Raw genomic sequence first — 72,089 nt, forward strand, 5'->3', positions numbered from 1 at the left:
ATGCACAATTATTATAGAAATGTTGGTACTCCAAGATGTGGTTTTAAATTTGACATTCAAAATGAATATGACACTGTAGATTGGGATTTATATGCTACCTTGAAGAGTTTCTGATTTCATCATATTATGGTTGATTGGATTATGAGTTGTATCTCTTCTTCTTCTTTCTCAATGGAAATATTCATGGGTATTTCAAGGGTCAGGGAGGTTTAAGGCAAGGAGATCCTATGTCTCCCTCTCTATTTACATTGGTTATGGCAGTTTTAACATCTATTTTACAGCAAGCTACTTCAATAAACTCTTCGTTTAAATTTCATTGGAAGTGTGAAAAACAAAAGATTGTAAACCTTTGTTTTGCCGATGACATGTTCTTATTTTCTAGAGGTGATGTGAATTCTTTAAAGATTATCATGGATTCTCTTAGGTTGGTGCCTATTATGCCTAAAAGTATAGTTTTCTTTTGTAATGTTCCTAGTAGAATTAAAATGAACATCTTATCTATTATGCCTTTTGAAGAAGGCACCTTACCTATCAGATATCTAGGTGTTCCCCTTGCTGCTACTAGGTTACTTTATTCTGATTGCGGATTACTTGTTGAAAAAATGGAGAGAAGGATTTTGGATTGGAATGCCAAATTTTAATCTTTTGAAGGTAGATTACAACTTATAATCTAGGTTTTATCATCCTTCTATATATTTTGGGCTTTGGTTTTAGTCTCCCTAAAAGTATTGTCAAAGATCTTAAGCAAAAAATGTGAGGCTTCTTATGGTGTCAAAGGTCATTAACAAGAGGTAAAGCTAAGGTTGCTTGGCGTGCTGTTTGCTTACCAAAGAATAGGAAGGGGGGTTAGGGATTCGCTACATAGATGATGTGAATAAAGCCCTAATGCCTTTCCATATGTTCTGTATCATTTCGGTTTGGAATTCTCTTTGGGTTGATTGGATTCATATTATCGGATGTAAAACAGGAGTTTTTGGAATGTTCCTATTCAAAAGAATATTTGTTGGAGTTGAAGAAAAATGTTAAATTTTAGAACCAATGTTAGAAACTTCATTTGGTCTGAAATTGGCAATGGTGAGAATACATCTCTATGGTATGATCGGTGGTGTGATCGATGCCCTCTTAGTTTATATGTTTTCTCCTAGACAAATGAATCAAGAGGGTTTTTCTATTTATTCTATTATAGCCGATGTTATTGAAGAAGATAGATGGGATTGGCATGATGCTTGGAGAGATTTATTTCTGGTTTTTTTTCAACTGAGTTTTATACATCTAAATCCATCAAAATCAAATGTCATACTTTGGAAGAATGAAGCTGGTCTCCTTGAAACTTTCTCAACATATTTGGCTTGGAATGCTTAAGAAGGTGTGATCAGGAAGTCCCTTGGTTTAATCTTGTATGATCACATTTCTCTATCCTAAGACATGCTTTCCTATGTTGGCTGATTTTTAAAGAAAAGTTATCCACACAAGACAGAATTCAAAGATGGAATAGTGTTTCGGGCTCTATGAACATGAAGTGTTGTCTACTTTGCAAGAAGGATCTTGAAACTCATAACCATCTTTTCTTTGAGTTTTCTTATTTTGATTTGATTTGGTGTTCTCTTAGAAGAAAGGTGGCTATGGATAATATTCAAGGTAAATGAATTGACGTTGTTAATTGGATGACTCCTAGAGCTAACTCGAAATCAGCAATTGTGGTCATTGGGAAATTTCTAATTGCTGCTCTTGCTTATTACATTTGGTAAGAGCGGAATGCTAGATTTTTCAATAATCAACTAAGGCCGCCTAGAATAATTAAAAAAATGATTGTTAATACTATTCGGCTGAAACTTCATTCATACAAGTTCAAGAAAGCTGATCGGGTTATTAGAATTTTGGAAGATTGGAAGGTTACATCGAAGGATGATTTGGTGGATTCCTAATAGCTTGATGTTATGACTATTTTCGTTTTTGTATAGCTGTTAGGGTGTCATGTTCTATGGTTTTGGTTTTCTTTTAAGCTTGTTGTTGCATTGGTTGTGGTATGTCACACCAATGAACTAGAGTGGTACTCAACCCTTCACTTGTGTTTATGTTTTGATAGTAATACAAATCACCAAGGACTATTTGAACAAACTTCAAGCTAAGTCTCTTGAATGCTTCTTTGTTGAATATTACTCACACTCAAAAGCTTATAGAGTGTATGTTAAAGACCATTTAAGTATAATTTAATAATCTGATATTGTGTTCAATGGAATCAGTTTAACATTGTTGATGGCCAAAGCTGGTTATTTGACCTTGAGAAACTCATCAAATCTTTCAAGATATACCCTGAAGATTGATCCAAGTTCTTATCAAACTTCACTTCCTTAAGTAACTCAAGAACTAAAGTTCAATTTGGACAAATATTGGTTCAAGGTTGCTGATTTGGAGTTTGAATTTATGAAGAAGAAGCAATGTGATCTTGAAGAGGAGGATATTCTAGATGACAACTATGAAACAGATCTTGTTGTTCAACAAAATCCAAATGTTGATCCTACTATTGCTGAACCCTCTAACAACCATGATATGCCATCTATTTCATCATCTTCATATCAATCAACTAAAGAACCTGATTTGAACACTTCAAATCTTGAACCTGAAGTTACCACTGGTTCTACAATGCAAAATTATGTTTATAGAAATCACCCTCTTGAAAAAGGTAATTGGTGATCTTTATGAAAGAGTTACAAGAAGTGGGTCTGAGACTGCTGATGTGCGAATATATATATATAGGGTAGGGTTAATGTAAAAAACAACAGTTTTGTGAGAAACATAAAAATAGATGTACACCCTTGGATCTAAGATCTAGTGGTTGAGATTGGTAGTTTCTAAAAGTTGTATAGTTTCCTATTTACATGTTATAGTGTTCTATTTGGGTTGTGTACTTTATTTTAAAGGGCTTCTCACACCTCTCACAAAACAATTGTTTTTTATTTGAAAAATTTTGTGTGTGTGTGTATTAACAACCACGAATCGCAACTACGCTTTAAAAACCCAAACAATATATCCTAGTTCACACAAATGGCAAGTGTACCAGTCGTGTATAGGAAAGACAAGTCCGGATATCGAACTCTAAGACATGTGAGAACGGCTCAGATTATAAACCCTAATTCAAGTCCTACCTAATAATATTTGATTGATTTTATATTAATTATTTTTAATTAATTTAATTCTAACTAACTTAACTTAGAGAAACTAACTGGAAGACTTAACGGAGTTTAACGATAATGGGAAAGTGAATGACCTAGGTAGGATAATCTAACGGCTGTAGGATGACTTGGATGCTAACACGTGGTTGAAACCATGTTCTAAAGATGAGCTAACAAAGGTGTATCCAAGGTATCTGGGTCCCTACGGTCAGTTTTACCCGAAAACCCTAACGACGTCTAGTTAACTTTTAATTATTGGTTGTTTATTCTAAGTACCGTTATAACTCAACACTTGGTCCACGTTTAATCTACAAGACTCACTAAGGTTGAAGCTATTATAAACCTAGGAGAAAATGGGTAATTCAACACTAAGGATAAAACAATTCAACTTACAAACTTAACCTAGCCGACTGTGGGAAAATCGCACGTGGTCTCGCAACGAATAACCCGATCAACTAACTAGCAAGATACGGCGACACCTAAGGTTTTGGTCCAACTCAAAGGTGGTTAATATACCGATTTTAATGAATCAAATAACATAAACCCTAATGATACGTCTATCACAATCAATCAACACACAAAGTATTAACCGAACTATGCAATTAACGACTACACAAAAATAATTTATGCAATAATCAATCACACGGGGCACATGCAACCTGATATATATATCTATGGCAGCAGATATAAGTGGGATTAAATAAAAAAATATGAACTTGACAATAGAAAAACAATCAACCACTTGTTAAGCACCCTAAACTAGTTAATTTTAACCGTTAAACATCAAACCTAGGTGATTCAAGCAAGTTTAGCCAATCATATTAAAGGAACAGCATATAATATTGATATATTGACTAACATGTTCATAAATAACTAATTAAACTTGTCTTATGGTTTAAAACTTCAAAACAAACTTACAACTGTTAAAAATATCGAACAAAAATATGATCAAACAAATAACTGACAGCTTCTCCTCTTTTATTCTTCATCCCTCGGGCCTCTTTGGTGGCTGGAATGAAAATATAATCAATCTAGGGTTTAATCTTTTTATATAGAACTCTTAAACTTGAAAAACAAGTTAAAATTACCAAAAACCCGGTTGGAGCAGCCCACAAGATGACAAAATAGATGGGCTTTGGCATTGGGCAGCTTTGGAACACCATAGTACGCGCCACACGCAGCTTGGGGGCTTGACCTGGTCGCGTAGCGCGGCCAGGTCCTCGAGTCTTCAATTCATCATTTTTCGCTTATTTCACTCGTTAAAACTCGTATACGCGTATCGTCTTCGATTCGATCATTGGGTGAACGATATCCTTATGTTAAGACCTGTTTTCCATCCTCTCATCCATCATGGGACCTACAATAAATGAAATCATGTAATTTCATGCAACAAACAATAGAAATTCATTAACGATTACACACAAAACAACATAAAAACTAGCAAAGAAATAGTTGTGTTTTACAACACATGAACTTCCAATATCTGCTTGTTTTTCTGTTTTGTATCCCAAATAAAACCCAAGAATGTTGAGCAAGATCTTAAAGATTATAGTTCAGTAGAAGCCATGCAGGAAGAACTTGCACAGTTCACAGACTTACATGTACGGGATTTGGTGGACAGACCAAAATGCAAATATGCAATTGGAACAAAGTGGGTTTCAGAAACAAAAGAGATGAGATTTGCATTGCTATAAAGAATAAAGCAAGATTAGTAGCTTTAGGAGGAATTGATTTTGAAGAAGTGTTTGCACTTGTGGTAAGACTTAAACCATAAGGCTTTTTCTATCAGTTGAATGTCAAATCTACCTTTCTTAATAGGAGAATATATGCGGAGGTGTATGTCACTCAACCTCCAGGTCTTGAAGATCTTGATTATCCCGACAGAGTGTATAAGCTTAGCAAAGCTCTCTGTGGGTTACATCAAGCTCCAAGAGCATGTTATGATGAGTTGTCAAATCATCTTCTTACCAATGGTTTCTTCAAAGGAGCTATTGAGAAGACCTTATTCTATAAGAGGAAGGGTAGAGATTTGCTTATCCTTCAAGTCTATGTGGATGGCATCATTTTTGGTTAAACTGATGATGGGATGTGTAAGGAATTTGAAAATTCATAAATCAAAGTATAGCGTGAGCTATGTGGGAGAAATGAACTTAGTTCTTGGACTGCAAGTACAACAAATGATGGAATTTCCATCGATTTGTATAAGTATGTGAAGGAGATCATTTCCATGTTCAAATATGAAGATGTGAAGAATGTTACTACCCTAATGGACACTCATGAAAAGATGAAATCTGATGAAAAGGGGTAGTCAGTTGATCAATATGAATATAGAGCAAAGATTGGCTCTTTGATGTATTTGACAACATCCAAGCCTGACATCATATTTGTTGTGTGTGTTTATGCAAGATTTCAAGTCAATACCAAAGTATCTCATATGTTGGTCTAAGTCCCGAATCTGGTTCACTACAATTATGATATCAATAAACCAAGTATTGGTGTGAAAATCCAATACTCGGTGATTCAAGAACACAATGAACACAAACACATAACACACAGATTGCTTCAAATCACACGTATTATTATTATACGTCGGGTGCTTAAGCACAAATACAACCTCGTCTAGTAAACACGTAGATGGCCCGACAAACAACTAAACGAACAACCTTTAACCCTATACAATATATGCTATTTATAGAGAACCAACTACACAAGCCCAAACCTAACCAAAAGCCCACCGAGATCCCAAGGGATCTCGGTTTACATACGTAGCCCAAGCCCATATTACAAGCTTAACCCAAACACAAGTAGACTAAGTACAAACCACTCTAATCTAGGCCCAACAATCTCCCGCTTGGTTTGTAGCTTGGTCTTCAATCATGCTCCATGTAGTAAATATCAGCATCTTTCAACGCACCGGCCCAGAACTTGCATCTGATAATAGAGGCTACCATTCTCGTGTATTCTTTGGCAGCGGTCTCAAAGATTGGATCAGCTATTATCTGAAACGTGCTGAGAGTCGTGATGTCCTTTTCTCCAAACTTCAACAGATCTCTTGGATCAACGAATCTATATTGCCCTTTGCCCTTTTGTAATTTGACAACCACAGTGGCAGTAATACTATCAAACATCCAGAACCTCATGTTGTCTAAAGTGCCATATGGAATTGCATCAGGTACGGGAATGTGGGTGGCCTTTTTTGTAGCAGGCCACATAGCGTTGAACATTGTCTTTCCTGTCCTTGGATCCTTGACCCCCTTTGTTTTCTTCAGGAAGGATTCAGCAGTTGACATATCTGGAAAGCCTCTAGCAACCTGACTTCTTAGAAAGTTCCTAAAATCTCTACCACATTTATCATTAGTTGGATTGGTGAAGGGAGAATTTATCAAGTCACTTAGATCCACTTTAGTCTAGGAACCGAAATCTTTCATCTTCTTATAGTACTCAGTGGTACCTGACTTCCTCTTTACCCACCACATATTCTTCTCAACATCAAAACCCCATGACACAACTCCTGGTCGATCACCATATTTATCTGAGAAACCCTTTTGAAAAGTAACAACAAACCTGTCTGGATGATCAGATGATTCAACATTCTGATTTAAATTTTTCATTAGCAGGTTTTTCTGACCCTTTTCCAGCAGCTTCTTTTGATTCTGTCCAATTTTTCTTTGGTGAGGGGAGGTGCTTCCATGTATTGTTTCAGTGTTTCTGATTCATCTATGTTGTCGACTGGGTGAATAGTAGAGCTCCTACCTTGATCAACGTTGGGCGTTTGAGAGATCACATCATCACTGCCTTTAAACACATCCCTAAAAATTTGAAACAATTTCTGTTGAAGGTCAAGATACATAGCCGTTAAACCTCCCATGTTAGACTGCAACTCTTTAATCTTGGAATCTTTATCAGAGTTGCTTGCTGCCAGTTCTTGAATACGAACATCTTTGACTACTGAATCTTGCTCGAGCTCAAAGACTTGACGTTGGAGGTCTTGTACGTCAACCAGATCATCTTCCAGCACAATGCCATTGCCTTTGTTATGCATAAATTTTTCTTGCATGGTAAGAATCTGGGCAACCTTATCAGAAACATTTGAGATTGACTGACCTTAGATTACTGGGCCTATTGAGCCTGAGGGAGCAACAATGATTGGTTCATTATCTTCATCAGTGTGAGGAATATTTGACTCAAAATCAAAATCACGATCAAAGTCATCTAACACCCGATCTTGAGTCAGTGGCTCTGCAGTGGATGTACTTGGCTCAACGTGAGTCTCTGGAGCATGTGACTCAGGTTGGTGAGTTTGTTGTTGTAGGATAGTGGTTGCTGTTGGTGTTGGTGTTGTTGTTGTTGTTGTTTCAGTTTCACTGACTAACTCGCCAGATCTCTGATCTTTCTTTCTTCGTTTACGAGGATGAGATCGGTGGATGGCTCTTTAATCAATTCTTCTTCAATGTTTTCAGCAATTGTCTAAGGAGGTTTTAGAGCAGTTGACTGTAATAATGCTTTGACAGCTTCAAGATCACTTAATTTCTCATCATTCAGAGAAGTGTCTGTTTCACGGTGTTCTGTCTCATCATCTTCATCATCTTCAGAAATCTCAAAAGCCGCAGCACGTAATTGAGTTGGTGCCACATGCTCATCAGCAACATGAGCTATAGTTGGCTCAGCTTCTGTTTCAGCAAATCGTCCAAATTTCATCATAGCATTGAGGCCCTGATATACGATCTTGGATCCTTTCTAGGACTGTTTCATTAACCCAAAGGTGTTGGGTCCCATTGACTTCATATCCAAAGTATCAACAGATTTGACGAGGTCGGTGAAATGAGAATCGAAGATCATCTGCAGAAATCTTGGATACATAAGGAACATCTCTTTCTTCTTCCCTTTCAGATTTCTCATCATTTCATTGAAAACAAACTTGGAATAATTGTAATTCCAATCCATGATCAAAGCAGTAACAGCAGACATCTGGGTATGGCTTATCTCGTCAGACACCCCCCCCCCCTTTCTACCTGACACGCAAGTGAAAAACGTGTGTATCAAAAATCTCTAGTAGGGGTGAAATAATTTCTTGATTGTCGGAGGATAAGTACCCTCGTAACCCATTCTGGTGAGGATCTCAGTAACAATATTCTGTTGGGTAATCTGGTTGATCACCAAACAACAACACCTCTCTGATGGTGGCCTCTGTGATACTAACTGGCTTCTTTTGAACTATGGAGTCTATCGACACGACTCCATCTTGCCCTCGTTGGTTGATTGAGGCATTATTCCAAAACTCCGTGATCATCTTCTTGCATATGACAGGATTTTCTCGTAGTGCGTGAGGCCGACGATCGTAGATTTGAATTCCTTGTGAGCCAGTGGTGGATCAAATAAGTGTCTAGCAAAACTCCGTGATCACCTTTGTCTTGTTTACCGTACTTCATGTCCTTTACCTTTTCTTCCTGTTCTTTGGTAACAGGGGTATGGACATAATTGTAGTTGTAGGGTGGGGGAACTTGACTATATCCTATTCCCTCACCTTCAATTTTCCACCATAATTGATTTTCAATCATTGAGTTGACTACTTTACTAGAACCATCAAATTTCATAAAGTCTAGTTCAGCCCTTTCAAATTTACTAGTTAGATTCGAAATTTCTAACTTGGAGGCTTCTAGTTTAGTAGTAAATTTATACTATAATCGGACTTAAGCCTAATGAGATATCCTTTTGTTGATTAATCAAGGTGATGACAAGACTTTATACTAAAATCGGACTTAAGCTTAGAGATATCCTTTTGTTGAGCTTCTATTTTATCTTGGAAAGCTTTTTCATTTTTCTTAAGTTTAAAATTGTCAGATTTTATTCTTTCCATATCTCTAATGAAATTGTCATTATGAAGCTTATACAATTCTATTTTATCAACACAATCTAAAGAGCATGGTTGAAAACTTACCTCAGATGAATTGGGAGAAGTGAACGCCATATATGCAAATTGAAGTTCCTTGATCTTCTCCTTGGTAACATTTTCTTCTTCAGTGTCTTCAACATTGGCAAAGTTTGCGGTCTGGTTTCCAATGTTGAGTGCAGCTATCTGATCCTACCAAGAGAATTGTTGAGCAACCATTCCTCTTTCACCATTTCCTAAGCTACCTCCAGCCTCACCTCTGGCATTCTCAATAGGAACCAATGCCCTTTCCGTGTTTCCATCCTTTGCTGGGTCAGTACATTCACGAGCAAAGTGACCCGGCTCGTGACAGTTGTAGCACCTAAGAGTGTCTTTGTTAAAACCCACTTTCTAATTGTTAGGCATGTTCCATTTATTTCTACCCGTCCTCTTAGTGAATTTCTTTGCCCGAAACATTGCCATGGCGATTTGCCAAGAGATATCCATTTCTTCAACATCATCAGGATGGATCTGATCAAGTTCAGTAGCAACCACAGGTTGAACCAAGTCTCCAGCCAAAAATGCATTATAACAATTCATGAATCCCGCCATTAGAACTATATTCTCCTGAGTCTCCTTTGGGATGGTTGGAATCTGACTGGAGTTATGACTGGAAGTTACCCCTGAGAATGAAGCCTTTCCATTATTAGCTGAAGACTGACCAAGCTTAGTGAAAAAAACTGGGGTTGGCTGGGGTGGAATGGAAGATGGTTGGCCTTCTTTGTATGTGAACATTTGAAAGTTACCCTAAGGTGGTTGTTGAGTAGCCTTGAACATTGAGAAACTATCTTGCAAAATGAGGGCACTGTTGGAAGTAACGTTGTACCCGCCAACACTATAGGAGTTGGCATGATTTATTGCACGTTTCTTATCATCCATATCACATGCCTTGATATTATCTATCATCTCAGTGATAGACATTCTGTTGAGATCTTTAGTCTTTTTGATAACGGCAACATTCATATCCCAACTCTTTGGCAATGAGTTCATCAGTTTGTTGTTTATTTCAGAAGTTTGCAGATAAATGCTCGCAGATCTCATTTCAGTCACCAATGATATGAACCTTTGAAATTGGGTTTCCAACGTTTCTCCCAGAACATGATTAAACATATTGAACTTCTGTCGCAGCAAATCTTGGCGACTTCTTTTCATATCTTCATTTCCCTTAGACACCTCGATTAGTGCCTCCCACAACTCTTTAGCATATTGAAGTTCTCTAAATTGAATGGCAATCTCGAATGAGAGTGCCATGGTTAGAGTAGAGAGAGCCTTTTCATCTTCCTCAACTTTAGCAAAGTCATCATCGTCATACTGTGCAACAGGCTTCACAATAACTTCAGTTGAGTTTTCCCTTTGATAAGTGATTCTTTGAGGCCTCCTAACAATACTTCTCCACACTTTGGAGCCTTTCATCTTAACGTATTTTTCAAAGCGAAACTTCCATTCACTAAACCCCTTATGAGATAAGAGACGGGGTATGCGAGTGGTGGTCCCCATGATGGAATCCAGTTCTTGTTGAAGTGATGAGTTAGTTGAATTGTTAACATTTGTTAACTGTTCCATTTTGACTAGGTTAGTTGATTGAGTTTTTAGGTGCAAAATATTATTAGAGTCCAACTATCAAGCCCAAATTAGATTGATCAGGCCCAAACAACGATCACAGATTACCCAGCTGAGAATCAAGTTGACCGAGAACTCGAGGATTGACCGAGAATCAATTGAATTTGACCAAACTTTGACCGAGAACGATCAGTGTTGACCGAGAACTCAAGGATTGACTATGAACCAGTTGAATTTTGCCAATACTTGACCGAGAATAAGGTGTAGACCGAAAACCCAGTCAACCGAGAACTGCCTTAGCCGAGAACCAGCTATGGCCGAGAACTAATCTTGGCCGAGAACCAACTGTAGACGAGAACTAATCTTGGCCGAGAACCAACAGTAGCCCATAACTAATCTTGGTCGAGAACCAACAGTAGCCAAGAACACCAATTCTCAACAAACTCAATCTTCAGTGTAACAAACTTCTGAGAAAAAGGTAATTTTAATTTGTTTCCAAACCAAAACCAAATCCTTCCCAAAATTGACTTATTCTTCTCCGGTCACCTGTTCACCGAAAAAACATGTAAACCACCAAGCAATCAAACTCTTGAATCCGTTGATAACACAATAGCGAGCCTGAATATGTCAAAGGCTCTGACACCAATTGTAAGTCCCGAATCTGGATAACTACAACTATGATATCAACCAACCAAGTATTAGTGTGGAATCCTAATACTCGGTGACTCAATAACACGAACAAACACTGTCGGTCCCAAATTAGTCACTCAATACTCACAACAATTTCATAACCCACACATTAAATGTGTCGACAAGAAGGTTAATGACTGATTTCTAAATAAGGAAAGATTCTTGTTTGTTAACAACGGAATCATAAACAAACAAGTTTGTTGCTAAAGAGGTTAATAAAGGTAACAGACACGAATAATAACTCAAAAGATTTCCATTTATATAACTTGATTCATACAAATGATAATCGATTAGGGTTTCTTGCTGGGAATGTGTTTTCAATGATAACCTAGGACAGTCGTCAAACTCAATCAGGAATATTCGTTCTTTTCTGAAAAGTGTAAAGGCAAATCCGTATTTTCCGTCTCTCTCGTATGGAGGCGTGCCCTAAATTAATCCTTTTATAGGCCTGCCACCAAATGACAGCTGTCATTCTTTCTAGAAACCCTAATGATTGATACAAATTCAAATTACATATTCAAAGCTATACTAAGTGCAAAAACAGGTCTTCCGGGAAGACTTTGTAACATTTGTCTTCCCCGATTAGGCTTTCTGCCATTTTGTCCTTTATGAGTAGACCTGGTAACCTTGAAGTGTGCTCGAGAATAGTTCTCCGGGTAGACTTTACTTAAAGTATTTTCCTTAGAAAATTCTCACCAAGCAGACTTCAATCTTCTTGACCATAGCAAACTTTGCTCGATATGGTCTTACGAGCAAACTTGTTCTTATGAGGTCCCATCAACTCCTTTCTAGTTAATAACTTATTAGAAAAGCAATGTGTGCTTGGTGACACTGTAGCTTGCTTGGAGTTGAACCTTGCCCGATGGATCCTTAGGATAATTCTTAACTTCCATCAAGCATGCTCGGACCACTGTTTATTAATGAATACCTTGCTAGATATTCCAAGTACTTGGCTTCAAAAGCTTGGTTTTACCAAGGGTTTGTAAGAAAGCAAACTGTGCTCGATAATGAAGAACAACCTTGCTCGACATAGTGAACCCTGCTCGGATGTACACTAAAGAAGAATTCATGAAGATACCTCTGCCCGATAGGCAAAATATCGTGCCCAGCCAAGTAAAACCCTGCTCGGATGTCCAAGTGTGCTCGGATCAATATTTAGCGATTTCTGAGAAGGCTGAGAAGATTCCAATCTTCCATATACTTCATTTTAGGTTAAATCTTTGACTCAACAATCTCCCCCTAGATTGAAACACCTCAGATGTCCCAAAACATCTCTAAGGTTACATACACTTAGTCAAAATACATATTAAAATCAAAGTCAAACTTTTACATATCAAGAGTTAAAATATTACATATTTAGAATTTTGTCTGTAGACATTACAAAGAAAAGCCTATTCTAATAATCATCTTCTTCTAGCATTGTAGGCTGCTTATCTTCTTTCAACTCTGAATGTTCCTGCTCTTTGCTGGAAGATAGACAAACTTCGGTAATGAGGGTGTTTTTCTGGAATTGTCAGCTCAAAAATGTCCCTCAAGTCTTCTTCATACAAATAGGGATCTTGATCAGTTTTAATAATTCCCAAGATGAGTCCATCTGAATTTCGTAAAATGTAATGACCTTCATTTTCCTTATATTCAATCATGGTTATTCGGCCATTCTTTTGAACCTCATAGTTGGGCCTCACCATCCTTCTTCTCATACTAATACATGTATTTAAGTTGGACAAGGGATTGGGTTTTCTCAGCTTTGACAGATAAGCATGTTCTGCATCTCTTATCTTCTTCATTCGGTTTATTCTTCTGGTCCTTTCATGCTTTGTGATCTCCCATTTCTTCTTTTGGCTCAGTAGAGGAAAACCCTTTTCAGCTTCATTCTTTAAATACTTTGATAGTTCGTTTTGCTGTCTTCCGGCCAATTTTCTGTTGTCATGATAGTCATACAAAGTGAGATTGGCCATCTTCTCCAATTGTTCTCTTGTGTACTCAGCAAAGTCATCTCTAAATATGATGTCTCTCAGTTGTCTACTCTGCACAATTACTTTCAAAGATTGAGAGACTGAGTCATAGTAGAGTGTTCTTGGTAGATCCACACCAGATTGTGGTCTTGTTATTCTTTGTGCTCCGGTTCTACTTGATTCACCCCTGCTTGCTGATTGGTGTTTCCTTGAGGCAGATGGCCTAGTTGGGATAGACTTCATGGGTTTGCTAAGCCTTGATATAGCAAAAGCTTTCAAATACATAGATTCAATCAGCTCAGCTGGATAGTTGATAAGATCTGCAAAGTTTTCACCTGCATCTTTGATATGTTTTGTAATCATTTTGAATATCCTTGGATTATTCATAAGCCTTGCAGGCACAAATCTCCCTTCAATAAAACTCCTGGGATTTTCACCCTGCAACAGCACCTTTTCCCATTCATCCTTCTGCATGTAGAATAGTTCTTTCAATTGATCTTTATTCAATGTATTAAAGCCATTCACATCCATTCCTTTCTGATTCACCATTATTCCGCTCAGAATTTCAATCATTTCTTCATTTTCCCATGGAACTATAGGTTCATCCATTTGTTCTTCTTTCACTTCCACTAGGATAGGGGTTTCTTCAGCTGTTGACACTTTTGCCTTCAATTTTTCTCTCAATGTCATGATTTTTCTTTTCTTTACTGGGGGTTCATCTTGATCTCCCCTTGACTGCAAATTGGGAGGCTCAGGTTGCACTCTCTTCAATTGATCTTTCTTTTGAAGCTTGTTGTAGAGTGACTCAACAGCAGCCTTAGTCTGGCTATCCACCACTTCTGGTGTCATTCCCTTATCCATTAATTAACCACATTTGTCAGCATATTTCTTTCTCAAAGCATCAAGTTTCTCAGCCAGTTCATCTTCTCTTACAAATTTTTCTTTGACTTCTTCTCTGGTGTTTTTGTAAGCATCTCTGAGTTGTTCAAACTTGAAATGGGTTAAATCTTTTTCAGAATAGCCATGCTTTCTCAGATAATCTCTATACTTTTGGCAATCTTTGTTCTTTTGTTGTATCTTTTTCTCAATGATGTCCCTTTCTTTGTCCAATATTCTTTGTAGCTGATCATCATTCAGGGAAGCTATACTTTCAAATCTTATTCCATGATTCATAAGTTTGACAACCAAAGGATTTTTCTTCTTGGCATTAATCAAACTTTGCTCAATGTTTGCCCTTTGATCTTCAGTCATTGTTACTTGATGGGACACAACATTAGCATTTTCATCATCTTTACCCTGTCCATTGTCATTATCATTATCATCATCAGATTCATCCACCTCCTCTATTGTTTCATCTACTGCATCAATTTTGGGTTCATTTGATGTTGGACTATCAGGGACTGGAATGTTTGAAACTCCTTGAACAATTTCATCAGGCATCAATGTTTGCAAAGGAACTGGCCTTAGTGGACTATCATCCCATCTCCTCTTTGTCCTTGATTCAGCTCCTTCAGTCTGATCATCTGCTCTTCTTTTTCTTGAATAAATTTTTTCAACTCTTCCCACATTTTCATGAATTTTTGAAGCTTTAGCCATCATTTCTTCAAATGTTTCTTTAGATTCCCTCTCAGGTTCCTTATCAAGTTCATTTTCAGGCTGGCTTTCGGTTTGTGCAAACATACTCACTACTAAAGCCAAAGAGTTGTCTACTTCCTCAGCTCTTTTCAAATAAATCAAAGTTTCAATCACAACTTGATCATCAGCCTCCTCTTCATTAATGACTTTTGTTATGTTGGCTTGCTCAATCAGGGATTCCTACTCTGCCAGCTCTTCAGTAGTCAAGGTTTGGGCTATTACTTCCCTTTCCCCTATATCTCTCACTACAGATTCAAAAGACTTCCTGGTAGCAGCAGTGACTTCATCTTCTTCCTCATCCTCTCTATCAATATTTGCCTTAACAGACTCTTCTACCTCATCATCCTCATTTACTTTTGCTTTCCCCTTATCCAATCTTCTTTTCAAATCTTCCTCAGTTTCTGGTGGGAAATCATCAATTTCCCTATCCAACTCATCCATTTCCTCATCATGCTCTACCCTCTTGGAGCTTTCAGGTTGTTCATTTTCAGGTTCAGTTAGTATCAGCTCCTCAATATCAGCATCATCATCATTGATCACATAAGTTGGTGCTTCAGTTGCATTTAGAATATCAGTCAATACATCAGTCTGTATATCAGTGGCTACATCAGTGGTAGTCATATTTTCATCAAGGTTTATCTTTTCAATTTCATTTTCCTTCTCCTTTTCACCTCTCACCTCATCATTGACATCATAGTTTTGCCCATCTCCTTCAGACTCATCAGCCTCATAATCATCATCAACTATTCTTCTTTCTTCACTATCCTCATCATCATCATAAGCATTCAATAAACAAGTTAAACCATCAGCATCAGTTGTTTTACCACCTACATTCTCCATCACTACATCATCAACATTAACAACAACATCAGTTGGCTCAATAATATTCTCCCCCTATTTTGGGGCGGCTGAGGTCTTCTCAACCTCCTGCTCCAGGGTTTGAATTTTAGATTGTGCCAGGGCCAACTGTGTTTTCAAATCCACATTTTCAAGTCTCAACTCCTCATTTTCATTCCTTAGTTTCACCGCTTCAATAATCAAATCAAAGTTTCGTTGGTAAAGGCTGGAAATATGGGGAAGGGTAGTAGGTGGTGAGATATGAAATGGTTTAGGTTCAGTTTGGGTTTGTTGGGTGGTTTGAGTGATAATAGGGTTTGCATCTTCAAAGATGTTTTCACTTGTGGAGGGCAAGGGATTAATGTTTTGGATAAGTAGTGTTCTGGTATGGGTGATGTTAAAGGTTGGCTGTGTTGTAGTTTCAGGTGGGGTTTGGGTTGTGGTTTGAGGTGGGGATTGTGTTTTGGTTTGAGGTGGTGATTGGTGTAATGGTTCAGTCTGGCTTAGGTTTAGGATGGGTGTGTGAGTGGGTGGAGATTATGTGGATTGGGTATTTGGTGGTGGAGAGAAATGTGGTGTTTGTGTTGGAGTTTGGTAAGTTTGGTCAATGGGTGATGGTGGTTAGGGTGGTGTTTGTGGTGGAGTGGCAAAAGGTGTTGTTGGTGGTGTTGGTATAATCTGATACTCCCCCTGAGGTTGTACAATGTCCCAAAGTTTGCATCACCCCCTTCTATGTCTCCAGCATCATCATTATTATCATTATCATCCCCATCATCATTAGAATCTTCTCCTCCATCATCTCCTTCATCCTCATCGCTCTCCTCATCACTCTCCTCTGCCAATAACTCATGTAAATGAGGTATTTCAATATTATCAACAAACAACCATGGCAAATCTTCATACACCTCATCAGGGTTAAATCTATTTGAACTAGCCAGATTCTCTATTTTCTTGAATGTATCAGGGTTCTGAAGTACATGGGTGGTTCCAATGGTTGGTAATCCCTCCAACTCTTAATTAAATATGATCTGTAAGAACCTGGGATAAGCCAAAAACTTCTGCTTGTTTGTCTTCTTCATGTTCTGAACCATTCCTTCAAAGATCATTCTTGAAAAATTGAATGGTTGATTAAAAAGCACAGCAACCGTTGTATTGGCTATATCCCTGCTTATCAGGGTCCATGACCCCTTTTGTGGAGCAAATCCATGGATGATATGGTGGATCAAAAACTTTTAAATTTATGGGAACATCCCCTTCTGAAATTGTTCATCATGTATATTCCCTTGATAACCCATGGTTTTAACAAACACCTTCAGTAGTTGTTCAGTTGTAAGAAGTATTGGGCTGGGGTTATCATCATTCAATTGCAATTATCTTCGAATCATGGCTTCATTCACCCGTATTTCCTGATTTGCAACTGTGGCCTCAATTCTTCTTCCATTTACATCATCAAACAACCTCGCTAACATCCAAAAGTCCAGCAAGTGGTTTCTGTAAATTATCGGGTTTGCTGTCAAAGAAAAGCGGATGTTCGATCGTTGCAACCATCGTATAATTGAAGCCACTTCTTCATTATCGAGCGTAACTTGCAATTGAGCGCACATATTGTGCTTACGCTCAAAGGGATATGTCGGTCGATCTTCGTCCGCCATATCTGAAAACATAATCAAACACATTCAAAGTAGAAATTAGTCCTAAAGTTCATAACTTTAAGTAATTTCAAGTTATAAAATTGAAAAAGAATAAAAGAAATGTCATTAAGAACCTGTTCTTTGACAAGTTTATAACCTACACATAAAACAAAGAGTTAGTACAGATACATAATCGAAGCCCATTGTCATCTAATCATGGTCGGAAAAAATATAATTACTACTTACCGAGTCGGAATTAGAGGGCTGATAATTTAGGGTTTGGATAATTGTGGATGCGATAAGTCGGTTTAGTGTTTCTTAAAGCAATCAGTGGAAGGAGAGAGAGGGAGAGGGAAAATAATGTTGAAAAACTTCTCACTCCCTCTTATATACCTTTTGAAAGTGGGTTTTAAATGCTTTTTGTCGTTTAGTGAGTTAATAGCTGTCATGCAGTAATCTTATCCATGTAAAATTTTACACACTTAAAAATATCCAACTCCAAAAAGTTTAGCAAACCGTGCTCGGAAAAGTCATTTTTGCAAAGTATGCTCGGTATATTCCACTTGCTCAAAGCTTACTCGTTTATATGTTGGTACAAATTAGAAGTTAAAATGAAGGAAGCTTACTCGAAATACAAGATTGCTTGAGAACTAAATCACAAGATAAAATAATCAAGTATAAAACATCAAGTAGGCAACCTTGCTAGGAATCAACTAAGGCCCCCAAATAACATTCTTCTAATTACTTACCTTGCTCGAATAATTCAACTTATCACAAACCTTACTCGAAAAAGTAAACAGTCAGCAAATAATCAGTCAAGTATACTTTTATGTAAAGTATGCTTGAAAAACCTTCAAGAATACAAAATGTGCTTGAAATGGATTCTTAACACAAAGTGTACTCGAAAAGTTAGTTTGAAATTACCCAAGTATATTAGGGGAACATTTGAAAATTCAAAGTGTGCCCGAAATATAAAGTGTGCCCGGAAGACAAGGTTTGCCCGAAAACACTTGTAATTTCAAAGAAACATATTCACAATAATCATTAAGTATGCTAGAATTTGAAGTTTACTCGAAGACAAATTCAAGCATACACTTCAAAACACAAAGCTTGCTAGAATTAATTCAAACAGTCAAATCACAAATGTGCTAGATAGTGTAAACCATCAAAGCTTGCTCTAAGTGTCATTCATTCACAAAGCTTGCTCGATTGACAAAGTATGCTTAAGTTTAAAGGTCACAAAGCTTGCTAGTGAATAGTAACATATTAAATAGCTTGCTAGTAAACAGTTGCAATCAAACAAAAACATTAAGCATTCTCGAAAGTCTTAACTAAATAAAAGCTTGCTAGAATTATCATATACAATATATATAAGATGCAAAGCTTGCTCGAAACAAGAAATATCTTTCAAACAGTTAAGTGTGCTCGAAAAACTTATACTTGTTAAAGCTTGCTAGAAAATATGTTCACACATTCAGATATCAAGCCTGCTCGGAAGAGTTTAGAATTTCAGAAAAAATGATATACTCTACCCGAAACATCAAAGCATGCTCGAAAATTAAAAACTTAGACCAAAATGTCTAAGTATGCTCGGAAAGGTTATAAAACATCAAACCTTACCCGAAAATACATATTCAACTGTTTTGTGCTCGGGAAAGTTAGAAAACATCAAACCTTACTCGAAAATACATATTCAACTGTTTTGTGCTCGGGAAGGTTAGAAAACATCAAACCTTACTCGAAAATACATATTCAACCTTTTTGAGGTAAAATGCACCACTTTTTGACTTAAACCACTTATCAACCATATTTTGTCATTAAAGATCATTGTTTAAGAGCAAATGGTGCATTTAGTGATCAAATTTCAGTCATTTTTCCTTTCAAAATAGTTTCCTTATTTTACTGAAAAGATCTCAAGTTTGGGATCATATTGTTGAATGACCATTAAGAGGCTACCTCTTAATGGTTAAGAGGTAGACATAAGTCTGAATGGTTAAGAGGTAACCATTAAGAGGTAGCCTCTTAACCATTCAGACTTAAGGTTACCTCTTAATCATTAAGAGGTTGTAAATTATTAAGAGGTAGCCTCTTAATGACCATTCAGAGGCTACCAAACAGCCCCTAAGCAGCTTTTACAATACTTCATTCTCAGCATTATTTTGACAACATAGACAGGTTAATAGCAGGTCTAGACTTAGCATGAATTTCATTTCCTTGGTGATATGATTAATGTTCAATTAAGATGCATAATATTTAATGGATAACACATATTGTTTTCTGATGCTCCATATCTATTCTCAAGGCTTATTTGGCTTTCTCCAGATCACCCCGATTTGACTTTGACCCCCTGGTTTTGGTTTAAAAACTTTTGATGACAGAACTTATTTATTTGATTTTTCTTATCAAATTTTCAAACATATTTGAGGTTGAACGTTGGACTTATAGTTTAAATTAACAAGCCTTTCATTCGGGATGTTAAAGGACTTATATTATTGCCTTCACCCCTGTAGTTCTATTATTAACCCTCATATTTGTGTTTTTCTCAAAAGCTTGTGAACATTTATCAACTTTTGATTAAACATTTAAAATACTTTTGTTCACATTTGTTCTTTGTCATTCTAAATAAGATACTTCATTTTGGGGATCAAATACCAACGGGCTCGTGTATGACTGGATAATCACTTTTCTGCCTATCATTTGGAAAGATTTAAATTGAAACATGCATAGACAACAATGTAACTCCACATAAATCTTAGCAGTTTCTTTAAGTTTATATCGCCTTAGATTTTACACATCATGAGAAAGCAACCATACATGTTAATGACTGTACTAAGTGCCCTTTTAGCCTATTAAATCCATATGATTAGCTAGGTAGTCAATGTACTATCATTTCCCATTTAACATATTCAATCACCCCAAGTACTCTTAGCTTCCTGGTTAATGGTTATCCTGACAGTCTACAGGTAGTCAGCAGGACCAAACACATACACAAGTATATGTCCTTTTAGGCTTAGAGTCACTTGTTTAATTTTAAGTGAAAGAACAAATTACAATTGCTCCAAATGCTTTCAGTCTTTGGACTAATGGCTATCCTTTCAATTCTACAAGTAGATGATAGGACCAAACATATACAAGTACATGCTCCTTAGACTTGGGCAAATGACATAATTTTCAACAAGAGTAAGTCTTTTGAGTCTTTTCATTTAAAATCTTTTTAAGCTTCTTTAAAGCTTGAACTGAATAGTCTTATCATATCTCAGCACCATTAACAACTTGCTCATGTTTTAATCATAATTCTTGTGATTATGCAAAATTCATTTGAAAATTCATTTGAACATTTAATTTTGACATAAAGACACATTTTGACACAAACAGTTGTAACATATTTAAATCTTAATCATCAATGATATTATCATAACATGCAGACATACCTAAGATGCATAGTCTATCCTATTCTAAAACATCATCAGATCAGATAACACACATATTCAAGCAATTAAGCAAAAATGTCATATAAGCATACATAATCAAGTAACTCAAATCAAAACACTTACCATGACATCACACATATGTCAACTGATAAACTAGCATGATATCAAAGATACCAAATTTTGCACATATAGCCAAATAAGCACGTATGTTGGTTAACATAAAGGGTATCATATTCACACAGACAACATTCAACAAAACTTTGAAAAGATAGTCAGTTTGCACAGTCAATCACACATCATAAATCAGACTTCATCAGAGTTGATCATTCCCAGGGCTTTTAGAAGAAAGTTGAACCTGGTTCTATCTAGTGGTTTTGTGAATAGGTCAGCCAAATTCTCACTTTTAACAACCCTTTTTACCTCAATTAAACCTATTTCACTACAATCTCTTATGAAGTGATGTCTGATTTCAAAATGTGCTTGGTCTTGGAATGTTGCACAGGATTCTTAACAATACAAGATGCAGCAGTATTATCAATGTAAATAGGGGTGTTTAGAAAGTTCAAACCATAATCCAACATCTGATTTTGGATCTAAGGCAGATGCAACAATGTATTCAGCTTCTGCAGTTGAGATTGAAACTGTTGTCTGCTTCTTGCATGGCCATAACACCAATCTATCACCCAAAACTTGACACCCTCCTGAAGTTGACTTCCTACTTATATTGCATCCATCATAATCACTGTATGTGTAGGCAATTAGATCAAAAGACTGGTTCTTTGGATACCAAATTCCCAAGTCAGGTCTCCCCATCAAATATCTAAAAATCCTCTTGACTGCATTCATGTGAGAGACCTTAGGGCTTGATTGAAATCTAGCACAAACACATACAGCAAACATGATATCAGGTCTACAAGCAGTTAGATACATCAGTGAACCAATTTTTGCTCTGTATTCATGCCCATCCACTGGCTCCCCCTTTTCATCATCTACCATCTTTTCTTTTGAAATCATTGCACTTGAATTTGTCAAGAATGTCTTGTACATGCTTAGACTGGAAAATGAATATCCCATCAGCCTTTTACTGAACTTGTAAATCAAGGAAGAAGTTCATTTCTCCCATTGAACTCATGCTATACTTGGATTTCATCACCTCTTCAAACTCCATGCACATCTATTCATTGGTTGACCCAAATATAATGTCATCCACCTAGACTTGTAATAAGAGAAAATCTCATCCTTTCTTTTTGTAAAAGAGGGTCTTGTCAATAGCTCCTCTTGGAAACCATTCTCAAGTAGGTGGTTTGACAGTTCATCATACCAAGCTCTAGGAGCCTGATGTAGTCCATACAAAGCTTTGATTAGTTTATACACCCTGTTAGGATGAATAGGATCCTTAAAACCTGGTGGTTGAAAAACATACACCTCCACTTCTATCTTTCCATTTAGAAATGCAGATTTGACGTCAAGTTGGAATACCCTGATATTCTTGGAGGCAGCATAAGCTAAGAAGATTCTTATTGCTTCAAGTCTTGCAACTGGTGCAAAGACTTCCTCAAAGTCAATTCCTTTTTCTTGTAGGCATCCCAAAGCTACAAGTCTGGCTTTGTTCTTAATCACAATACCCCTTTCATCCCTTTTGTTTCTGAACACCCATTTGGTTCCAATTGCATGTCTGTATCTTGTCCTGTCTACAAGTTCCCAAACCTGTAGATCTCTGATTTTAGCCAACTCCTCTTGCATTGCCTGTACCCAACAGTTGTCCCTCAGAGCTTGAACAATGTTCTTTGGTTCTATTTGGGATAGGAAGCAGGAGTACAAACAGATGTTTGCAGTTTCAGAGTGACTTCTTGTAACCCTTTCATATATATTGCCAATGATATGTTCAGAAGGATGATTCTTTTCAACAAAAGGGGTTTGAATTATCACATCAGTAGACACATTTGTGTCAAGATTTGATTCATTGAGTTCTGGTTCTTCAATGACCAAATCAGTTGTTTCACTATAAATTTCAGGTGCTTCTTCATTGTTCTGTCTTGAAGTTGATGCACCAATGTTTTCTAGATTCATTCTTTCAAACAAATCTTGAAACCTTTCTCTTGTTCCTGACTCTCCTTCTCCATTTTGGTTACTTGAATCTTCTTCATTTTGAACTTGATCATTTTGCACTTCTTGAGTGACTTGATTATTCTCTTCTTGATCTTGTTCTTGATTTTGATTATTCCCTCTTGATCTTTTTCTTGATTTTGATTATTCTCTTCAGCATTGTCTTGCACTTCTTCAACATTTGCAGTTGAGGGATCCTTTATGAATATATATTCACTTTCTTTACTTACAACCTTTTTCCACAGCTTTTCCAAATCCAATGGCTTCTGTTTTGACTCTTCAATCACACTGGTTTTGTAAAAGGATTCATCATAGTCTTCAGGATAAATCTTGAAAGACTTGATCAATTTCTCTAAATCAAACAACCATGTTGCACCATCAACTGTGTTGAATTGATTTTCACTAAAGACAACATCAGATGATTCAATTACACTCAAGTGATCTTTCACATATACTCTGTAAGCCTTAGAGTGTGTAGAGTAGCCAACAAAGAAACATTCTATGGATTTTGCTTGAAACTTGTTCAAGTAATCCTTTGTGTCCAAAAGAGAACATTTGCATCCAAAAGGTTTGAGGAACTTGATATAGGGCTTTCTATTGAACAAGATTTCATAAGGAGTCTTGTTATGACTTTTGTTGAGAAGTACCCTGTTCTGAACATAACAAGCTGTATTAATAGCTTCTTCCCAAAAGGTAACAGGTAGATTAGCATCAGCTAGCATGGTTCTTGCTGCTTCAATGAGTGTTCTATTTCTTCTATTAGCAACACCATTCTGTTCAGGAGTTCTAGGAGCTGAAAATTGCTGAAGTATTCCTTTGTTGTTGCAAAATTCTTCAATCACTCCATTCTTGAACACAGTACCATTGTCACTTCTCAACACCTTAACCCTTTTATCCAATTTATTCCCAACCCTTGTCACACAGTTCATTATTAGTTCAGCAGTCTCATCCTTAGTACTTAGGAAATAAACCCAAGTGTATCTTGAGAAGTCATCAATGATCACAAGACAGTATCTTTTCTTCCCAATGCTTGGTACACTCACAGGACCAAAGAGATCCATGTGCAGCATTTCAAGCACTTGATCAATTGAGTTGATGAGTTTAGTCTTGTGAGAAGACTTGTGCTGCTTTCCCTTCTGACATGAGACACAGGTATCATCCAATTTGAACTCTCTTGAAGGTAAGCCAATGACATGCTCACCTTTGACTAACAATGTTCATATTCTTGAGATTGACATGACACAGTTTTCTATGCCACAATTTTGACTCATTTTCAATGGCTTTAGAAACAAAGAATGTGCCACCCCTTGAAACATCATCCTTCATGTTAAGTTCATATAAACTATCATTCCTAGGTGCCATCATCATGATCATGTCAGGTGGAATAACATACTCAGGCCTTAAGATGAAACAATGTGAATCATCAAAGCCAACTTTGTAACCCTTATCACACATCTGGGATATGCTTAAAAGATTGTATTGAAGTCCTTCAACATAGAAAACATTGTCAATAGTAACTTTGCCATTTGTCAACATACCCTTTCCAACAATTTTTCCTCCATTCTCATCACTGCCAAATGCCACTGGACCCTCAAACTTCTCTTCATAGTTAACAAGTGACCTCTTGTCACAAGTCATGTGCCTAGAACATCCACTATCCATATAGCATACTTCGTTCATTGAAGTGGACTGTTCCTACACATTACAAAGAAAGTGATTAGTTAGATGATGAAGTGCAAGCTATTTCAACATGCAAATCATCAGTTTCATTTTCAATAGCAGCATTGGAAGTGAGTGTTATGGGTTCAGGGTCTTCATGAGTAACTTCAGTGTGATCTGAATCATCAGTTTCATATCCATATTCCTTTGGAGTTTTCACAAATGAAGTTGTGCTATGACACTTAGTTACTTCATTGTTACACTCTTGAACAACATAGTCTTTCTTTCTTGAGTAGTCTCTCACATCCATACTCATCTCCTCCTTGACTTCAACCTTAGGTTTCCAAAGAAATCCTTGTTGTTCATAACCATGCTTCAACAAAAACTTTTCATCACCAGTTAATTCAGTAGGTTTCTTTCTAGGAAAGACATCTTTGTTTCTCTTCTTTTCACTATTTGGTGATCCTTGAGAATCATCAGACTTAACTGATTTTGTGTCATGATTGGGAATGATTCTGAAAGGTTGAAAGTTCTTCTTCACAACAGATTCAGATTTCTTAGGAGATCTGCTTCTTCTACCTTGTTCAGCAATTGGTTTCTTAGGTTTCAAATCAACATTCTTTTCTTTGTTAGTCTTTTGTGCAGCTTGCTGATCAGATTCATGCTTCATCTCTTTTTCACACATCTTCCCTTTTCCCAAATATTCTTCATACTTTTTTTATAGAGAACAAAGTTTTGTTCAAACTTTGTCTCATTTGGAACATGGAAGGGTTTGAAGTTGAGTCTATCATTACAGGAATCAGTGTGGTGACCATATTCATCACATTTCTTGCACCACACCTTTCCTTTAAATATTTCATGATCACTTCCTTTCTTGAATCTCTCACTTGGTCTAGGTGGTTTCACACCAAGTGATTTTTGAGTCTCTAGACCATCTAAGTCAATTGAAAAAAGAACAAATTCTTCAATCTTGATATATTGTCTTTCAACTTTTCCCTTAACAAAGAAAATTTTCTTCATATTCAAAGGCTCTTCATCTAAGTTCTCTTTATGCCTTGACTGCCTTTTCACATATTCTGCCAAGGTTTCAACTTCCCCAATATCAAATACTTCATGGTTTGAGAAAATTGGATAAACTGGAATGAAGTTGTCACCAACAATTGTTTCAGTGACCCTCTTATTGTTGTTGTCACTAATTCTTTGCAAAAATGCTTTGCTTGCTGGTCTTACTGCATTATAAATCACTTTTGATCTTTCACATATGTCAAAAGACACATGCTCTCTTTTCATTCTATCATTCAGTTTCTTCATCTTTGGATTTATAGGTGGCAATAATGGGAGTTTGTCAATTGAGTCTGGTTTCTTCAGTCTTCTCCCCTTCTCAGCAGCTTGAATTTCTTCATCAGTGATTTGATCACTCAAGTCACTTAAGTCATCTGCATTCAAATCATCAGAATCAAAGTCATCTTTAGAGACTTGCACTCCAATTGACTTATCTTCGTTTACATCTTCTTTCACAACAAATTCTCCCTCTTCATTCACTTCAACCTTTTTGTAAAGATAAACAAATTCCTCTCTGTCTTGAAATACTTCTCTAAACTATTGAAGATAACCATCCCTCTTCTCTTTGTCAACTTTAGGCAAAAAGTTGTTGTTGAATAGTGGTGGAACAGCCTTATACTTATCTTTCTCACTAATTTGGTTCAGAATGCCACATGTTTCCTATGGAGACCAGATTCTTTAAGAATTCATTATCAACTTGCAGCTTTGTGTTCGTCACCTTCTCTTCAATCAACATCTTCTTTAACCCATCAATCTCTGTAATATATCTCTGCTGAGCTCTATAGCTGACATAATCATCTTCCAAACTTCTGATCTTCTCTTCATTAACAACATCACTTGCTTCATACCCATTGATGATGCTTTGTTTTCTGAAACACTCACCCTCTAGCTTGCCTATTTTCATATTTAAAGCATTAATTGTTTCACGTAAATCAGTGGTAAGTGATGAGTATACCTGAGAAGATGATGTTCCAACCTCATTCTCAAACTTTGCCATAAAAGCAACATTGGCCTTTGAAATATTATCACCATGGCCACTCCAATCAAAATCTCCTTCATGTTGTGCAGCAACAGCTACATTCCCTTGATTTCTTGGTTGAGTTTGATTGGATCTGTTGCGGTTATTTTGAGCAGCTTGATGGAATTGGTTTCTTTGGTAGTTTTGATTTTGAGGAACAACTTGTTGATTATCCATTTGGGGCTGTTGATAGTTGTTGAAGTTGGGATTGTTGTTGTTGTTGAAGTTGTTGTTTCTGTTCTGATTCTGCTGGTAATTCTGTTGGTATTGCCGTTGGTTTCTAGGCTGTTAATTTTGAAACTGATTAGCTTGAAAGTTTCTGGGCTGGTTACACTCCCTAGCAAAATGTCTAGGCTGTTGGCAGTTGTAACAGATAGACTTTGACTTATCAAATCCAATCCTTTCATTTGGTCCTGAGACCAATGATCTATCAGTCCTATTGAATAGCCTCTTGCTTCTCAGTGCTAGTATTTTAGCTTGCCACTTTAAATCCATATCCTCAAGGTCATCAACATCTATTTGTTCCAAATCATCTTGGATGACAATTGTATGGATTAAATTCTTGGCCACAAATGCATTATATGACTCAGTGAACATTGAGAAGAGTGCTTGAGTATCATTTGCTTGACCATTGTTTCCACCAGAGTATGGCACATGTCCACCTGCCATTGAGGCAGAGTCATTTTCTTTAATAAGTTGGACACTGAACCTTGTCTGATTTCCATGATGACTTGAGCTACCACCAACAAATGATCTAGGTGTATCAACACCATGTTCGGTTGGTTCCTCTATGATGGGAATTTGTTGTTGGTTCTTGGTAGACAAGTTTCCCATGGGTGCAATTAGTACATTGGAAACTTGGAAACGAGGCTTCTCTTCTTTGATCATTTCATTTTCAATCATTTCTATTTCAGCAACCTGAAGGAAGCACACTACATCATCCACTTTTAATTCATTAAAATTGGGCTTTTCAAGAATGAACTTGCTGGCAGTGTACCATTCCTTTGGCATTGAATTGAGCAACTTGGTGTTCAAGTCAAAATCGGTCATCACATAATCAGTAGTTCTTAGGTCATTCATTATAGCCAAGAACCTTTCAAGGATTGACTTCAATCTCTCTCCATCCTTGTATTTGAATCTCTCAAGTTGTTGCTTAAGCCTTTTCTTCTTTATGTACTTTAGCTCAGTGTTACCCTCGAACATCTCTAAGATTGCATCATACATTGCCTTTACGGTAGGATGATGTGCAACCTTGGTAAGGATTTCCCAAGACAGTCCTATGTTAATCATGGCTAAGGCCCTATCATCCACTTTCCTCAACCTGTCTCTTACAGCACCAGTAGCAGTTGCACCATCAGCAGCTTGTGGCCCATTTTTGATCGAATTCCACATGTCTACATCATTGTTACACACAGCCGCTTCAAATAGTACATCCCATTTGGTGAAGTTTTCCTGTCCATACAGTCTAGGAATCTTATTAGTTGAAACTTCCTGCTCTTCTAAACCAGACATCTTGTTATTTTGAAAAGCATAATAAGAAAAACAGTAAAGAAACAGAGTCCAAAATCAAATTTTTGAAAACAATCAGATCTGAGGAACAATCTTCATATCCGATATATCTGGTTCGATTGGAGCACGAAATCGTAATAAAGATGTAAACTTTAACTAAAATAAGGAAAAGAAAACACAGGATGTTTGTAGATCTGGACGGAAAAAAGAAAAGAGCAGCTGACGTCACTCTTCAATGGAACAGTGCTCTGCTTACGTCATTGTTCTTCTTCAGATCTTTAATCAGCAACAAGTTCTTTACTCAAATCAGCAATCAACAAGCTCTGATACCACTTATCGGTCCCGAATTAGTCACTCAATACTCACAACAATGTCATAACCCACATATTAAATTTGTCGACAAGAAGGTTAATGACAGATTGCTAAATAAGGAAAGATTCTTGTTTGTTTACGACGGAATCAGAAACAAACAAGATTTGTTGCTAAAGAGGTTAATAAAGGTAACAGACACGAACAATAACTCAAAAGATTTCCATTTATATAAACTGATTCATACAAATGATAATCGATTAGGGTTTCTTGTTGGGAATGTATTTTCAGTGATAACCTAGGACAACCGTCACACTCAATCAGGAATATTCGTTATTTCAGAAAAGTGTAAAGGCAAATCCGTATTTTCCGTCTCTCCCGTATGGAGGCGTTCCCTAACTTATTACTTTTATAGGCCCGCCACCATATGACAGCTGTCATTCCTTCTAGAAACCCTAATGATTAGTACAAATTCAAATTACATATCTAAAACTATACTAAGTGCAAAAACAGGACTTCCGGGTAGACTTTGTAACATTTGTCTTCTCCGAGTACGCTTTGTGCCATTTTTTCCTTTACGGGTAGACCTAGTAACCTTGAAGTGTGCTTGGGAACAGTTCTCCGGGTAGATTTTACTTAGAGTATTTTCCTAAGAAAATACTCACAAAGCAGACTTCAATCTTCTTGACCATAGCAAACTTTGCTCGATATGGTCCTACGAGCAAACTTGTTCTTCTGAGGTCCCATCAACTCCTTGCTAGTGAATAACCTATTATAAAAGCAATGTGTGCTTAGTGACACTGTAGCTTGCCCGATGGATCCTTAGGATAATTCTTAACTTCCATCAAGCATGCTCGGACCACTGTTTATTAATGAATACCTTGCTAGATCTTCCAAGTACTTGGCTTCAAAATCTTGGTTTTACCAAGGGTTTGCAAGTAAGCAAACTGTGCTCGGTAATGAAGAACAACCTTGCTTGACATAGTGAACCCTTTTTTGATGTACACTAAAGAAGAATTCATGAATATAACTCTGCCTGATAGGCAAAATATCATGCCCGGCCAAGTAAAACCCTGCTCGGATGTCCAAGTGTGCTTGGATCAATACTTAGCGATTTCTGAGGAGGTTGAAAAGATTCCAATCTTCCATATACTTCATTTTAGGTCTAATCTTTGACTCAACAAAAAACAAACATGTAACACAAGCAATGCTTCAAAACACTCGTATTATTATTATACGTCGGGTGCTTAAGCACAAATACAACCCCGTCAAGTAATCACTTAGACGGCCAAAACTCACAAATGAACGAGCAACCTTTAACCCTATACAATATACGCTATTTATAGGGAACCAACTATGCAAGCCCAAACCTAACCAAAAGCCCACCGAGATCCCAAGGGATCTCGTTTTACATAGGTAGCCCAAGCCCATATTACAAGCTTAACCCAAACACAAGTAGACAAAGTACAAACCACTCTAATCTAGGCCCAACAATTGGCTGTGAAAAGGATTTTCATATATCTAAAAGAGAAGCCAGACTTGGGGATGTGGTATCCAAAGAACAGTTCATTTGATCTTTGGGTATTCACAGACAGTGATTATGATGGGTGTAGAAAATCAGAAAATCAACCACTTGTGGATGTCAACTCCTAGGGAACAGACTAGTATCCCAGCAGTGCTAGAAGTAAACCCATGTGTCTATTTCAACTGCACAAGATGAATACATTATTTCATCTACTTGCTGTGCACAGGTCCTATGGATTCAAAACCAAATGTTGGATTATGGTCTTAATTTCCTATGCAATTCTATATTTATTAATAACACTGCAGCTGCTTCCTACACACCAGATGGTCTGAATACATTGTTGCATCTATTTTCTACATACCAAATGTAAAGAATCTTGTGCATCATTCTATGACTAAGCATATTGAAATTAGGAATAATTTCATTAGAGATTATAATGAAAATGGCTTAATATAGATGAACAGGGTTGAGTCCAATGACAATATTGAATAATTATTCACTAAACCACTAGACAAAACCATGTTCAACCTTCTATTAAGGGCCTTAGGCATGATCAATTCTGATGAAGTTTAATTTAGGATGTATGCTTGTATTCTTTAATATCTATATGTCTTTGTTTGTTTGCATTCTGTTTGACTATGTGCATATGTGTGATTAAATCAAAAATTTAAAAAGAATTTCAGTTTATCTTATGTCATTTATGAAAATATCAAAAAGATATTGCTTTATTTAAGTTTGTTTATAAATTTTTCAGAAAAACAAAATAAAAATTTGAAAAGTGTTAAAATATTTTGATTGAAAAGCAAAAGATTTTGGTAATTGCAAAATGAAGTGTGATAGTATTATTCAGTTTAAAGCTTTGAAGAAGAAAAAAAATATTTTAAGCGAAAATGTAATCCAACAAAAAAATGGGAAATGATAGTACATTGACCATCTACACCTAACATATAGATTTAATATGCTAAAAGAATTGTAAGTTTAGTCATTGATATGTTTGGTAGCTTTCCATGATGTGTAAAAAATGATGTGATATAAACAAAATGAATTGCTTAGTTAAATGCGACACTACATTTTGAAAGAGGTATGTGTGTTTCTACATACATCTCTCTGAATGATAGTCGGAAAGGTAAATATCCAGTCATACACAAGCCTGTTAGTGTTTGGTCACCCAAAATGATAAATTTAAAGTCATGAAAGTAAACAAAAGAGTTAATGGCCATTTTCATCCCTATGGTTTGCTACTTTCGCCACTTCAGTCCAAAATTTTTAATTTTGTCAATTTAGTCCTCATAGTTTTAAATATTAGCCAATTACGTTCCATCCGTCTAACGGCATCCAGCTATGCCGTTAGTTTAAGGGTATTTTTGTCTTTCTCCTTTTAATTTTGAGTTAATGGTCATTTTAGTCCCTGTGGTTTGATATCTTTGCCAATTCAGTCCAAAGTTTGAAAATTTGTCAATTTAATGTTCAGTTTAATTCAGTTTTTTTTATTTTTTATGTTTTTTGTTTATAACCCTGAAGAGCATAATTCAAGCCCAAACCCATCGAGCAACCTCAAATACTGGTATGCATTTACTCTGTTGACAACAGTAATCATAACCCCCCCCCCCTTATATTTAGTTTCTAGACATTTCCTAAAATCTTCTCCATGGTGGAATTCAATGGTAAAGTGGCCAAGGTAATTCCCTGAAACCGAATTATACAGAAAAAACTAAAACTTATTTTGTAGATTAATGTATAATAGTTGATTACAACCCAGATTTTCGTTATGATATGTTAATCTCTAAACCCTAAATATTATGCTTCATCAAAGAAACGATTTTTAGTTTTTGCGTACAATTCGGTTTCACGGAATTGCTTTGACCACTTTACCATTGAATTCTACCATGGGGGAGAGTTTAGGAACCGTCTAGAAACTAAATACGAGAGGAGGGGGTGTGATTATTGTTGTAGATAGGCTTGGATAATGCTCTCTAGGGTTATAGAAAAAAACTGACTAAAATTGAAAAAAATTCAAACTTTGGACTGAATTGGCAAAAGTATCAAACCACAGGGACAAAAATGACCAATAACTCAAAATAAAAAGGAGAAAGACAAAAATACCCTTAAACTAACGGCATAGCTGGATGCCGTTAGACGGATAGGACGTAATTGGCTAATATTTAAATCTATGAGGACTAAATTGACAAAAATACAAATTTTGGACTGAAGTTGCGAAAGTAGCAAACCACAGGGACGAAAATGGCCATTAACTCTAAACAAAAATGCTTCAAGTTTATACATCAACCAAAAGTTGATAAAATACACACTTAAGGAGTTAAAGTTAGAACAAGGCAAGGTGGGGCATCATCATAAGTCTTAAACACCTTGTATGAGAGGCATGTAAAAACGAACTGCATGTCATGTAAGTCCATTGTTCAAGTTTAATGTTTGAAATTCCAAAAATAATTCCAAAAGTTTTAAATATTTTTCGGTCATTAAAATGTTTTGACCAAGCATTAGGGGGTTGAATTCAAGTTGGGGTGATCTTGAGAAAGCTAAATAAGCCTTGAGAAGATATACGAGACATCACAAGTCTGATAAGTGGGATCCATTTGAATCTGATGCACTGATTGAGCCTTAAACATATCACATATGTAATATAATTCATGCTAAGTTAATAAATACCAACTGTTAACTGACTTACATGTTGTGACCTTTCCAAACTTGCAATAATTTGACAAAATTGAAATTTGAATTCATTTTACCAATATGCATAAGCTATTACTTACCAAAGTGTCAAACGTTAGATTATTTTCTTCTTAAATAAGTCTTATCATCCTTGTGTGTTTATGTGCCTAAAACTGTCAGCACTCTGCATATTTTACTTATCGAGCATGATTTTTGTGCTCATACATGATCTTATCTACTTTTGAGTATACTTGTACTCTTCAAGTATAATTTAAGACATTCGAGCATAGTGTTCTGAGTTCGAGCATACTTATCAATTTACATGATAGAATTTGTCTTTTGAGCATACTAAGCATGGTAGAATTTGTATTTTGAGCATACTAAGCATGGTAGAATTTGTCTTTTGAGCATACTAGTTAGAAATACTTGATTATCTTGATATATTAATTGGCTCGAGCATGCTTTGTGTGTTTATTTGCTTTCTAAGTCATTTATTTCGGGGACTCAATTGTTAACGGGAAATATAGTGTGCTTGGAGTATAATACTTGTTAATTATGTTTGGGATTTAAATCATAAGCAACCTTGTATTTTAGAGTATGCTAGCTTCATTTTATACTTAGTTTGTTTTCTTTGACTTAAGCTTGATTGGGAGTGCTTAACGTTTATTTCCTGAGCACTCTTGTCTATGCTTGTGATTTTAATTTCGAGCATACTTGAGTTGAACCCTGCTTGGACGTTTGCTCGACCATGGTTAATTATTTGCGTATTTAAATATTTTGAAGTCTTTTCATGTTTTGCTTGTGCAATACGACAAAAACCTTTGAAATTCACATACAGGAAAAATTTAATATGAAAGAGGGACTTAATCAGTTATCCAAACACTTTTCCCTCTCTCTCACTAAACTTTCGCCATCTCATGATTTAAAACTCAAATTACTCTCTCAATGCATACCTTTAGTTCATCTTCACTAATTTTGACTTGGTTAGTTCACTTAATCTTTGATTTCCTACACCTAATTTCTAGGTTTAAGGGTTTCAATTTCAAACTGTAGTTAACATGTTTTTTTGGGTGTAGGTTTACAACTACCAAAGAAACAGGTTCTTAAAGATATTTTTTTTCCTCAAATCTTTTATTTTTCTTGATAGTCGGCGTATTTCTTAAACTAATTTGCGTTTGCATATTCTTATTTTGCTACAAATTTCTATGGCCTACAAGTTCGAGCCAAAGCACAATATATGTGCCCTATTGGAGGTCAATGCTGAGAACCAAAAATTGTTCCAGATTATTCATTGGTAACAACCTAAAACAACAAATGGCAATTATTGCCAATCCCACTTTATATAGAAACCATATAAATGACTTTTGGTCATCAGAAGAATACATCGATGATGTGAATGATGAAAGAATAGAAGCTACAATACATCGGAGAGAGATAGAAATCACTGAAGCGTTGATAAAAAAAATGATTACAACTGAATGATAATTATGAGAAATAGTTGTTGTATTCACAGGGAAGATTGTTAAGGATATTCCAAGAAACAATGGGTTATCAAGGAGGTATAAGTGAAGGGCAATTTCAATGTTAGTGCATAATGTCTATTGCTTAGCTATTGTATTGTATATATAGCATATTGGAATGTATTTTTTAATAATGAATGCATATGAGTTATATGCCGTAAAACTTATGTGGCGCATACGTATAAGATACATAGAGTATAAGCTTCAAGGTTGCCTACAAATAGGTAAACTTGGCATATGTGTTTTAGATTTTGGTCCAGAGAGTACATGTGCTGTATTTATTTATATTCAAGATTGAACTTCACAGCTTTTGAGTAATATAAGAAGTTAAAGAGATATTTTTGTGTTTTTCGCATTTGTTATGTATTCCGCACATAGCGTTGATATAATTCTAAGCGTTCATTCACATCTATTCTGCAAGATCCTACAAGTGGTATCAGAGCTTAGGTCTTGGTATCTACTTGGAAAACCACAATTTCATCTCTTTTCTACCTATTTTTCATCATCCCATAAGATTTATCCGTTCAAACTTCACTAAAAGTTCACAAAATGTCATATTCTTAGTTTGAACCAATTTCCCAAAGTTTCAAATCATTTCACCTTCATTTGCATAAGTATCATTGCAAAAATGTTCATTGTCACCTTATACAGCGCATAAGTTTTCCCGTATAAACTTACACGGCGTATAACATTTTCATATCTTCTCCGTATAAGGCAATTTCAACCTTATACGCCATATAAGTAACTTATACGTCGTATATCTCGAGGTTCATACAATCTTATATGGTGTATATCTTATACGTCATATACACCATACAAATTTTGTACGTTGGTTTTGTTAAGTTTTCAAACGTAAAAGACAGAGAACTTGAATGCCTATGCAGTGCAACTTGTAAATCTGATCAAGAGCTTGAATTTAGATGATGAAATGGGTACATTGAACAAGCCACCAAAGCTTCTCCGTATGGAAGATTATTGTCACACCCCGACTAGGATAGCGAAAGCGTAATACTGGAATGTTACAGACACTTCGGGTATCAACCACATTGTTTATAAGTCATTTCTGTGTTAAACAACAAATCTTTTTTGTTGATAGTCAAATAAATGCAGACTTGCTAGCTCTTCCAGTTGCTCTTTGTTGAAGTGCCTAAAATCATCCCTGAATATAATTGTTTTAAGTTCACCACCATTCATTATCACCTTTAGTGTCTTGGTCCTAAAATCAAAGTACAGATTATTTGGCAGATCCACATTTGATTGTGGTCTTTGTTCTCTTTGACGGCTGGACCTAGTGGTAGGGATGTGAGCTCTGGATGTAGAAACTCTTGAAGAATAATGTCTTTGGGGTTGGGGCCTTCTTACATGTCCCTTGGACTCAAAAATCTTAATAGTTTCAGCTTTCTTCATCATAATGAGTGACAGGTAGTTGACACCTTCCGTGGAAAAAATGTTTATCATTTCCATAGTCTCTCCGTCCATTTGTTCTTCAGGTAGTGATCTTGGTCTTTTACCAGCTTGTCTCTTGGGACTTGATTGCAATTACATTATTTTCTTTTGTTTATCTTCCACTGGATCAAAGTATATCTTTTCTTCATCAAATAGCTCCTTTAACTGTGACTGACCCAGATTGTCAAATACCCCAAGTGGCATACCATTTTTTAACATGAATTTCCTTAGAATATCAATCTTTTCTTTGTCTTCCCATGGCTTCAGCTTAGTCTTCCGTTCAAATTCCACTGGTTTTTTCTTTATTTCGATAATCAGGGAAGGAGTTTGAGTTGGTTCTTCATTTTTGTACTTGTTTTTCAACTCCTCCCTATATATAGCTAGCTCTGACTCATAATCTTTCTTTTATGCAGCAGTCAGCTTGTTCAAATCACCTATTACCCCTCTTGCTTCCATGATTCTTTCAATCAATTCCTCTATGTATTTAGAGAGGGTTGCTTTCTTCTCTTCAGCAAGTCTTGCCCTTGCTTTATCTGCTAAGATTTTTCTTTGCTTGTCTTCCTTCTCTTTCTCTTTCATTTCTTTCAACTTTTTTTGTTTCATATGTTCAACAGTAATTTTCTTTTCATCATTGATTTTCTTTGTCAATCTTTTGAACTTTTCTTCCACTTCTTTCTTTCTCATTGAATCTACAGTTCAAAATCCATTCCATGTTCTATCATAAATCCACATTTTCTTCCATATCTTCTGAAAACACTATATTTTCTTTTCAATTCTTCAATAGCTCTTTCTTCAACCCTTTTCTTTTCTTCTTCATCTTCCTTTGCTTGAGGAGCTTTGCTTAGGTCTTCCATGTCTTCATAGCTCATGTTCGTTAGTTGTTCTTCTGAGTACTTTCTACTTTTCATATGAAAGATATATTTACTCAGTTGTGTTTTCTTTTGCTCTCTTTTTTTCTTTATCTCATCTCTCTTCTTTTCAAACAAATAATTAAGATCTTTAGACAATTCATTGATTTTTTTCAAATATAAATCCATGACTCATCAGGCTAATAACTCTTGGATCCTACCTCTTCAATTCTTCCAACCTAGCTTCAATATTCTCAAAATGCACATCAGATGAATGAATTTGAGGTGAAACTAGTTCATCCTCTTTGTCTTTGTTTTCCTTTCCTTAATCGTCATCCTCCAAATCTGATACGTCCTCCAATGCCCCAATTTGAAGTTCATTGGATTCCATATTCAAGTTTTGCACATACTCTTCTAGGTTGACTGTTTGTAGAGGGATAGCATCAATGGGTTCTTCAATTGGTTTTCTGTCTTCCTTTCCCTTATCCCATGCACTTTTTCATTCACAACTTTCTTCTTCTTTTAAGACATTAGTTCCTCTGGTAGGTTATTCTTTCTAAACTTTTCCTTCTCCTCACATATTTCAACATGTCTATAGGCCAATATCTTTGATTGTTCCAGATTTCTTCAAGATATTGTTCAAACACCTTTTTAGATGATGCCCTTGCCATCTCATCTTGAATTCTCTTGGCATCATAGACAGTGACCAACTGTTTGTCAATGTTTTCAGTAGAAGGTTCAGCAGCTGGTACTGTTTCTTGAGGATTTTCCTTTTGGAATTTATAAACCACCATGGCTAGTGCATCCTCAACTTGTTTCAACTTCAAAAGTCCTTCAATGACCTCTTGCTCCATTCCTTCCTTTTCTTCACTTAGTTTCTTTTTCAGCTCAATCTATTCCATAATGAACATTTGTTCTTCTATCTCCTTTTCAGTCAGCATGTAATGCCGAATGTCTCTTTGAAACCATTCTTACAAAATCTAATCGGCTTTCACTGAAGAATCATCAATATATAGAATGTGATCATTTGAGTCATTGACCTTTTTCTTCAGTGGCTGGAGTTGACTATCATCCTCAGCTATTGCATTTCCCTTCTCTTTTCTCTTCTCCTCCTCTTCATCCAAAAGTTAGATGATCCAACCTCTCTTATAATAGTAGGTGGCTTATCATCTATTTCTTTAAACATCTCTTCCAATTCCACATCTAGCACATCCTTTCCTTTCACCAACTTGGAACTAACTTCATCAAAATCTTCATTAAGTTCCTTAGTCTTATCAGATAAGACAACAGTTTCACCAGAAATATCAGCTTCTACTGTATCTTCATCTAACACTATTGTTAGATCATCACCAACATCAGTTGTTATTTCATCATCATTAACCATAGTATCAGCAACTTCATTATTAACAACCTCAGCATCCATCATTTTATCATCACATATAACCACATCATCAGCAACCTCCCTTTCTCCTACAACAACATTTATCTCCTCATCACTGTCCTCATACACCAGTCCAATCATTATTAAAGGATCTTCATCTTCATCAACTATCATAGGAACATTCTCCCCCTGTTTTGGTGCATCTGAGGTCTTCTCAACCTCAGACACTAGGGTTTGAATTATTTTCAAAGCAAGTTGTATCTGAGATTCCAAACCTTTGTTTCTTTCCTTCAGCTCAGAATTTTTTGTCATTAAATCACGGTTCTCAACCAGGAGATTAAAATTTCTTTGTAGCATAATCATTCTTGTAGTTGGAGATGGTGAATTGAGGTGAAACTTGTGTCAGTTCAGATGATTGGATTGGTTGAGTTTGGTGTACTGGCTTTGAAGGATTTGGGAGCATGTGTATGGTAAAGGGTTTCTTGTTTGAATCAAAGGTATATGGCTTTGGGTAGGAGGTGATAAAGGAATTTCAGTTTGGCCAATTTCAATTGAGTGTGTTGGTGACTGGTATGGTGTGTTTGGTTGGTTTATCAGGTGGGATATAATAACTTCTAGTATGTAAGGTTCTGGTTCAGTTTGGTTGGTTTGGGTTTGGGTTTGGGATTATGTTTGGGGTGAAGGTGGTGGTGGGATGAATGATTCAAAAGTTTGTGGGAAATGAGGTGGTGAAGGGATGTATGGCTCATGAATTTGTGTTTGAGGTGGTGATTGTGGTGGTGGTGAAACAGGTGGTGTAAGGGTTGAAACATGTTGTACAATATTAGAAATAACTTCATCATTAAATGCCTCCCCCTCAACATGTGTTATATCATCAGCCACATTTTCAACAACAACATCATCATCTCTCCAATATCATGATCATCATATCCCCTAATGTCATGATCATCATCATCATTAGACTCACTCTCATCCTCATCTTCCTCATCACTCTCATCTTCACTGCTCACTGTTAATGCACGGTTTTGCGTCTTGAGTCTTTGTTATTATCGATAATGTTTTTGTTTTATATTTAATGTAATAATAGATTAAGTTATTCTCTAGTTCGCTAATGTAATGTCTAGTTCGTTAAGCTTGTGTGGCGAACTAAAACTTAAGTTTATTCCCTCCCGATTCGTTAGGGGATGTTAACGAATCAGGGGGTGATTTGTTTAGTTTATTTCGTTTAAATGTATGTAACGAAGCGAACTCTAGTTCGTTAGGGGATGTTAACGAACTAGGTTCGTCTTCTATATATAGTGAACACTGTTCACATTTAATGTTAAGTTTTGAGGGTTAATTAACGAAACCCTGTCCAAATCCTCTCTCGATCTTCATCCTAATATTATACAACTACTTACATACATATACTGATAATACATAAACATATATAACACTTAATCTAAGGTAATTATGAGCTAGATCTATAGTAAAGTATTAATCAGTTTAATATAGATCCGAGATCTATTAATTTTTGTCGAATTGATACTATACGGGTTCCAATAAGTGGTATCAGAGCATTCGGGGCTCAATTACACTTGATTTGGTGTTTATTTAGAGTTTGAACATTTAATTAGTTTTTAATATTAATAGTGTCCTGTTTGAGTGATTTTGGGATCAATTTGAAATGGATTGATTGATTTATGGTTGGTTTGGATTGGATTTGAGGTGTTTTAAGTATTAGAAAGGTTTTGTTAATTGGAATTGAGTTGTGGTTTGGTTTCGGATTGATTCGGTATTGTTTTGGTTTATGGCCAAAACAAGGTCGATGTTTTAGGATAATTGAACTTGTAATTGGAGATAATCGGTTACGGGTTTTGGTGTATTGGATTCGCGATCGTGTTACGAGTATTTTGGTAGGTAATTTGTGGATTTTGGTTAAGAATCGAGATTATATTACGGATTTTAGGCTTCTGGGTTTCTGGGTTTGGTGTTCATCATTTCCAGATTTCTGGAAATCCTTGTTGAAGATTTGAAGATTCAAAGATGAACATGATTCGCTACGTTGATTCGCTATCCTGTTTACTTTGATTCGTTCATTAAGGTCGTCAATTCGTTATAAATTTCAAGTGATTCGCTAGCCAGTTCGCTTCAATAGTTGATTCGTGATATCTAATTCGTTATTTGGGTTAACTGATTCGTGTGACATGCGTCCACTTTGGGATATGTGTCATAACAACCTTTGCCACGTGGCATAAGGTGTCAGAGTTTGATACAAACGGTTGTAACAACCTGATTCGTTATAGTTGATTCGCTAATCAACTGTAGCTGGTTCGTTATCTATTTCGCTAAGTTTTTCTTAGTGATTCGCTACTGAATACTTTCTAATTCGTTAAGTTTCTCTTATCAAATCTCTAGCTAAGTTGTTAGTCAATTCGTTAGTTAGATTTATTGTTAAATCTGATTCGTTAGATTGATTCATTAAACTCAATCTTGATTCGCTATCTGATCAATCTTAGCTTCGTTAAGATTTGATTCGTTAATTTACTGTTCACAGTTCGTTACAATTGTTTACAGTTCGTTACATTTACCATTCGCTAAGTTTATTTGCTAGTTGATTTGTTACACCCTTGACCTTTTGACACTTGTCAAAAATGGCCGGTATGTATGCATTAGCGTCTCAAAACATGTTTATGCAACAAATGTTGCAACTTGATACCGAGATAGGTTCACATTCGAAATGTCCAAGATTGATGAAGTTCAGTGGCTTTGCCAAATGGGAACCTAGATTTCGTGCTCATCTAGGATCAGTTCATCCTGACTGCTCATATTGTTTAGATGAAGTTTATACTGTTCCTATGATTGGGGATGAGACTATCGGATTCAGACCTAAAGCTATATATCAATACTCACAAGAAGAGAAAAAGGCACTAGAGATAGAGACAAAAGCATATTCTACTCTAACTATGGCTTTACCTGAAAATATATTTCACCAAGTGGGTAGTATTAAAATATGTGCTTCCTTGTTTCAACATATCCGAATGCGAAGTTGGGAAACACGGCTGAAAGCAAAAAGGTAATGTTAAAGTTTCAATTCAGAAACTTTAATTTACTTAAAGGTGAAACGGTTGAAGAGATGACTACGAGATTCAATCACTTGATTGCATAAATGGATAAAATGAAGATGGAAATTTCTGAGGTTGACAAGATTGATACTATTAAGAGTGCATTACCAAGCTCGTACTCTACTTTTCTAATGGTATTAAAATAAATTAGTTATTTCAATGAAGACTTGACTGCAAGTGAGTTCTTACAAAAGATTGAAGCTCGTGAGTATGATCTTAAGTGTCAAAAATCATCAAAGGAAAGTCAAGATCCTGCTTTCTATGGTGGCAACATGCCTTTAAGTTCAACAATTTCACCGACCACTGCTTTTCTGACACAAAACGCAAAAGAGAATGAAACAACTATTTATAGTGATCCTAGAGCATGTTTTTATACTGCTGGTAACTCTGGATCACCAAATGTTTCTGCTGGTTCAGGAAGTTCGTCTTCAACAAATCAATACATGATCCAAACGTCAATATGAAAGAAGCTGAACAAAACTTTTCTTTTCTATCCACTTTCATGACATCATATGAAAATCAGGTTAGTAGCAAAATTTCCACTAGTGATTTAACTGATGAAGACTATGATTAGATTGATCCAGATGACTTAGAAATCATGGATTTAAAGTGGAACATGGCAATGATTGTTCGAAAGGTGAAAAGATTCATGCAAAGAACCGGAAAAGATCTTCCCGCTCTAAACAAGAAGTTGGGATTTGACAAGTTGAAGGTGAAATGTTATAATTGTCAAGAATTCGGTCATTTTGCAAAAGAATGTGACAAACCGAAAAAGGAGTATAATGGTCCTCGTGGTCAAAGTTCAAATTCTTCAACACCACGAGGTAATGATGCTGAGAAGAAACCATCTAGTTCCGGGTCACAAGCAATGTTAGCTAATGGAGATGATTGGTCACAACGATTACTGTGCAACGATAATCAAGCTAATTTGGCTTTGTTCGGGTTGACTCAAGATTTCCATGGAAGTGAGGTGTCTTCTGATAATGACTCTGGATCAGATTCTAATGATTCCTGTGACAAGCCTACAACAGTCTTTGCATGCATGGCTAAGATAAACGAGGTTAGTCATTCTATTTCTGCTACATCATCTGTTAAAGTAAATTGTGCTGATTGTGAATCTAACAAACCTAAGTTAAAATCTTTAAAGAATCACAATGACAATTTAGTGAGAGAAATTGCTTCTCTTGAATCTCAAATGAGATCTCGTAAAAAGATTGAAGCATTATCGTTGAGTAATCATGATCTCAAAGCTGAGTTATCTGTGAAAATGACAATTAATGATCAAAAGTTTCAAAAAATTTTGAAAAATCGTTCCAAGATAACCGAGCTTGAGAATGAGGTTCTTGAGTTAAAGAACAAATTGGGTAACTTTCGAAATTCATCTTTTCTGTTGAATGAAATTATCGAAGTTTCTGGAAAACAAAAGGATTCAAAGAAAGGTATAGGCTTTGTTGAAATTCCACACCATTTCACAATGATTATAAAATTAATCCTTTCGCTCCAACTGAGGAAGATGTTATTCTTAAAGAGCCTTTGATTTCAGAAAAATCTAAACCTAGTAAGTCTGAAACTGTTAAAACTCAATCTGTTTCTCAGAAACCTCATGTTCAAAGCAACAAAATTTTTGCTGAAAATGTTGACAAAGTTATCATTGAGGATGTGTTTGAACCGGAACTTATACACAAGAACAAGAACATTCCAAGTTCTAATCACATACTGTGTGAACCTCATGAATTTGAGGAGGCTGTGTATGGTTCGCACACAACTAAGATGAAACAAGATGTTCAAAATAAACCAGTGAAGGCTAAGAAACCAGAAAAACCCAAAATTTCTGATGAGGATTTGTTGCGTTTCATAAATCCTAATGTATCTAAGTTGTCATCTGCTCGTGTGTTTAAGTTAAAAGGGATGGACACAATGTTCACTAAGAAAGACATTCCAATAAGTATCATTAAACCTGAACTGATTAAGAGTATATTTCACAATGAAACTTCCAAGGTTCGTGAACTTGAACGTCAGTATGCTCATGCGAAAACATCAGCTTCATCTGACACATTGACTAAAGCAAAACAAGTTTTAAAACAAACTAAGAAAATTAACTTTGTGAAATCAACTGGGACAGATACGTTGAAAAGTTTTTTGAACTGTTCTAATTTAGATTTTTACTTGAAAAAGAAATCTGAATTATCTGATGATTTTGCTAAGAGCATGACTAAAAAGGTGAGTCATCACTCATCGTCTGTGTCACATGTTCCAACAAATTTTCAACATCATCATGTTAACATACGAAGTTGTTTTCTGTGCGGTCAACAAGGTCATGTATTAAGAAATTTTGGCCATAAGAATTATCAGAATCTTCATCCTTTTATCAAGGACCACTCCAAACCGGTTCCATTGGTAAAGGAGATTCTAAAACGACCTGTGTCGTATGCTGATGATACTCATATTATGTTTTCGAATGTACATCCTCGAAAAGTTGTTTATGTGAATGAAACTCATGGTTCCGTTAAACCTAAGTTTATTCCTACTGAACCATTATGCAAAAATGTTAATTCAAATGTGGTTCAAGCTGCGTATCTAAGACGAAAGTCTAAAAAACCTGTAACTTATTCTCAAGTTGCTGAACAACAATTGAATGCAACTAAAGTTAACTTTTCTCTAGGAAACCAAAAGGTGACCAAGACCGAGGCCTGGGTTGCCTTTTTGAACTAATCATTTTCTTTTGTGTGTAGGGTACATCCAAGACCATTTCTGGTGAAAACTGGATTATGGATAGTGGATGTTCTCGTCATATTACTGGGAATCTCAACCTCTTAACAAATGTGAGAAATATTCAAGGGGGTTATGTGGCGTTTGCTGGGAATTTTGGGGGTATGATTACACAAGAAGGTGATGTGTCAAATGGGAAGATTACTTTTGAGAAGGTTAATTATTGTGATAAAGCGGATCATAACTTATTGAGTGTGTCGCAAATCTGTGATAAACAATACACGACAGTATTTACGGATAAAGAATGTCTGATTTTGAAACCGGGTTATGTGATTCCCGAGGACATGGTTGTCATGCGATCACCTCGATCAAATGATATTTATGTCTTAAATATGAATTCTAAAGTATCTACATCGATCAAAACGTGTTTTGTCTCGAAAGCGACCGAGAAAGACTCAATTATTTGGCATCGAAGAATGGGTCACATACATGTTCGAAAGATGAACTATTTAATGGCAAAAGATCTGGTAGAGGAGGTGTCGTTAAAGAATTTTAAGTTATCTGATCACTGTGTTGCTTGCAAAAAGGGCAAACAGAAGAAGAAATCGCACCCCTCTAAGTTATTAAATTCTATTGATACTCCACTTGAACAACTTCATATGGATTTATTCGGTCCAGTGAATCATGCAAGTATCTCTGGAGACTGGTATTGCCTAGTTGTTACAGATGATTATTCACGATATTCATGGGTCTTGTTTATGAGTTCAAGATCAAACACTGGGTCTGGTTCAAAATCTAATTACAAAGATCGAATCACTTTACAAACTGAAAATGAGGAGAATTCGAAGTGACAATGGTACTGAATTTAAAAATACTGTATTGGATTTCTTTTGTATCCAAAAGGGAATTCATCGAGAATACAGTGCCCCATATGTACCACAACAGAATGGTGTAGCTGAAAGAAAGAATAGAACATTGATTGAAGCTGCTAGAACAATGCTTGCTGATTCAAAGCTTCATGTCCAGTTTTGGAATGAAGTGGTGAATACTGCTTGTTATACACCCAATCGTGTTCTAACTATTAAACGACTCAAGAAGACTAGTTATAAATTATTGAATAATCGTAAACCTAATTTAAAGTACTTGGAGCCATTTGGGTGTCCTTGTACTATGTTGAAAAAGGATGTGGGAAAGTTTGATGAAAAAGCCATTGAGGATTATTTCTTGGGGTATGCGTCACCTAAGAAAAGGGTGTTTAACTTTACGTCCGGTTGTGTTGAAGAATGGTACCATGTGGACTGTCAAAAGGACACTACTCCTTCTCAAGGAAAAGGTCCCGACTGGATATTTGACTACGATGGTTTATTTAATTCGTTTACTTCAACAACTGATCATCCAGATGAAGATTTAGTTCGTGCTTATTTTGAAGAACATTTGGAAATTCCAAGATTTGCCAGTTCAAATGATGTTGAAGCTCCAATTGCTGCTCCAACTGAAGAACCTGATAATGAGTCTCCTGTTCATTATGATAATGCTTCTACTTCATCTGATGATAATGCAGTTGTGGATCAAATTATTGAACTTGACTGTGATGTTTCATCTTCTGAATTGGGTGAACATTACACTAATTTATTTGAAAATGTTGCTGTTTCTGAGAATCCTACTCTCAGGATTCATAATTACCATCCACAAGAAAACATTATTGGAGACCTTGATGTGGGAGTTCAAACACGACATCAAGTTGATTCTTCAAGTGAAAATAATGTTCTATGTACTTCTGCTGACTTACACTCATCTGAGATGTCAACTATTGCTAAATTCACTTGTTTTCTATCTCAAGTTGAGCCAACGACTTCTCGTGTGGCACTTCAAGATCCTTCTTGGGTAGAAGTGTTGGTACATGTTTGTCAGTAGTTCATAGTCTAACGATTGTAATCGAGTCTGTAATGTAATTATGTTTTTGATTATGTTTATGTTTATGTAACGAGCGAAGTTGTCAACAAGTTCGCTCAGGCGAACTTGTTGAACAAGCGAAGTTGTTAACAAGTTCGCTCAGGCGAACTTGTTGACCAAGCGAAGTTATGGACAACTTCGCCTGAGGCGAAGTTGTCGTGTTTATATAAACTGTTCACCGTAACAGTTGAAGGAGGTCGCGAGGTTGGTTAGGGTTTCGTTTCAGTGAGAGTTACGTGTTTACAAGTCAGAGTCTGTAATAGTGACCTCGTGTCACGTGTTCGGGTTATCAATATAACGTGTTTCGGTTATTGCTCGTGTGTTTGTTTTATACGTATTCTACGCTCGTATCTACCTACGCAGGGATTCCGCACCTGCGCAGATAGCGACATCCCGTGTACGATCCGTCCAGGAACCTACAATTGGTATCAGAGCCATCGGCTCGATTGTGAGGTTCGGGATTTCACGCGGGTGTAGAAAACGTCTCGTTTGACCTATTCACGGGACGAGTTTTTGTTCGTATTGAATTCTAATCACTATATACAGTCATTTTCAAGCCTTTACAATGACCGGAAACTGCAGAATCGTCGACAACAGATCTGAATATTTTCAGTGTTCATCGGGCGAAGTTACTGTTCTTCGGGCGAAGTTGCCGTCACTGAAAGTAGGGTTTCGGCGAAGATATAAGGTTAAGCGAAGTTATTCACAACTTCGCCTGCCTCATAAGTTCGCCTAAGCGAAGTTATCCTCAACTTCGCTTACCTGCTAAGTTCGCCGAGTCACACGAATTTAAGAATTTTTCCAGCGAAGTTAACACTTAAGCGAAGTTATTCTTAACTTCGCCTTTAGTACTGTTTGGACAAATTTTTGAATTTTTCGGGTTTTTGAGAAGATGTCGCAAATTAACATCTCTGAATTGGTGAAAATGGAGGTCGAAGCGGGGTCAGCCACTAAGGCCCCAAGGCTGTTAAAAGGAACCGACTTTGTTGCATGGAAGGATCGGTTTATTCAGTATATTAAATACCAGGATGCAAAGATGTGGGTGTGCATCCAGGATGGATATATTCCACCGACCATGGAATACGAAGGTCGGGATGTGATAAAGAAGTACAGCAAGATGGAGGAAGAGGAGAAGAAGATGTACGAAGCCGAAAGCAAGGCTCACGCAGCTATCACTATGGCTCTTCCACAGGAGATCCTTCATACTTTCAGAAAGTATACATCGGCTCGAGAGCTTTGGGATGCTCTTGAAAATAGATTCGAAGGGAACGTGGGTATTCGTGCCTCGAAGATTAAACTGTTGAAGACTCAGTTCTCTGTCTTCAAATATTTGAAGAACGAATCTCTGGATGATATTATCACTCGATATTATCATCTAATGACAGAGCTAAACAACTATTCGATTGCTTACAGAGAAGAGGAGATAGTTGAAAAGCTTCTCGATGCTCTCCCACCGAAGTGGGAAATGTACACAGTTCTGATGAGGGAAGACAGAGACTTTCCTAATTGTGATTTGGAGACAGCAGTAAACAAGCTCAGAACCTTTGAGCTTAATATGGTTCGTAAAGAGACACCAACAGATCAGATTCAAGACCCTGGTATGTATGGTGCCAAACTTAACTCAGGCTCAAGTTCGAAGCCTGAATCTGCTGCTTACTACTCCAAAGGAGAGTCAGGTTCAAACTCTTCTCATGAAGGAAACGTTTCAGTAAACATGAACGGTGATGTTTGCTTTGCTGCTGGAGGTTCAAGTGCTTCGAAACCTCAAACATCCAACAGTAGTTTCTCTCCAAGTGCCTCAAGCAATAACTATTCCAAGATGCCAATGAGTGTCAAATCTGCTGAAGAGCAGTTTGCAGTCTATGCTTCTTTTATTGCTTCATATGAGAACTACATACAAGGGAAGATTGTGGACCCTGCTGTTTTGGATGAGGATTATGACCAGATCGATGCTGATGATCTGGAGGAGATGGATTTGAAATGGCAAATGGCCATGATAGTGAGGCGAGTCAAGCGTTTCATGAATAAGACGGGGAGAAAGTTTGTTGGTGGTAGGCCCGGATTCGACAAGTCTAAAGTGAGGTGCTATAACTGTCAACAGTATGGGCACTTTGCTAAAGAATGCAGAAACGAGAGAGTTGAACGGGGTCAAGGCCGGTCTGCACAGCCTACTGGGATTAGTAAAGAGGTCAATGCCATGTTGTCTAGAGAAGCCGGTGAATACAACTGGAACCTGCATGCGAATGAAACTGGTGAGCAGGCGAATATGGCTAAGGTAGAAAATGAAGATTGTGAGAAGATGACTGGAGAGGAGAAAGCTACTGGTAAGGAGAAAGCCTTCATGGCAGATAACAATGGTCAACCCTCCGAGGTAAGTTCTAAACCTGTTTGTACAAAATGTGAGAATTTGTCTGAGCAACTTGCTAGCATAACTGATCAGTATGTTCGTTTAGATGCTGAATTTAAAACTCTTAAAGAAGATCATCATTTTACTAAGGCAAGAGAAAACAGTTACAAAGTTAAAATAAAAGCATGTGAAAAAGATGTCAAAAGCTTAAAAACTAAACTTGCTGAAAAAATTGATGTAATTGACCTAAGTTATGAGGTTTTAGAAGAAAAGACTAAACTTATTGCTGAACGAGAAAAGCAGATTGCTGACCACCAGGTGAAAGTGGTGGAACTGAACCGAAAACTCGAGCAGTTCCGAAATTCCTCAGCTATTCTAGATCACCTCGTTAGTGATCAAGGTACCTCTGCAAAGAGGGGAGGAATTGGTTATCACGAGGTGCCACCACCTTATAACCACAACTACACTTTCAACCCTAGTATTCAGAAATCTGTGGATTTTGAAGTTCCTCAGACAGTTCCAATCAAGGTTACATGTAAAGAACCAACTGTTAGTAATGGCGAAACGAGTTCGCCTGTTTCTAGTGTAAATATTTCTGTTACGAGTCCAGTCTCATCGGATTCGGATAAATTGTCCGAATCAGGTAAAACGAAAGAGAAGGTAGTGTTACCCACTGGTGGAGATAAAAATAAATCTTCTAAAAAGAGTACTCCACTCAACCCGTATGTCCCACCTTATGTGAGACGAACGGCTGGTAACACTGCCTCTACATCCAAACCAACATTTGAAAAGAAAATGGAGAGTAGGTGTTGCTTTAGATGTAATAAATTAGGACATCTTGTTGCAGATTGCCCTCTGACGCCGAGATACAGAGGTGTGAGGCCAAATAAAACTGAGAATAAGCATCAGTTTGATACTGCTAAAAATGAAAACTTTTCAAAATGCCAAAATGTAACTAATTCAAGTTTTCATAAAAACAAACCTCAGTTTTTCAACCAAACCACAAGATATAACACTTTCAATTCACATAGGTTTGGAAGGCATCACACTCAATCTTCAAGGAGATTTCCTAACAGGACTTACAGGAATTATCCTGATGCTAACTTTGGAAAGCCAGGGTACGGGACGTATCGATCCAAGACCAATTGGTCTTGGGTCCCAAGATTCTAATTCTCTGTTTTATTGTGCAGGAACAGTTGAACAGGGCTGCCCACAGTCTTTGGATTGTAGATAGCGGCTGTTCCCGGCACATGACGGGCAACAAACACTTGTTGCAAGACTTAAAACCTGTTCAGGGAGCGAGAGTTAGTTTTGCTGGTGAAAGCGGAGGAAGAATTACTGGTAGAGGTACAGTGTCAAATGGAAGGATGACACTTGAGAATGTGAACTTTGTGGAGGAATTGAAGCACAATCTACTGAGTGTGTCGCAGATTTGTGATAAAGATTACACTGTCCATTTTACGAAGAATGAAGCGATCGTGTTGAAGCCTGGTTTCCAGATACCAGACGAGTGGATAGTAATGAAAGCTCCACGTGAAACAAATACATATGTGATGGATATGAGGTCTACTGAAATGGCCACGGGAGAATCTTGTTTAATGACGAAAGCAAGCGAATCAGAATCTGAATTGTGGCACAGGAGAATGGGGCACATTCATCTTCGGAAGATGAACTTCATTGTCAAGAATGGTCTTGTGATGGGCGTTCCCTTAAAAAGTTTTAACTTTGAAGACAAATGTATAGCATGCAAGAAGGGAAAGCAACACAAGAAATCCCATCTCACCAAGAAGGTCAACTCTATTGCCGGTACTCTAGAACTACTTCACATGGATCTCTTCGGTCCCGTGAATGTAAAAAGTCTAGGAGGTACTTCTTACTGCTTGGTGATCACTGATGACTACTCGCGATATTCGTGGGTATATTTTCTGAAATCGAAAGATGAGACGGCTCAAATGGTGAAGAATCTAATTACAAAAGTTGAGAACGTCATGAGTAAATCAGTTAAATACATCAGAAGTGACAATGGAACAGAGTTCAAGAACTTTGAAATGGAAATCTTCTGTCTTCAGAAAGGAATTGAACATCAATACAGCGCTCCGTATACTCCGCAACAGAATGGAGTGGCTGAAAGGAAGAACCGAACTTTAATTGAAGGAGCCAGAACTATGCTGGCAGATTCAAAACTTCCTGTGATATTTTGGGCTGAAGCAGTTGCTACAGCCTGCTATGTTCTGAATAGGGTGTTAACCGTTAAGAGACTTGGTAAAACTTGCTACGAGCTTATGCATGGAAGGAAGCCCAACTTGAGCGGTCTTGAACCATTCGGGTCTCCTTGTTCGATTTTGAAGACTAATTCGAAATTTGGTGAAGTAGCCAATGAAGGAATCTTAGTCGGTTATGTTGTTGGGACTCCCAACAGACGGGTCTTCAATACGTCGACTTGCAAGGTGGAGGTGGTGTGTAACACCGACATTACTAGTTACCAATCGCCAAAACCAAGCAATGGACCTGCTGAGCTTTTCGACTATGTTAAGCTGTTTAAGTCATTTAACATCCCTAATTTGGAAATTTCTGAAGAAGAAGAAAGAATTGCGTCGAAGATGATACTTGATGAGGAAGAGAATCTATTGCATCGACAGCTTATTGAGAAAAGTCAACCTTCCACATCAAACACTATTGTTACCCCTGCTGCCTTACCTGAAGATGAGTTTATCAATCCATTTCACTCTCAGCCAGAAACAACCATTGATGAGATCTCTTCAAATTTGGAAGACAATTTGCATGTCGGTGCTGTTCCGACCACGAGAATTCACAAAGATCACCCATTGGAGAATATTATAGGTGATGTGTCCTCCAGTGTACAAACCAGAAGTAGCTTGAATGAGCACACCTGTGTTTATACAAGCATTAAAGAAACGGGTATAATGAACGAATGTTTGTACTCCTGCTTTATTAGCCAGATTGAACCGAAAAATTATCAAATGGCTCTTAAGGACAGCTCGTGGGTCGAGGCCATGCAAGAAGAGTTGGCTCAATTCGAGAAGATGGAAGTCTGGACTTTGGTTGAAAAACCAAGGAATGTGCATGCTATAGGCACAAAATGGGTGTTTAAGTGCAAGAGGGATGATAAGGGGATTATCATTAGAAACAAGGCAATGCTGGTTGTTAAAGGGTTTAATCAGCAAGAGGGTATTGATTACAATGAGGTGTTCGCTCCTGTCGCCCGGTTGGAAGCGATAAGATTGTTTTTGGCGTTTGCTGCATGTAAGAGAATGAAGGTGTTTCAGCTAGATGTGAAGAGTGCGTTTTTAAATGGGAAAGTTGATGAGGTTGTGTATGTTGAGCAACCTCCGGGTTTTCCTGACCCAGACTTCCCAGATCACGTATACAAGTTGAGCAAGGCGCTGTATGGATTACATCAGGCACCTCGTGCCTGGTATTCAACGTTATCGGACTACTTGCTCGAGAATGGTTTTGAAAGGGGTTTAATTGACAGCACACTGTTCGAGAAGAGAGAAGGAAGCGACTTCCTACTAGTTCAAGTCTACGTGGATGACATCATATTTGCTGCATCAAGAGTCTCCATGTGTCAAGATTTTGAGGATGTCATGAAGAAAAGGTTCGAAATGAGTGCTATGGGTGAACTAACTTTCTTTCTAGGATTGCAGGTTGATCAGAAGAAGGACGGGATGTTCATTCATCAGACGAAGTACGTTCATGATGTGCTCAAGCGATTCAAGATGGAGGACAGTTCTCCATATGACACTCCAATCCGCGTCAATCACAAATTGGGCGCTGAATCAGATGGTGACGCAGATGTGGACCCAACTCTGTATCGGGCGATAATAGGTTCATTAATGTATTTAACTGCTTCTAGGCCTGATATAATGTTTGCTGTTTGTCTTTGTGCACGTTTTCAGGCAAATCCGAAAGAATCTCATTTGAAAGGTGCAAAGAGAATACTACGGTATCTCAAGGGCAAGCCGAAGCTAGGGTTGTGGTACCCGAAGGGAGGAGACGTGGAACTGGTTGCTTATACTGATTCTGATTATGGAGGGTGCAATCAGAGTCGGAAGTCGACAACAGGAGGATGTCAGTTTCTCGGTGGAAGATTAGTTTCCTGGCAGTGCAAGAAACAGACGTCAGTTGCAATCTCAACATGTGAAGCTGAATATATGGCAGCATCCAACTGTTGTTCACAGGTTTTGTGGATTCAGCAACAATTGCGCGACTATGGTCTGAATTTCTTACTCACCCCTATTTTAATTGATAACACTGCAGCCATCTCAGTAATTAACAATCCCGTGAAACATAGTAAAACCAAACATATTGACATTCGTCATCATTTCATACGGGATTGTGCTGAGAAGAAACTGATTAAGATCGAAAAAGTCGATACGCTCGAGAATTTCGCTGATTTATTTACAAAAGCGTTTGATAAATCCAGATTTCAAAACCTAATTGAGCTGAACGGGATGATCAATCCCGAGTAACCATGTTTTTATTTGGGTTAAAAAAAAAAAAAAAAAAAAAAAAAAAAAAAAAAACGTCACTATTGCTTAAAATTAGTCGGTTACCTCAGTTTGATGGACATATCCTCGGATATGTTTTGGTCCTCGTTTCTACTTGTAGAGAAAGAGGATCGCCATTAACCAGACGACTGAAAGTGACCGGGGCGGTTATGATGTGTTTTCTTTCTGTCGCTGAAAATTAGTCGGTCATACTTAGTTAGAAGGACACATACTTGTATGTGGTCGGTCCAGTTGATCCATTGGATCTTCAGGATTGCCGTTTACCTGAAGACTTTGACATGATCGGGGTGACTGAAGTCAAAATTTTTTGTGGGAAATGAAATTAATTTTCAAGTCTGTTACTTCGTAAGAAGTTCGTTAGCTATGTTAAACGGAAAATTGATCTAACCTTGGAAAATGATATATATACTGATTGTGTGTGCTTAACTGGTGAAGTTATTAGGCTTAAAAGGCTTTAGGACAATCATTGTATGTCATGGTAACTTTTTATGGTGCGTAAAAGTAGATGTGATACAAACTAATTTTACTTGATTTTACGTGGAAACTCCTTAAGAGTTTTGCGTGTCTTCATATATATCTTTTCGAATGATAGGCAGAAAAGCGATTACCCAGTCATACACGAGCCCATGTGTGTTCTGATTCCCGTGAAGAAAGCGTTTCAAGACACTGCAGTGATCCAGATTCGGGACTTGCAGTAAAATTCTACTTTGAAGTCTATGTTGAAAAAAAAAAAAAAAAAAAAAAATTTTGAGTTATTGTAACATATTAGTGATCATAAATTCAAGACTTCTCTATCTTAGAGCAAGATGAAGAACGGGAAACAGAAGAAGAATACATACAAGTTAATCAGACACTATGGGTCGAAGTCAATTCGGGGTGACTTGGGGAAAGCCAAATACGCTTTGAGGATAGATAGGAGGCATCAATATTTCTGAGTTGTTGCCCACTTAAATTTTAAGGATTAATTGAACCTAACTCGTATCACAGAAACGATGAAAACCATCTTAAGTATATTACCTGCTTACAACCTGTCTCTATATGTCATAATACAGCTAAACACGGATCTATGTAACAGTCACGTAGTTAGTATGATTCCTGTTAGGATCTTTTCTAAAACATAGCTGTCCCTACCAAGACTGAAATTTGATCCCTTATTCGTTAAATTTTTATAAGTTTTTTCCTATTTTTGTAGTAGTATTATTTTATAACTGGTTACTTAGACTTGATCATTTTTGTTTAACTCTTTATGAAACTTTCAAATGTTAATTGCAAAATGCTCAAACTTAAAGGGTTGATTCTGAAAATATAGGCGAAGTTGTTGAATCAGGCGAACTTGTGCTTAACTTCGCCTAGGCGAAGTTATCCTTAACTTCGCCTGAACTACACTGACCCTATATAAGGTTTTTCAAACAGTAAAAATCATTATTTTCTACATTATCAGCGAACTTGAGCTCCGATTTTCCGGCGAACTTGATTTCTTTTCGTTTTCGATCTTTGCTTCTAGTTTCTATTATCATTGAGGGTATGTGTTGTTGATATCTCTCACAAAATTGTTCGTTCTTGATCGTTTTTACCCGGTTCGAGACCTCGGGTCGTCGGACCTTCAACACCGAAATCTTAAAAACTTGTGTTAACGTGTGCATGGACATCCTTTTCAACTTCACATCCTTAATATCATGTGTATTGATGTCCTTGATCGTCGATCTTAGCCGAAAACACCGGATTTCCGGTGTTGGAATCCTAACAGTCGCCGATTAAGTTCAGGCGAAGTTAGGGTTTAGGCGAAGTTATCCACAACTTCGCCTGAAGCATAATGTTTAACAGTTATTTAGACGAACTTACAGATGAAGCGAAGTTGTTCCCAACTTCGCCTCACCTTTAAGTTCGCCTATACAGTTTTAATCACAACTTCGCTCATGGTATAACGCGAACTTGTGAGTTGCTTAACAGTTATCTAACTTGGTTCGTTTAGTGCAGATATGGCTGCTGTTGGCGGTGCTGGTGGTGATGACGGTAATGATCAAAGACAGTTCTTTCCAGCGCATAACCAGTACATCATGTTAGACCCAGACGCAAGTGGCGTGGAGGACTACAGGGAAATAATCTCATTTCTCCTGCGCTCAAGGATCTTCTATGCAATCACGAATACCTTGCCTATTTCACTACCTAACATTGAAGACTTTTGGCGGTCGGTAGAGTATGATTGCCGGGTTGAGCCCCCGGTGATGCGAGCAACCGTAAATGGTCATGTTGTGCAGTTCTCTTCAGAAGATATACGGTTGGCTTTGCAGTTTGGAGAAGAAACGAGGGATGACCCAACGGAGTTTGTCGCTCCTTTTCGTGATGGGGCATATCTCAGGATGGGTTATTCAGGTCCGTTGGGGGACACGCAGAGGAGAAAAGGATTTTTGTTAGATCAGTGGCGCTTCCTAATGCACGTCTTGATCGTGTGCATGTCTGGGAGGAAGGCAGGAACTGATGGAATGGGCGCGATGATGCAGTCTGCCATGACTGCCCTGACTTACAACAGAAGATATTCATTTAGTCAGCTGATATTTTACGAGATTGATCGTCAGAGGAGGGCTGTGGCGCGTGAGCGATTTATTATGTATCCTCGATTCTTACAAATGATTCTCAATCATGTGGCTCCGTTGCTACCTCAGAGACGCCCTATTAGATACGTTGAATGTGTGACGAAGCGTATCTTTGCTCAGTGTCGCACTTCTAGCGCACGAAGCAAGCCTGAGCTGCGTCCCAGGCATACTCCACTGTTCGGGTATCTTGTCAACCCGGAGTATGTTCCTGCTGGTGGGGACGAGTTCAGAGACCCAAGACCACAACAGGCGGCAGCACCTCATGCTGTATCAGCTGCGTCTGTTGTGCCTACTGCTGAAGACGTCGACCTTGATGCTGCTTTTAGCGGCCAAGGAATGTTTGATATGGATGTCTCGGTTTCTCAGGCCATGGATGTTACTAGAGCAGTTACTTCGGTAGCTGACTCCGATCTTGATGAGACATTTGCTGAAGCTAGACGATTGATGGTGTCTAGGGAGAGAACGATTGGGAAGAGGATGAGAACGGTTGACGACGATGACGAGGAAGATGATGAAGAAGAAGCAGTTCAGCTAGTGCTCAGACGTTCAAGAAGAGAACGGACAGGTATGGGTTCGGGAGCTGGAGAAACTTCAAGGCTGGTACGTTTTGCTCCACCTGCCTTGTCTGGTATGTCTCTTATTCCTTCTACAGCACAGGTTACTGCCGTCCAGACGTCGACTCCAACAATTGTGTCTCTACCACCTCAATCGCTTACTCCATCGGTGGTAGCAGCACGATTTGTTGAGTCTACAGTCACTACTACTGCAGGGTTACCAAGTGTACCACCTGCGGTCACTTCTGCTGCTGATGTCCCGCCAACTCCAACGCCTACTTCAGACTCCGAAAGGATAGCTTCACTAGAGCGGATCGTAGCTGAGCAGTCCAAGACTATTCAAAGCCTAGTGGAAGCAAACCAACTACAGGCCTCCCTCCTGGTCGAGCATGGGAAGATCATAGACGCTATGAAAGCGTTCTTGGCATCTCAGGGGGAGATGAGCTGTAGGGGAGATGAGTTGAGGACAAAACGGAGAGAAGATCATGACGATGATCCCAATGCACCGGAAGGTGCAGGTGGTGAGCTGCCAAGAACTTCTATAGCTCTTGGTACTTCCACAGCTGAGGGGGAGTCTACAAGCGCAGCTGGTGATGATGATGATGTTGATGATGTAATCGACGCGTTGAAAGAGCTAGATGATGATGATGATTTTATGCTTGAAGAAGATGTGCTGCCGAGTGATGAGATTGAGAAGATCGGTGAGCAAATTATTGTTGAAAATGTGATAGAAGAAGGGGAGATAGTAGATGAAGATATTGAACACGAGATTCCAGAGGTTGAGATGCCCGATATGGGTGATGAGACAGTTGTGGAAGATACTGAATGGGAAGAGCAGCCGAATTGGAAGGAAGGTTGTGCTCAATGGTTCGTAAAGACGAAGAAACCGGCGGTCCCTAAAATGTTCAAAAAGAGTTACAATATTAAGGGATACGCTGAAGCAAAGAAAGGTATTATCTGCTGGATATATGATGAGCAGCTGCGGCTCTTCGTGATCAAAAGATATGACGGGATTCAGTACTTCAGGAGAACTTTGAGATCATTAAACACACTGCCTGAATGTGAGGTTAAAGACTTAGCCAGATTGGGGTTGATAAATCGAAGTGACAATAACATGGCTAGAGTCATCGGAAAGATCGTATGGAAAGAGAGCATTAAGGAGAAGAAGTTTGAGCTGCTGAAACCACAAAAGGGGAAACTTGTCGAAGACAAGGATAGAGGTTTGAGAGCTGATGGAAAGCCTTGGATGGTTATGAAGTATAAACCGATCCGGTGCCTTAAAGAAGTACCGATGAAGCTTATGCCCAAGGACGTGCTCAAAGACCTAAAATGGTGGTTCGTGGATTGTGAAACAGCGGAGGCGGTAATGGAAGATGAGGATGAACAAGAAGTGCTTAGGGTTTACGACCCGATGCATCTTGTTAATCTATCGCAAGCTGATCTGAAGATGCTCAACGAAAAGAAGATCTTCTACATTCCTGCTTGGAAGGATCAAGCAAGGAAATATCAAAGGGTGGTGTCGGTATGTGTTAGAGAAGGAGCGTACGCGTAAAGATACAAGATTACAAGACTCAAGCTTTGAAGATCAAGATATGAAGCTACTGCCAAGGGGGGAGTCTGTTGGTACATGTTTGTCAGTAGTTCATAGTCTAACGATTGTAATCGAGTCTGTAATGTAATTATGTTTTTGATTATGTTTATGTTTATGTAACGAGCGAAGTTGTCAACAAGTTCGCTCAGGCGAACTTGTTGAACAAGCGAAGTTGTTAACAAGTTCGCTCAGGCGAACTTGTTGACCAAGCGAAGTTATGGACAACTTCGCCTGAGGCGAAGTTGTCGTGTTTATATAAACTGTTCACCGTAACAGTTGAAGGAGGTCGCGAGGTTGGTTAGGGTTTCGTTTCAGTGAGAGTTACGTGTTTACAAGTCAGAGTCTGTAATAGTGACCTCGTGTCACGTGTTCGGGTTATCAATATAACGTGTTTCGGTTATTGCTCGTGTGTTTGTTTTATACGTATTCTACGCTCGTATCTACCTACGCAGGGATTCCGCACCTGCGCAGATAGCGACATCCCGTGTACGATCCGTCCAGGAACCTACAAGAAGCTATGCAAGAAGAATTACATCAATTTGCATGTTTGGGTGTTTGGGATCTTATTGATAAACCTGCTCGAGTCAAGAAGGCAATTCCGACTAAGTGGGTATATAAGTGTAAAAAAGACGACTGTAGAGTTATTGTGAGAAACAAAGCACGATTAGTTGTGCAAGGTTTTCATCAGCAAGAGGGTATTGATTATACTGAGGTTTATGCTCCAGTTGCACGATTAGAGTCGATTCGAATCTTCCTGGCATATACTGCTTACAAGAATATTAAGGTGTATCAAATGGATCTTAAAAGTGCTTTTCTCAATGGTGAACTTCATGAGGAATGTTTGTCTTACAGCCTCCAGGTTTTGAAGATCCTGATTATCCTAACCATGTTTACCGATTAAACAAGGCATTATATGGTCTACATCAAGCCCCGAGAGCTTGGTATGGCACACTCGCCGACCATCTGACGGATAATGGTTTCAAACGTGGAACTGTCGACTGCACTTTGTTTTACAAGAATATTGGTGATGATCTTCTGCTCGTTCAGATTTATGTTGATGACATAATCTTTGGGTCTACAAACGACACGTTGTGTAAGGAGTTCGAGAAGTCAATGCAAACCAAGTTCGAGATGAGTTCGATGGGAGAGATGAATTTCTTTTTAGGGTTGCAGGTTCATCAGTCTGCGAAGGGAATCTTCATTCATCAGACAAAATATGTGAACGATGTCTTGAGCTGATTCAAGATTTCTGCCGGAAAAATCCCTTCTACTCCTCTTCCCGTGGGTCACAATTTATCACCGTATGAATTGGAGGATACCGTTGATCCGACCCTCTATCGTGCAATGATTGGTTCTTTAATGTATTTAACTGCTTCTCGACCCGACATAATGTTTGTTGTTTGTTTATGTGCTAGGTACCAAGCTAGTCCCCGAGTGACTGACCTGGCAGCGGTCAAGCGTATTCTTCAATATCTCAGGGGACATCCTGACATCGGGTTATGGTAACCCAAAGATGATACTTTTAATCTTACCGCTTACTCAGACTCAGACTATGGAGGATGCAAGATCAATTTCAAGTCTACTACAGCGGAATGTCATTTCTTAGGAAGTCGGCTTGTTTCCTGGCAGTGTAAGAAGCACAACGGTCTCCACTACAACCGCCGAAGCTGAGTATGTTGCAGCCTCGAGTTGCTGTTCCCAGGTTTTGTGGATACAACAACATCTTCCGACTACGGTTTGAAGTTTCTTACTACTCCCATCTTGATTGATAATTCTGCTGCTATTAGTATCACCAAGAATCCCGTACAACATTCTAAAACGAAACATATCGAAATTCGATATCATTTTATACGGGATTGCTATGAAAAGAAAGTAATTGACCTTGAGAAAGTACATACTGATTTTCAAAAAGCCGATCTATTTACCAAAGCCTTTGATAAAACACGTTTTAACTTTCTGCTTGGTTTAAATGGATTGAAAACCCTTGCTGAGATCTTAAAATTAGAATAATTATCTTTATTTTAGTTTGTTCTAGTTTAACTTTTATCTTGTTTTTTAGGTTTTAGGGGGTGAATCTTCGAAAATACAAAAATATTGTGCTTTTAGTTTGTATAGATAAAACCCAAAAATATTAGAAAACATTGAAAAATTAAAAATATTGTGTTCTTTCTTGTTTTATTTTAATATTTGAAAAACATTTTAATATTAGAAAATACCAAAAAGACTGTGATTTATGTTTGTACATAAAATTTTGAAAAAGTCAAAAAGAATGTGAATTTCTCGTTTTGTAAAGAAAAATCCGAAAAGACAAAAAGATTGTGTTTTTATGTTTGTAAAGAGAAAAAACAAAAAGATTTTCGCTTATGTTCGCTGAGAATTATGTCATTTGCTTCTATTTTGAAGGACATATACTTGTATATGTTTGGTCCTGATAATTTCTTGTAAATATTCAGGATGGCCATTCACCTGGCATATGGAAAGTACTTGGGGCGTTCGTTAAGCTTTCTACTTTATTTTTAGCTGAAAATTTAGTCAGTTATTTAAGTTTGTGAAGCATGCTTGCATGTATTGGTCCTGTTATCTACTTGTAGATGGATAGGGTAGCCATTAGTTTATGAACTTAAATTAACTGGGGCAATTTAATTCATTTTGTTTTATGCTCCTCAAAATTTTGAGATTTTGTAGCAAAAAGAGAAAATGATAGTACATAGATTATTTGACCCCAAATCCAGAAAGAAATAAGCTTAAAAGACTGAGTGCTTAACCATTGGTGCATTGATAGGTCTTAAACAAGCTGTTAGAGTAAAGTAAGTGATATAAACTTAAAGAAAAGCCAAATTGAAAATGTGTTAGTCTCTAGCAAAAGTCTTGGTGAAGATGGCAGAAATGTAATAATCGGTCATACTCAAGCCTTATAGTTATTGATCACCCAAAAATATAATAAAGCAAATAACAAGCGTTAGGATTCTGGACACTGTGAGTCTTTATGCGGCTTAATCATCTGGGTATTCATAAGTATGAATATTTTACTCGCTTTCTAGAGCAAACCCAAAGTCACTAAACTTGATCACCACTGTACTTCGTACAATCCAAATTACTGACTTGATCAAAATCCGATGTTAGTCATACAAATTGTTCCTCCCTTGCGTGCGTCTCAATACCAATAAGAAACGGACCCCAGGGGATACAATGTATGTAAGACGACAGATGGACTCGTGCATACTCACTCATAGTAAAGGAAACTTGATGCATTGTTCAAAATTTCACAATGGGTATCAAAATTTTGATCAACATTATATTGGCTTAAGTCAAGTTGGGGTGATTTGGCAAAAATCAAATTAAGCTTGAACTGAGATTAGGGGTTGATAGTTTCTGATATTCTGTGCGCTAATTGAACTATAAATCATATCACAAAAATGCTCAAAGGTTTGTTATAAGATTTAAGTGGACAACAATATCAACGACCGACTTAACGCTAGTTGTAATATCGCTGAAATATAAAACTGTGATAGAAGGGAATTTTGGTCAATATGATTCTCTGCTCAAACTCAACAAAAACACAAAAATATGTACTGCTTTTGATAAATCATAGAAAAAAACACAAAAAGATTGTCCATTTTTAATATTCGGATGCTTCTTTGTAAATACATTATTTAATTTTACAAAATACCAAAAATATTTTATTCCTTTTACTTTACATATTATTTAATGATTTTAATTTATGTTTCGTAAAAGTGAAACGGTTTTGAAGTATTCAATTATCGGGATAAAAAGGTCTTCGGTAATTCATTTAAGTTAAAAAAAATTTCGTTAATTGATTTTTTATTTAATTAATTCGTTAATAGTTAATTCGTTAAGTATGGATAACGAACTAGGTGATTCTTTAGCGAACTAAGTTCTAGTTCGCTCACCTAATTCGCTTCCGCACTCTGTATGAATCACTTCTACTTCGTTATACATATTTAACGAATCAATACACGATTCATGTCTTGTTAGCTACTCTGACGTAACGAATTGGAATAACGAATTGCCTAATTCTTTATTTAAAGTAAGTACCTTGGGTGGCGTGTTAGGCTATATAGGACAGAAACACGAACAGTCCTTCACTGTTCATCATCTTTCTTCACCTTAAAGTCACCATTTTCGAAATTTTTCTCTGATTTTCGACCTTCAAAATTCGACCTTTCACAAATATCATTGTGTTACTAAGGTATAAACAATCACAGCGATGTGATTTTCGTCAAAAATGACGGTGTGTTAGTAGACTAATTATGGGTTTTTGTGTTCTAAGGGTTTTCCGAGTTCAAAACCTTGATTTATTTATGGTATACTCTGTTAATGTTGCTTATTTATGATTCAGTGTGATCGGAATGCGATTCTGATAACCTAGGTAGACTTTAATCGATGATTGATTATCGTTTGCTAGGTTTGATTGAATGATAATACGCTTGGGGTTTTAGACTTTGGTTAATTTACTAAGTGTTCTTATTTGGGTTATGGTGCTAAGCCTTAATATTAGCACCATGTGCTTCGGATTGAGATTTCGAGTTGGACAAATCTGTATTTTTGATTACTCAACGATTAGCATGAGCGAATTGAATCTGGTTTGTGTACAGTTGACCATTAGTGTTCTTATTAATTTGACTTTGACTATGCAGGTCAAAGATTAAGTCTAAATTATTGACCATTCGTTACCTTTAGCGAATTGGAACTACTCCGTGTCCAATTCGTTAAGGAAATACACGAACTAGCTCAGCGAATCAGTTTCTTAACGAATCAAATATGGATACGCCAAATCTGTAACGAACTAGACTTTAGTTCGTTAAACTTTTATAGTTGATTCGATGTGTCTCTTTCGTTAACCTATTTACATGATAGCGAATCGCTTGATTCGTTACTAGATGGTAACGAATCATAGTGACAATCACACGAATGACACTTATATTAATTATTTAATTAAATTTAAATTACCTTTTTAATTAACTAACTTATTCCAACCGTCTAAACGCGTAAATACATTACTTACACATATCATATGAAATTAAGTACATCATTTATAAATAAATAGATATATATTTGTGCTAATTGCATACTACATCTTCACATTCCTTATATCTGTTTATACTTATACAGTTACAATGGCTGATCAAGTAAATGAAGATCCACCGGTTGCTGATCAAGGGCAACAAGAACAACCACCACAAGAGCAACCACCTCAAGTACAGCAAGAGGATGTTATTATGTTACCATATGACATGAAACACAACATTTGTGCGTATATTGATCAAGATATTGCTAACGTTGACATATTCAGAGACATGTTAGCATTCTTAAGACGTTTAGTGATACATTATGCAATCATTGCTCGACCCAGAGTATCTTTGAGTATTATTAGGCAGTTTTGGGATACTTGTTGAGGTTGTTGAGGCGGAAAATCATATTAGAGCCACGATTAATCAAACTGCTATTACAATTGACGTGGGAGTGGTTCGACTTGTGCTTCAATTTGGTGACAATGATGACAACCCGAGTGAATTTGACAAGCAGTTGATCAAGGGTTTGTTTATTCGTCTACGTTATGGTGGTGATATTGATAAGTTTATGTTGAACAATAATGGTTTATGCCCACCATACAAGTATCTTCTTCATGTTTTAATTCATTGTATGAGTGGTCATCGTGTTGGATTTGACGAATGTAGAAGCAGTGTGCAATCAGCATTTGTTGCTCTTATCCTCAACAAGCCTTTCAACTACTCCGAGCTTGTATTTGATCATCTGAAAGAACAAGTTCAGCTAACACTTCAAAAGAAGAAATTTTTAATGTATCCTCGGTTTCTACAGCTGATCATTCAAGACTTAATTCCCAATTTAGTCATTGATCAAACTCAGGTGAATGATGTGCTTCCTATGGAACACATGAAAGTTGATACCTCAACAAGCCTTTCAACAAGCCTTTCAATGTAGAAGCAGTATGCAATCAGCTTTTGTTGCTCTTATCCTCAACAAGCCTTTCAACTACTCTGAGCTTGTATTTGATCATCTGAAAGAACAAGTTCAGCAAACACTTCAAAAGAAGAAATTTTTAATGTATCCTCGGTTTCTACAGCTGATCATTCAAGACTTAATTCCCAATTTAGTCATTGATCAAACTCAGGTGAATGATGTGCTTCCTATGGAACCCATGAAAGCTGATACCGTACATAGGATGTTGGTTTATAGAAAGGAGAAGCCAGACTATAAAAGAATGATTGGTCATATAATTAATCAGAATTATGTATGTCCTCCTAATGAACGTTGGATCCACGACGATTCGGATTCCGAGCGTGAAGGGGGAGAAGGTGGGAACGATGATGATGGGAATGATGATGGAAATGATGGTGATGGTGAGCTGGTGATGCCGCCTTTCATGAGCAACAAGAGGCAGTGAATGCTGCATTAGCTGCCACCATTGCAGCTCAACAAGAATGAAAGAGAAAAGGGAAAGCGGTGGCAACTGGAGAGCCATCTAAGAAACGACGGGTGTCAGCGGGGGCTGGAGTAATTATTGGTGTACCACCACCTCGTCAATCAACGCCTCAACGCTCGGTAGTGCCGCCTAATACTAGCACTCTGATGCTTACATTGACGACGACGTTGGTGTCCCATGAAAGACTTGGTTTAATTCCGCAAATGGTGTTATCTGAAATACCAAGGCCTCCTGCTACATTATCTATTGTCCCTTCAACACCATCTATGAGGCCTCCTCTTCCTCCTCCTCGTCCTCCTACTCCTCCTCCTCCTCCCAGTGATATCTCTTTTATAAGAATCACTCGGCCTCAAGGACCGATCCAACCTGTTCATCCATCACTATACAACTTGCCACCAAACCGTCAGACTGAGATGCTGTTGAATCTTCTCCACCTTTATGAAAACCAAATGGCAGCTGACCGTCAGAATCAAGAACGTCTTATGGAGAAACAAAGACGGATGATGGGTTATATCTCATTCTGTCAGAAGGAGACTAAAGCGCTGAGGGCGATTGTTGAGTCTCAGGGGGTGAAAATGAAGGAACAAGAAGAGTTAATCTTGCAGTTGACTTGTAAAGAAGATGCCCTAAAGAAACTCAAAAATGATGATCAAGATCCTGATGAGTCTGGTGCAGGAGGTGAGCCTAAACAATCGCACGGCTCATCTTCCGGTGCTGGTACAAGTGGCAGTAGGGACTCGGGGAAATAGATTATTGTGTATCAGGATCCAACTGCTGCTAAGCCAATTGAAATGATTGAAGCCAACACTGTGATATTTATGGATGGTTCGGGAATTGTGAAGAGTATGGTGAATAGGGATGAGATCGAGGTAGGTGAGTTTGTTGATAGGTCTCTGACACGGGAGCAGATTGCCATACTGCTTGGGTTGAATGACGAACAGTTGACCATGTTAGAGACTAAGCCTGATGTCGAAGTAGTGAATGAGGAAGGTTTAGAAGATGATCCATCTATTCAGATGAATACGGATTTCATTTATGAAGACGAGGATGTTGAGATGGAAGATGTCACTGTTGAGGAGTATCCGGATTTGTTTCAACACAAAAACGTTGATCAAGGTGCTCCAGTGTTTGATGAACAAACGGTTAAAACAGCTGAAGATGAGTTAGAAAAGATGTCAAAGGGTAAGAAGGTTATGGACACTCGGTTTAGATCAATTGAAAACCCAACTGATGCCGATATTGCTAAGTGGTTCAACTACAAAGCGGCCGGTAAGATTATCAAGGCATATCATTTTGTTGATCAGGAACGGAAAGACATAGCTGCAGCTTGGGTTAAAGCAAACCAGGTAACCACCTTTAAGAAGGTATCCAAGGTACAAGGTGATATTGTCTCATGGCTTTATGATCCTAAACTTAAAGTATGTATAGTTAAATGGGAGAAGGGGATCCAGTACTACGAAACGATAATGGACATTCTAAAATTACCGCGGTGGGATGTTCGTACCCTTGCGCGTCGTCCATTCATCAATTGTGGTCGCTATCGGACAGCTGAGTGGTTTTATCAACAATTACTGTTCGAGGTCAATCATGGCTTTAAGTTCTTCAAGCCCCAGGTCCCGAGACGCAAACGTATTGACGAGATTGATCCAAGGACTGGCTGGAGGAAACTTGTCCTTAAGGTAAAGCCGCCAAAGATGATGAAACGGGTTCCTGTGAAAACGATGCCCCAACAGATGCATCTCTCGTTCAACCGCTGGTATTATGACAATCGCACTGGCGAGGCCGTCATTGTCCTTGGTAAAGGACTTGTAGGTTCCCAGCCGGATCTACACGAGATATCGCGTACTACGTAGGTGCGGAATCCCTACGCAAGACGTTACGAGTATAGAAAACAATACGAGCTAACACACGATACGATAACCAAACACACGTTGTATTCCAACCGTAAACACGTGATACTATGATCACTGGATACAAAACTCTCTGACTCGAATACACAAACTGTTAATCTATCTATATCGAATAAGCCGTAACAAACAACTTATATAGACACGACAACTTCGCCTGGTATGTTCAGGCGAAGTTGTCCCTAACTTCGCTTGTCTAACAAGTTCGCCCATATAAGCGAACTTGTTAGTAACTTCGCTTACATACAAAACTCAAATCTAACTAACACGATTACAGACACTCGACACTGAACTACTGACATCATGCACCAACAGGACTGAAGACTGAGCTCATCAAGATAATCAACCCGATGTGGTTGGTTAATTTATCTGAAACAGACAATGACGTGCTTCACAGGAAACAGATTCTAGTCGAGCGCAATGAAGACTACGACCTGGCTACGCAATTCCAGCGCGTTGTGCGTGTATGTCATGAAAATGGAATTCATAGTTGCAGAGACTGGCAGTCCAAGCGCTTCAAGTAACTTAAAGAAAAAGAGCTCAAGACGCGGGGGTGTCTGTTAGTGCACGGTTTTGCGTCTTGAGTCTTTGTAATTATCGTTAATGTTTTTGTTTTATATTTAATATAATAATATATTAAGTTATTCTCTAGTTCGCTAATGTAATGTCTAGTTCGTTAAGCTTGTGTGGCGAACTAAGACTTAAGTTTATTCCCTCCTGATTCGTTAGGGAATGTTAACGAATCAGGGGGTGATTCGTTTAGTTTATTTCGTTTAAATGTATGTAACGAAGCGAACTCTAGTTCGTTAGGGGATGTTAACGAACTAGGTTCGTCTTCTATATATAGTGAACACTGTTCACATTTAATGTTAAGTTTTGAGAGTTAATTAACGAAACCCTGTCCAAATCCTCTCTCGATCTTCATCCTAATATTATACAACTACTTACATACATATACTGATAATACATAAACATATATAACACTTAATCTAAGGTAATTATGAGCTAGATCTATAGTACGGTATTAATCGGTTTAATATAGATCCGAGATCTGTTAATTGTTATCGAATTGATACTATCCGGGTTCCAACACTCACCACATGTGAAGCAGGAACCTCCATGATCTACATATCATTATGCACCAACCAAGGAAGTATATTAAATTCCACTTCCTGATTAAATTGACGTGTTGGACCCAGCTTGTTGATCCTCCTGAAAACATTTGGATCTTATAACACATGTGTAGCTCCGTCTGTTGGCAAATCAGGTTGGAGTATGTTAAAGACTATCTACAAAAATCTTGGATACATCAAGAACCTGTCAGTCTCCTCCTTCCTTACATTTGTGATTAAATCTTCAAAGATCATTCTTGAAAAGTTAAATGGTCGGTCATATAAGACAGCAACAGTTGCAGTAGCAATCTCTCTACTCATTAGGGTCCATGTTCCTCTTCTTTGTGTCATGCTCTGGATAATATGATGAATTAGAAACTGATAGATAAATGGAAACATCCCCTTTTGAAATTGACCTTCATTAATGTTTCCTTGATATACCAGAGTCTCTTGAAATAATTTTAATAGTCTCTGCTGGGAGTAAGATAATTGTAATTCAAGATTATCATTCAGTTGGAGGCTTGCTCGTATAAGTTGTGTTGTTACTTCCACCTCTCTACCAAGAACAGTGGCTTCTATTCTCCTTCCATTGATATCATCAACGTATTATGCATATCTCCAGAAATCCAATGATGATTTATATAGATAATGGGGCTTTCTGTCAATGCAAACCTCAAGTTGAAGTGTATCAACCAGTTAATCATCAGCTCCAGAACGATTCTCCTCCATAATTTGGGGAAACGCACACATGTTGTGCTTTTGCTCAAATTTATAAACCATTTCTGCACAGACACAAGTAAAATACACATTCAAAGCATAAGTTAGTCAATATGAACATCAAATGAACATGCATGTATATATAATTGAAGAACAAAGTATAAAAGGATAGTCTTTATGAACTTGCTCTTCGACAATATAATAACCTACACATAAAACAGAGATGTCAGTAAAACTGAAAATTAAAGACCTAAACCCATATAATGAGTGTCGGAAATGTTAAATTAAAGCTTACCTCATCGGAATAAAGATGGATGACAATATTTAGAGACAATTAGTGAGCAACGGTTGGGTAAATTAGGTCGTGAGCAAGATTGGTGTAATAGAAGAGAGAGATGGAAAAGATGAATGAAAAATTTTCTAAGTCCCCCTTTTATAGTATACCCTTTTTGTGTTTGAAAGTGGGCATTAGAATATTTTTGTCGTTTAGGCGCTAAATACTGCCAAATTATTTTTAAATTTTCAAACACAAAGCGTGCTCGATAAAGCATTTTCCAAAGCTTGCTCGTATCTAGAGTTTACTCGTTTTAAATTTATTTGAAATATACTATGTGAGTCAAATGAAAAAAGTTTACTCGAATATACAAGATTGCTCGATAAATTCATCACAAGTCACATAATCAAGTATATTTGTTCAAATAGTCAACTTTGCTCAAAATCAATGAAGATCTCAAAATATTAACTTAGAAATATTCCTAAATGTCAAACCTTACTCGAATACCCTATCAAACTGAAGTTTACTCGAATTAACTTAGTCAAGCAAAGAGTTAACATTTTTCAATGATATACTATCAAGTATACTCGAAGAACAAGTTTACTCGAAAATACTTCAAAATCATAAAGCATGCTGGATAACACTTATAATGTCAATTCTTAACATATAAGTGTGCTCAAAGAATAAAGTGAACTCGAGAAAGAAAGTTTTCTCGAAAACACTTATTTATACTATTTTAAATCAAAGATTCATCAAGTATGCTCGAATTAGACAAATTTCAAATAAACATACAAGTTAACTCGAAAAACATATTCTAAGCATAGTCAGACATATTCATATCAAACATTTATCAAGTATGGTTAAATGATTCAAACTCCAAATAAACAACTTAGTTGACTCGAAAGTACGTAAAGATTCAAACTTACTCGAAAGCACATATTCAGGTGACTTAACCCTGACTTTAAACAGTATTTTTTTTTGTTCAAAGTTTAAGAGCAAATGGTGCATTTTGAGATCAAATTTCAGTTTTGTCATTTCAAATCTCTTTCTTTTATGAAAAGATCTCAACATGGGATCATATTGATTAATTCACCTTTCAATACTTCATTCTTAGCATTATTATGACACATTAGGCAGGTTAATAGTAGGTTTACTTAGCATGAATTTTGTTACTTTGGTGATATGATTAAGATTCAATTAGTTGCATAATGCATAAATGGATAGCACTTATTGCATTATGATGTCTCATATCTCTTCTCAAGGCTTATTTGGCTTTCTCCAGAGCACCCCAATTGACTTCAACCCCCTGATATATTTGGTCAAAAATTTTTTAATGATAGAACATTTATAACTCTCTATTAATAAATTAATCATATCAAAACTTTTCAAACTTTGAGGTTGAACTTTTGACTTAAAAGCCACGCAATACTGACTTACATGCCTTACATTCAAGCTATTTAGGACTTACATTGATGCCCCATCTCTATAGTTCTAGTTTAAACTCTCGTGTTTATAATTTTATCAACATTTGGTTGATGTAATTCTTTTTGCTCAAAAATTTGTTCTTTGTCATATATATATATATATATATTTATATATATATATATATATATATATATATATATATATATATGATTCATTATGAGTGACCAACTACCAACATGCTTGTGTATAACCGGATAGTTACTTTGTTGTCTATCATTTGGAGAGTTTTATCTTGCAACACGCATATTTCAACAATGTATCTCCACATTGAGTTTAGCATATTCATTATGTTTATATCACCTTAGTTTTTACACATCATGGAAAGCTATCATGCATATCAATGACTGCACTAATAATCTTTTCAGCCTATTAAATCCATATCATTAATGTAAATAACCAATCTTCTATCATTTCCCTCGGTACCACTGAATTCTATAGGTCCACACGGCATAAACTGTTTATACAAGCATTCCCGACGTGGGGAATTTGTGTTATCAGAGGTATTGATATTCGGTGGGGGAGTTGTATTCGTGACATTATTAGTATTCAACGGGGAAGTTGTATTCGTAATTATATTAGTATTTGGCAGAGTAGTAGTATTAATGGTCGTATTGGTGCTCGACGGTTGATTAACAGTTGTATTTGCACGAATACCAGCAGTGACTAGCGCTACTATAGTCGGAATCACTGCTTACATTTTTCGGGCAATCATTTCGTCCACGTCCGCCTCAGACATAGTATTAGCTTTCTTCAGGGCCATGCATTAATAATAATCAACTATACTATAAATAAGTTCATTTCCCACCATAGCGATCACATCATAACGATAATCATATGTATAAGCACACAAGTACGCCAAATAACACATTTGTATTATGCACATATAAATTCAAAAATTAGCGCATAGGCTTAACCTGGTAAAGGCCAGCACTTGTATATGCGTATCAAAATTTATCACTTGGGAACAAGTAGACTTAACCCGATAAGGGTCAGTGCTTGTAATAATACATCAAAATCATCCTCCATGTCAGCGCAACACAAGATGTTACATGGGGTATTAAAAGACTATGTACAATGGTACCATATAATCTGTCACACCCCAACCTAAGGCAGAAATGTCGGGGCGTGATCCGATTGCTCACAGCTCTCGAGGTACTATCATGCAATATTGGAAATTTCAATATATCTATTAAATTTAAATTAAAACCAAATATTCAAATACAATAACCAAAAACAAATAGTTCGTGTTGGTGCATGATGTCAGTAGTTCAGTATCTCGTGTTTTGTCTGTGTCTGTAATCGTTTTGTTTGTTTATTACGTGTCGAATACTGTTGATTATGTAAGTTCGCTGGTAGTAGAGAAACTTCTTGATGCTCTCCCACCGAAATGGGAAATGTACACTGTTCTGATGAGAGAAGATAAAGATTTTGACAAGATTGATTTGGAAAGTGGTCAATAAGTTATGAAATTTTGAACTTAACATGGTTCGAAAGGAGACACCAACTGATCAGGTTCAGGATCCGGGAATGTATGGTGCTAAAGTCACTCAGAGCTCAAGTTCAAAATTATAATCCACTGCCTACTACTCTAAGGGGGAATCAAACTCCACTCCAGATGGTTATGTGATTCTCAATATGGATGGTGACGTATGTTTCGTAGCAGGAGGGAGTAATTCCTCAAAGCCTCAAATTGCAACTGGAAATTTCTCATCCAATGCTCCAAGCAATAACTAATCATAGATGCCTATGAGTGTGAAATCTTCTGAACAACAGTTTGCCCTCTATGCATCCTTCATTGCATCTTATGAGAACTATATAAAAGGTAAAATAGTCGACCCTGCAACTTTGGATGAAGACTATGATCAGATCAATGCTGATCATCTGGAAGAGATGGATCTTCAGTGGCAGATGGCTATGATAGTTAGAAGGGTAAAGAGATTTATGAAGAAAACGGGTAGAAAGTTTGTTGGAGAAAGACCAGGGTTTGATAAATCAAAGGTTCGTTGTTATAACTGTCAACAAAATGGTCACTTTGCTAAGGAATGTACAAATGAAAGAGTCGAACAAAGTCAGAACAGGCCTGCTCAACAGAATGGGGGTGGTAGTGAAAATAAGGCTATGGTATCTCAACAGAACGGTGGATACAACTGGAATATACAAGTTGAGGAGATGTTCGAACAGGCAAATCTGGTAAACATTGAAAGTGGATGAAGTGAGAGAAAGACGGGAGAAGATCAAGCATACATGGCAAAAGTGAACGATCAGCTCTCTGAGGTAAGCTCTGAACTTCATTGTGAACAACGTGGAAATCTGTCTGATCAATTGAAAACATTAACTGATCAGCTTGTTAGTTTGGACACACAATTTAAAACCTTAAAAGAAGATCATCACTATTCTAAAACTAAAGAGAATAGTTACTCGGTAAAAATAAAAGCCAGCAAAAAGGACATCAGAAGTCTTGAAGCCACTCTAGCTGAAAAAATACAAGTGGTTGATCTTAGTTATGAAGTGTTAGAAGAAAAGACCAAACTAATTGCTGAAAAAGATAAACAGATAGCTGATTACCAGGTGAAAGTGGTGGAACTAAACAGAAAAATTGAACAATTTAGAAATTCTTCTGCGATGTTGGATCACATCATAAGTGTTAAACGTTCCCCGGTTATCAAAGGGGGATTGGATTCTCAGAAGTTCCACCACCATACAACAATAACTATACTTATAATCCTAGTAATCAGCAATCTGAGAATGTTGAAATTAGTCAGACAGTTCCAATAAAAGTTTCTGCTATAGAAATCAAAGTTAATGAGAGTGATACAAGTAAGACAACTTCTAATGTCACTGGATTTGTCT

Source organism: Bidens hawaiensis, unplaced genomic scaffold, assembly GCF_021521415.1.
Source record: "Bidens hawaiensis isolate Kalapana, Puna unplaced genomic scaffold, B.hawaiensis_p1.1 tig00045273_1, whole genome shotgun sequence".
In the NCBI taxonomy this organism is placed as follows: domain Eukaryota; kingdom Viridiplantae; phylum Streptophyta; class Magnoliopsida; order Asterales; family Asteraceae; genus Bidens; species Bidens hawaiensis.